The following is a 72,089-nucleotide window of genomic DNA, read 5'->3' on the forward strand; positions in this document are numbered from 1 at the left end:
TTTTGCATCCATGTTCATCAGGGATATTGGTCTATAATCCTTCTTTTTGGTGAGGTCTTTGTCCAGTTTTGGAATTAAGGTGATGCTGGCCTCATAGAACGAATTTGGAAGTATTCCATCTCTTTCTATCTTGCCAAACAGCTTTAGTAGAATAGGTATGGTTTCTTCTTTAAATGTTTGATAGAATTCCCCTTGGAAACTCTCTGGCCCTGGAATTTTGTGTCTTGGGAGGTTTTTGATGACTGTTCCAATTTCCTCCCTGGTTATTGGCCTGTTCAGGTTTTCTATTTCTTCCTGTTCCCATTTTGGTAGTTTGTGGTTTTCCAGAAATGCGTCCATTTCTTCTAGATTGCCTAATTTATTGGCATATAGCTGCTCATAATATGTTTTTTAAATCGTTTGTATTTCCTTGGTGTTGGTGGTGATCTCTCTTTTCTCATTCATGATTTTATGAATTTGAGTCTTCTCTCTGTTCTTTTTAACAAGGCTGGCTAATGGTTTATCTATCTTATTAATTCTTTCAAAGAACCAACTCCTGGTTCTGTTGCTCTGTTCCACAGTTCTTCTGGTCTCTATTTCATTGAATTATGCTAGAATCTTTATTAACTCTCTTCTTCTGCTAGGTGTAGGATCTATTTGCTGTTTTTTCTCCAGCTCCTTTATGTGCAAGGTTAGCTTTTGTATTTGAGTTCTTTCCAGTTTGTGGATGGATGCTTGTATTGTGATGTATTTCCCTCTAAGAACTGCTTTTGCTGTATCCCAAAGATTTTGAATGGTTCTATCTTCCTTTTCATTAGTTTCCATGAATCTTTTTAATTCTACCTTAATTTCCTTGTTAACCCTTTCATCTTTTAGCAGGATGGTCCTTAACCTCCACCTGTTTGAAATCCCTCCAAACTTCTTCTTGTGATTTAGTTCTACTTTCAAAGCATTATGGTCTGAAAATATGCAAGGGACGAACCCCATCTTTTGGTATCAGTTAAGACCTGATTTGTGACCCAGTATGTGGTCTATTCTGGAGAAAGTTCCATGTGCACTTGAGAAGAATGTGTATTCAGTTGCATTTGGATGTAAAATTCTGTAGATATCTGTGAAATCCATCTGGTCCAGTGTATCATTTAAGCTCTTGTTTCTTTGGTGATGTTGTGCTTGGAAAGCCTGTCAATTGTAGAAAGCACTACATTGAAATCACCAAGTATAAGTGTATTAATATCTAAGTATGTCTTGTTTGTTTATTAACTGATTGATATACTTGGCAGCTCCCACACTCGGGGCACATATATTGATGATTGTTAGGCCCTCTTGTTGGATAGATCTTTTAAGTATGATATAGTGTCCCTCTTCATCTCTCACTACAGTCTTTGGAATAAACTTTAGTTTATCTGATATAAGGATGGCTACCCCTGCTTTCTTTTGAGGACCATTTGAATGGTAAATGGTTCTCCAACCTTTTATTTTCAGGCTGTAGGTGTCCTTATGTCTAAAATGAGTCTCTTGTAGACAGCAAATATATGGGTTTTGCTTTTTTATCTAGTCTGACACCCTGCGCCTTTTGATGGGGTCATTAAGCCCATTCACATTCAGAGTTACTATTGAAAGATAGGAGTTTAGTTTAGTGTCATCATGATACCTATTCAGTCCCTGTTTTTGTGGATTGTTCCGTTTAACTTCTATTACAGAATCCCCCTTAGTATTTTTTGCAGAGCTGGGGGTCACATATTCTTTCAGTTTCTGCCTATCTTGGAAGTCTTTATCTCTCCTTCTATTCTGAATGAGAGCCTTGCTGGATAAAGTATTCTTGGCTGCATGTTCTTCTAATTTAGGACCCTGAATATATCCTGCCAGCCCTTTATGGCCTGCGAGGTCTCTGTGGAGAGGTCTGCTGTTAATCTAATATTTCTCTCCGAAGATACTTGCAAGTGACATATCAGATAAAGGGCTAGTTTCCAAGATCTATAAAGAACTTATTAAACTCAACACCAAAGAAACAAGGAATCCAATCATGAAATGGGCAAAAGACATGAACAGAAATCTCACAGAGGAAGACATAGACATGGCCAACATGCACATGAGAAAATTCTCTGCATTACTTGCCATCAGGGAAATACAAATCAAAACCACAATGAGATACCACCTCACACCAGTGAGTATGGGGAAAATTAACAAGGCAGGAAACCACAAATGTTGGAGAGGATGCGGAGAAAAGGGAACCCTCTTACACTGTTGGTGAGAATGTGAACTGGTGCAGCCACTCTGGAAAACTGTGTGGAGTTTCCTCAAAGAGTTAAAAATAGGCCTGCCCTATGGCCCAGCAATTGCACTGCTGGGGTTTACCCCAAAGATGCAGATGCAATGAAACGCCGGGACACCTGCAGCCCGATGTTTCTAGCAGCAATGTCCACAATAGCCAAACTGTGGAAGGACCCGGTGTCCATCAAAAGATGAATGGATAAAGAAGATGTGGTTTATGTATACAATGGAATATTACTCAGCCATTACAAAGGATGAATACCCACCATTTGCTTGATGTGGATGGAACTGGAGGGTATTATGCTGAGTGAAGTAAGTCAATCAGAGAAGGACAAACATTATATGGTCTCATTCATTTGGGGAATATAAATAATAGGGAAAGGGAATAGAAGGGAAGGGAGAAGAAATGGGTAGTAAATATCAGAAAGGGAGACAGAACATGAAGACTCCTAACTCTGGGAAATGAACTAGGGGTGGTGGAAGGGGAGGAGTGCAGGGGATGGTGGTGAATGGGTGAGGGGCACTGAGGGGGGCACTTGATGGGATGAGCACTGGGTGTTATTCTGTATGTTGGCAAATTGAACACCAATAAAAAATAAATTTATTATTAAGAAATAATATTTCTCCCCATAAAAGTTAGAGATTTCTTGTCTCTTGCTGCTTTAAGGATCTTCTCTTTATCTTTGGAATTTGTAAGTTTCCATATTAAATGTCGAGGTTGAGCGGTTTTTATTGATTTTAGGGGGGATCTCTATATTTCCTGCATCTGAATGCCTGCTTCCCTCCCCAAATTAGGGAAGTTCTCAGCTATGATTTGTTCAAATACATATTCTGGACCTCTGTCCCTTTCAGTGCCCTTGGAACCCCAGTAGATTTTTCCTTCTGAGGCTGTCATTTATTTCCCTTAACCTATCCTCATGATCTTTTAATTGTTTGTCTCTTTTTTCCTCAGTTTCCCTCTTTGCTATCAACTTGTCTTCTATGTCACTCACTCGTTCTTCTACCTCATTAACCCTCGTCATTAGGACCTCTAGTTTGGATTGCATCTCATTTAGATTTTTAATTTCTGCCTGATTAGATCTAAATTATGCAGTCATGAAGTATCTTGAAGCCTTTATGTTTTAATCTAGAGCCACCAGTAGCTTTATAATAGTGCTTCTGAACTGGCTTTCTGACATTGAATTGTAATCCAAATTTGTAACTGTGGGAGAGAGAACTGTTTCTGATTCTTTCTTTTGAGGTGAGTTTTTCCTTCTAGTCATTTTCCTCAGTGCAGACTGGCATAAAACAAGTGTACTGGGAAAAGGAGAAAAAGAGAGAAGAGAAAAAAGAAAAGAAAAAAAAGAAGAAGAAGGAAAAAAGAGAAAAGCAAAAGAAAAAAATGGGGGGGAGGGAAGCAAACAGAAAACAAAAAACAAGGGGGAGTATCCTCTGATTCTATATACTGTAAATCCCTCAACTTCCCCTGGAACTTTCCAGTGCTGCTTGGTCAATAACTTGCTTTTCCCCTGTCCATCTAGCTCGTCTTCTGGGGGAGGGGCCTGCTGTGCTGATTCTCAGGTGTGAGCACCTGGGGGAGCTGCTCAGTCCCCAGCCTGGTGCGTGGCTCAGTGGGCATTGTTTATCCTGTTTATTCTGTGAGGCTAATGTGAGTCTCAGCGGGGGTTGTTTATCCTGTGAGGCCCCAGGAGGAACAACAACAGTGGCAGCGGCCAGCTCCCCAGCCCTGGAGTCAACTCCCGCAGTAACTACCGCAGGTCCCAGTCCGCAGAGGCCTGGATGCTCCGGGGGCGGGGGGCACTGATCTGCACAGCTCGGAGCCGCCCAGTGGCAGGAGCGTCCTCACTGCCCTGTGTCCTCCTGGTGTCCGCCTGTCCCTTGGGGGAGCGCAGGATCCTGGGCTGTGTCCCCTGGCGCCCTGGGCTCCGGGGCCTGTGCTGGTGGAATCGTGCTCCCGGCCACACAGCCACTCTGGGCGGAGCCACCTCTGAGCTGCTCCCGGGCTCAGCCAGGCGCACTCCAGCCCTTTAAGGAGCTCGGTGGCGCTCTCTCCCGGGGCGCAGGTGCTCTGTTAGTGTCCCTGGGAGCCTGAGGGCATCCCCGCCCCTCCTGGGATCCTGTTCCTCACTCCCGGGCGTAAAGATTGGTGCAGCTCCTGCTTTTCCAGGATGGGGCTTTCCTGTCCTGGGGGCTCTCTCCACATGGCCTTAGGCCGGCTCCTCGTGGGGCCCATCCCTCTTGGATGCTTTTTAGTTGTGTTTTTTTTTTTTTCCCCTGTCTTCCTACCTTGATAGAAGCACGAACTCTTCTCACTGTAGCATTCTAGCTGTTCTCTCTTTAAATCTCAGGTGAATTCGTAGGTTTTCAGGATGATTTGAAAGTTATCTAGGTAAGTTGGTGGGGGCGGGTGACTTGGGGACCCTACTCTTCCGCCATCTTGCCTCCTCATCTGCTTGTTAAAAGAAACTAGATCCTGAAATAGAAAAGGAAGAAGAAAGAAAGAAAGAAAGAAAGAAAGAAAGAAAGAAAGAAAGAAAGAAAAAAGAAAGAAAATATAGACACACACAAATATAAAGTAAAATAAAGCACAATGAGCAGAAACCGAAAATGAATATATATACATAACATATATAAAAATTAAAATAAAAAAGAATTGAAAAAGTAAGAAAATAGCTGAAAAAATAAAACTATAAGATTAAAGGATTTAAAAAAAAATGCTATACTGTTTCCCCAAGGGCTGAGGTTCTACAGTTCTCTATGATCTGTAAACTTGATGCTAGCCATTTGTTCTTGCTGCTCTTCTGGGGGGAGGGTCCTGTTGTGCTGATTATCAGGTGCCTTTGCACTTAGAGAAATGCACCTCCCTTGCGAGGGAGCCAGGCTCAGTGTAAGCAGCTCCAGATTGCACTATGTGGTGCTGTTTTACTCCTGGAGGGTTTTCGGCGCCAAATGTGGGGGTTTGGGGGAAGGATGAATATGGCGGTGCTCTGCTCTCTAGCAATGTAGCTAAAAGTTTGCACCCCTCAGTCTTCAGTGAGCCCTCACAGAACAGCAGTCACTTTTGTCCCTCTGGGGTCCCTCCAAACTCTGCGTTCACCCAGCCTGTGACCAAGCGTTTTTATCTCAGGCACATGACTGAGTTTCAAGTCTCCAAATTTTAGGAACTCCTGTGCTGTAGACCTTTGCTGTTCCTCCCAAGAGTTAGGAGGATGGTCTCACCAGCCTTCTGCCTTTTTCTGGCCCTCTGCCAGAGAGCAGTTGCATGACCTTGCAGCAGCTTGCAGTTTATGGCAACACCGATCATAAACTCCCGGCTCTGATGCGGGGAACTCTGCTGCACTCAGGCACCCCATTCTTCTTGTGAACCCGCATATCCCGAGGCCATGCTGTCCCACCTGGGATTCTGTCCTGCTTCACCCCCTGAGCACTTTTAAGCCAGGGACATCTGCCACTGCAGCCAACTTCTAAAAGTTCTGATTCTGCATTCTGCTGCTTATAAAACTTTGTGGTAGCCTCCTCTTTTTTTTTTTTTTAAGATTTTATTTTTATATTCATGAGAGACACAGGCAGAGGGAGAAACAGGCTCCATGCAGGGAGCCCAATGTGAGACTCGATCCAAACTCCAGGATCGGGGGACTCCAGGATCACACCCTGAGCCACTGAGCTACCCAGGAATCCCTGTGGTACGCTCTTTAAGCCAGCTCCCTGTTCTCTCTGTATCCTCCCATATATCACAGCTCCTCCTACTTTCCAAAAAGTAGTCGCTTTTCTATTTGTATAATCATGATTCTACAATTATTTTCTCAGATCTCCAATTGATTCTGTAGTTGTTCAGAATGATTCGATAACTTTCTAGCTGAAATCTAAGGACTAGATCAATTTAGGTTTCCCTATTCCTACACCATCTTAACTCAGGAAATCTACTTATTTCTGTGACACACAACACTTCAATAATCAGAATATCAAGTGATGACCTTATACTAGAATATAACATACCAAATAAACAAGCCTAATTAGCAAAAAACAAACAAACAACAGAAACCCTTCATTTGCAATTCAAATCTTGGGGAAGTTTGTTAAAAATCTTAGAAAATTTTGAAGCTCATGCCTAAATAAGATTATTTGCATTTCACCAAGATGGTTAAAAGGGATTCTACAGAAAGCTATATCATTGTTAGCAAAACTTCGCTCCTTTAACATTGAGTAGTTTTAACTTTCTGAAGTAATCAAAGATCCAATAAAGACAAAACAGAAGTTTTGGTTTTCTGGGAAGATAAAGAAAAGAATAAAACTTTTGTTTATATTTTCTTACCAAGAGCAGACCAACAATCCAAGAAAACTTTGTCATTTCAATCTTAGTCTGTCCTGAGCAAACATAAATCTCTTTCCTAAAGCTTTCCCTTCATCAACCTGCAACTTTCGTTTGCATTCAAATTTTGTCCCAAGCTTTTTCTCTCCAAAAACCTACTCTCTATGACATTTAATTGTCAATTTTAAGACAAAATTACATTCTTTTTCCTTCAACAAAAATGTATTCTCATTCCTTATATCTTTCTTACACATCTACTTTCCTACATACAGATTTGCTTTCCTTATCATTTCCATCAGTCTTAATTACATTTAGCAGAATTTTAGTTCTCAGAAACTTTAGTCTCCAGTGAAAACTAAGTAGTAACCAATTGGAAACTATTACTCCAGGCAAGTTTATGAATACATTTCATAATTTTTTAGGAACATGCATTTTTCATAGTATAGTTCTTTTAATAATGCACAAAGAATGTTTTCCAACAAACTCAAGTATCTTTAGTTTCTCTGCAATAAGAAATCAAAAGCAGATAAGCCTTAAGTTTCATAATTAATGTTTTAGTACTTTATCTTATTTGGAAAAGACTGAAATATCCAATGAATTCAACTGAATTTGTCACTTAACTTAGCAAAACTTAAAAGTTTCAAGTTACCAAAGGTTTTGAAGTCTATCTTCAGGGTCAAATAGACCATGAAACTGAGCAAGATACATTCTACAGTTTTTGCAGAGGTCAGAATTTTTGGGACAATGTCATGAAGTCTTGCACATGTGGGATCTACAACCAGCAAAAGAGATCAATCTGGAAAATAGTATTATAAGAAAAAGTTCCATGGAGGGGCTATCCCCTACGATCTGGGAGTTTTTACTGAGACCAGGAAACATTATGGAAAACTCTTCCTCGGGTCTGTAGGTGGGGGCAAATTTCTTCCAGTTTTTAAGGATATGGCCCAAGGGTGAGTCCAAGGGAATAGAGGGGGTTTGTTCCATAGTGGGAAAGACCAGTTGCTGATTCTGAAAGGAGCATTCCACTGAGGGGAATGGAGCTCCAACTAGTGGCCATGATTTTAGTCAGGGCATCCCACTGACTTGAAAAAGACTGGACCTAGAGTCAGTAAAGCAACTGACTATAGTATGGTGTCCTACCAAGGAGAGGGTCATGGCAAATGACAGTTGCAATCCCTGCTGTGGCATCTTTTGCAACAGGGAAAGCCAGACATGGGGTGACCAGCCCAGGTCAGAAAAGGGAGGAGGTACTCAGTGTTTTGCCTATAAATCAAGATGGCAGCTGGATTTGCAGGAACACAAGAGTAAGGAGAAGAGGCAAAAGAAGCAAGGTGGCTGAGAGTTGACTGGCATCAGGAAAAGGTTCCAAATGAATCTCTAACATGTCAGATTCACCATGAATGAACTGCAGATAGAGTGGGAGAGGAAAAGAAATGGGTCTTTTGCCCTCACAGGCATGAGTAGTTTGTCCTCAAACCTTTAGTTCACACTAGGGAGCTACCCTGGCCAAAGATCTTCAGTTGTCTGAAGAGTACTAGGGTTAGACCATGGAACAGCTGAAAAGGGAAAGAGAAGGATCCCTCTGAAGGGCAATAGGGGAAATCTCTCACCCTTTTGGGCAAAGTTGATCTGAGGGTCCCCCCTGGGTTTCAGATCCTCACCAAGGAATAACCTCAGCTGGAGGTCATCAGTTCCTGAAGGAGTGCTAAAGTCTGTCCACTGAAGGAAAGTTCCAAGAAATTCCTGGAGAATCTGAGGAAAGCCCTGGACCAGCAGAAGGTCTCCATAGGGCCACGAAATGTGGGGCAACCCAACTGGGTGGAGGCTGGCTGCAGAGGCAGTGAAAGAATTCACACAAAACAAAAGAGATAAAAGTTTATTGAATACCCTGCCAGTGAGCAGCAGACAGGACAGCAAAGGAGACTATCTGCCACTGATGAACCTTTTAGATGCAAATAGTGCATTAGTTTTCTATTGCTACATAATATACTACCACAAACTTTGTGCCTTAGAACATTCATTTATTATCTCTCAGTTCTATAGATTAGAAGTTTAAGCATGGTGTTACTTGGGTTTTCTACTCAAAATCTCACAGATCTGAAATTAGCTAGCTCATGGTCCTATTCAAGCTCATAGGTCTCTGCTTTCTTGATGGTTGTTGTCTGGGGATGATTAGTGGCTTTTGTCATTTGCCCAGGTGGCCCCATCTATAACATAGTGTTTTACTTCTTTATGGCCATCAGGAGGGAGAATATCTCTCTCACTTTGAATCTCTTCCCTTAGGACAGTCCCATTCCCTTTTAAGTAATCCCCTGATGAAGTCAGGCCCAACAAAGATAATCTCCTTTCTGATTAATTCAAAGTCAACTGATTTGGGGACCTTAACATTAATATGCAAAATCATTTGCCTTTGTCAAATAACATAATTTAATCATAGGAGTGAACTATATCTTATGCATAGTCACTGTTGGGGCCAGGCGGGAAGGGAAACTCCTCAAGATGGCGGATATGCCAAAATGGCTGAAGTTCCTGTCACCACCTCCACTTGGGATGACAGCTTGAGCAGACCCTTACACCTCTCCTTTGGACTTCCTCAACCGAACCCAATGCCCTTCAAACCCCAGAGGAGGAAGTCACCTTTGACTGGTCGAATTGCAATCCTTCCTATGCATAGTGAGGGTCACTCTGACTGGTCGAATTGCAATCCTTCCTATGCATAGTGAGGGTCACTCTGACTGGTTGGATTGCAATCCTTCCTTTGCATATGAGCCAACCAATAGGAAACCGTTCTGCCTTACAACGTTATGTAAACCCCCTACCACCTTGTCTTGGGGCGACTTCCTCGACTCACTCTCTTTCCCCCGTGAGTCGTGGAACCTCGCCCGAGGGTGCCTGCAATAAAATCTGTTCCTGGACCCTCGCTTGCCTTGGCGGTCTCATTTCCGTCTAGTTACTAAAAAAAACTTAACATTTGGTGCCGAAACCCGGGAGGAGATCGAGTCCCTGCAACAGCACAGAGGCTCTCTCCTCTTCCGTCGGACTGGAACTCCGCTCTCTTTCTCTGCTGGGGTCACCGGACTCCTCGCGGTGAGTGTTCCCTGGTTCCCGACCCTCTCCCGGGGCGCCCTGTCCTAATCGCGGCCGCGTCAGGGCAAACCCTCCTCCGCCACCTGGTGGCTCCGCGGTTCCGGGGAGTAAAGGAGACGTCCTTATTCCACGGTGACCACTTATGTAAGCAGCAGCTCAATTCACAGTCGAGGGGACGCCCTCCTCCAAGTCTTGAGCTGATACGGGAAGGAGCCATGGGAACCTCCCAGTCCAAATTCGATTCCAAAACGCCTTTAGGATGCCTACTGGCTAATCTCCGAACTCTGGAGTTAGACCAGGACTTACGAAAGGCGACGCCTTATCCATTACTGTACCGTCGCTTGGCCTCAATATCGGCTGAATAACCAAGCGCAATGGCCACCTGAAGGCACTTTTGATTATCAGATACTTACGGACCTTGATAATCTCTGTAGACGCCAAGGCAAATGGTCTGAGGTGCCCTATGTCCAGGCTTTCTGGACCCTGCGCTCCAGACCAGAACTCTGCTCTAGCTGCTCAACCTTTCAGGTACTCCTAGCCCGCTCTCCCCCGCCGACTCTTCCCCACTCCACCTCTAGAGACTCCAACTTGGCCCCTCCATCCCCCCTCGTGGAGCCTCCTGAAGATCTCTCCAGGCCCCCTGTAAGGGCCCCACACCTGTCTCCTCCTCCCTACCAACCCGCTCCCCAACAACCTGTGTCCCCGACTCCTTCCTCAATCTCCGAAACTCCAGGCCCAGGCCCAGCCTCGAGCATACCCTCTCCAACCGTTCCTCTCCTCCCAGCCCCAGAACCTCAACCACCTTCCAGCCCCCTCCCTTCTCCTCCTATCTCTGCCCGTACCAGATCCAAAAACTCTTCCCCGGACCTGGTCTGCCCCTTGAGGGAGGTTGCAGGGGCTGAAGGGGTTGTCCGAGTCCATGCGCCCTTTTCTCTACAAGACCTATCCCAAATAGAAAAACGCTTAGGTTCCTTTTCGGCCAATCCCGACAACTACATCAAGGAATTCCAATACTTGGCGCAGGCCTATGACCTAACCTGGCATGACTTACATGTCATCCAGACCACCACCCTCACCACTGAGGAGAGGGAACGTATCCAGGCTGCTGCCCGGGGACACGCTGATCAGGTCCACCTGACCGACGCCACAATGGCGGTCGGTGCTCAGGCGGTCCCCGCCGTAGAGCCAGGCTGGGATTACCAAGACGGCCAAGATGGCCGCCGGCGCCGCGACCACATGGTCCGGTGTCTCATCGCCGGCATGCGGGCGGCCTCTAATAAGGCCGTAAATTATGACAAGATCAGAGAAATCATACAGGCCCCTGACGAAAACCCGGCTATATTCCTTAACCGGCTGACCGAGGCATTAATTCAGTACACTCGCTTGGACCCGGCCTGTCCCGCGGGGGCCACGGTTCTAGCCACACATTTTATCTCTCAGTCAGCCCCAGATATCCGCAAAAAATTAAAGAAAGTCGAGGAAGGCCCTCAGACCCCCATCTCTGACCTAGTGAGAATGGCGTTTAAGGTCTTTAACTCCCGTGAGGAAGCCGCAGAGCTGAAGCGACAGGCCAGACTCCAGCAGAAGGTTCAGCTACAAACCCAGGCCTTGGCAGCAGCCCTGCGGCCACGGCTCCAGGAGCCAGCAGAGAGGGGGACCCACCCGCACCCCTCGGGGGCCTGCTTCAAATGCGGGACTGAAGGCCATTGGGCCCGTCAGTGCCCCAACCCGAGGGCACCAACTCGACCATGCCCTCTCTGCCATTTGATGGGCCACTGGAAATCCGACTGCCCTAGTCTCAGGGAATCCTCGGCGCCTCAACGCGGGGGAAGACCCGAGACGGTGAGTCCAGCCTTCCAACTGCTCGGGTTGGAGGACGACTGACGGAGCCCAGCCTCGGCCGCCCCTCTCACCCAGGCCGAGCCCAGGGCCATGCTCCAGGTAGCGGGTAAGTCCATCTCCTTTCTGCTGGATACGGGGCTACCTATTCTGTTCTGCCTTCCTACGCGGGACCTACTCAACCCTCACCAGTCGCTGTTATGGGGATCGACGGGAACTCCTCCACTCCTAGGGCCACACCTCCCCTTACTTGTAGCCTGGATGGGTTCCCCTTCTCTCACTCATTCCTGGTGATTCCCTCATGCCCAGTGCCCCTGCTGGGTAGGGATATCCTCCAAAAGCTAGGGGCAACTATTCATTTGTCCCCCTCTCCTCCCTCCTCACCCTCAGCTCGTCTCATCCTATATCTCTCCACTCCATCTACTCCTACTCCGGATCAATTACCCTTCGTGAACCCCCAAGTATGGGATACCTCGGAACCTGTAGTGGCCTCCCACCACCCTCCCGTCAAAATAAAACTCAAGGACGGTTCCAAGTTCCCCTCTAGACCCCAGTTCCCTATCTCCCTCCTCCATCGCCTCGGCCTCAAACCGATCATAGAACGACTAAAGCGTCAGGGACTTCTGATTCCCATAAGCTCTCCCTGTAACTCCCCCATCCTGCCGGTCCGTAAACCCTCCGGAGCTTATCGATTGGTTCAGGACCTCCGACTCATTAATGAGGCAATAGTCCCTCTCCATCCAGTGGTTCCTAACCCTTATACCCTGCTATCCCATATCCCTCCAAGCACCACTCACTTTACGGTGTTGGACCTGAAGGATGCCTTTTTTACTATTCCCCTACACCCCGATTCCTACTTTCTTTTCGCCTTCACCTGGGAAGACCCAGACACACATACCTCTGGACAATTAACCTGGACTGTCCTACCCCAGGGGTTCCGGGACAGCCCCCATATTTTTGGTCAGGCCTTGGCTGCGGATTTACAACAATGCCTCCTTAAGGCTAGTACCTTACTACAATATGTAGACGACCTCCTCCTCTGCAGCCCTGCCCTCACCATCTCCCAGGATGACACCACCTCCCTACTTAACTTCCTAGGGAGCAAAGGGTATCGGGTCACACCCTCTAAGGCACAACTCTGCACCCCTTCGGTCACTTATCTGGGAATCCACCTGACCCCCACCTCTAAATCTCTTACCGGAGACCGTATCCGCCTCCTACGAGAGCTCCAACCCCCTCAGATGGCAGATGAAATACTTTCCTTCCTCGGGTTGGCTGGCTTCTTTAGACACTGGATTCCAAACTTTTCTATTTTGGCCCGCCCCTTATACCAAGCGGCAAAGGACACTCCCCAGGGTCCTCTCACTGATCCCTCTTCGGTCCGCCGCCTGTTTTCCAAGTTAAGAGACTGTCTCACCGCTGGGCCAATACTAACTTTGCCTGACCCTTCAAAACCATTCCACCTTTACACTGAGGAGCGGTCGGGTTCAGCTACTGGCCTTTTGGCCCAACCGGTTGGACCTACTTACCGGATTATAGCCTATCTATCTAAGCAGCTAGACAGCACCGCCCGCGGATGGCAGCCCTGCCTTAGGGCGCTCGCAGCTGCTGCCTCCTTAACTAAGGAGGCTCTCAAATTGACTTTGGGACAACCCCTCGTGGTTTACTCCCCCCATCGACTTGGGGATCTTCTTAGCCACCGATCCCTGGCCCACCTAACCCCCTCTCGTCTCCAACTCTTCCATCTGCTATTCATCGAAAACCCTCAAATCTCCCTCTCTACCTCTCCCCGCTTAAATCCTGCAACTCTGTTGCCTACACCTTCGCCTACCTCTGAACCCACTCACTCCTGCCCGCAGCTCATAGAGGATCTCACCCCTCCCCACCCTGGACTCTCTGATCAGCCATTATCCAACCCTGACCGTATACTCTTTGTAGATGGCAGCTCCTTCCTGGCTGCGGATGGTCGGAGACACGCCGCCTATGCTGTAGTCACCCCAGAGACGGTAGTGGAGACAGTCCCCCTCCCAATTGGGACTACTTCCCAAAGGGCTGAACTTATAGCTCTCACCAGGGCTCTACATCTATCTAAGGGACAACGAGTCACCATCTACACCGACTCAAAATATGCCTATCTCATCGTTCATACTCATTCCGTCCTCTGGCAGGAGCGGGGATTTTTAACCACCAAGGGGACGCCTATAGTAAATGGACCTCTCATTGCCAAATTGCTTGAGGCCCTTAGTCTGCCCACTGAGGTTGCAATCGTTCACTGTAGGGGCCATCAGACTTCTAAAGACATGGTCTCCATAGGAAATAATAAGGCCGACTCAGTGGCCAGGGAAACGGCCTTAAGTAACCCAATATCTCCCATCCTCTTCCTTAATACCCCTCATCGACCTTTCTACTCTATAAAGGAAACTCAAGCCCTCCAGGCCCTGGGAGGAAAGGCAGAAAGTAAAGGATGGATTTACATCCGAGGGAAGATTGCCCTCCCAGAAAACCTGGCCCATACCCTAATTACTGATATCCACCAATCTCTCCATATTGGCCCAAGGGCACTGAACCAGTTTCTCCAGCCCCTGTTTTACTATCCATCCCTACCTAAGGTGATTGAGGCTGTCCATAGGGCTTGTAAAACCTGCTCGGCCGTAAATGCACAGGGAGGAATCCGCAGGCCGGGGCCTAACCATCAGCTCCGAGGCCATCAGCCCGGTGAAGACTGGCAGCTGGACTTCACTCACATGCCCCGCCATAAAGCCTTTCGTTATCTACTGACTTTGGTTGATACTTTTACAGGATGGATTGAGGCATACCCCACAGCCAGAGAGACTGCAGATGTGGTGGCCACAATCCTCATTGAGCACATCATCCCGAGGTTTGGGTTACCCCGGACCCTACAGTCAGACAACGGGCCGGCATTTATCTCCAGTGTGACCCAACAGGTGGCCGAGAGCCTCAACATTACCTGGAAGCTGCACATCCCCTACCACCCTCAGTCTTCGGGTAAGGTGGAAAGGGCCAACGGGCTACTTAAGGCTCAACTCACTAAACTTACCCTGGAGACTCGCCTGTCGTGGCCCACACTGTTACCTATAGCTCTCACCAGACTCCGGGCGTCCCCCCGAGGACCATCAGGTTTGAGTCCCTTTGAGTTACTGTATGGTCGGCCCTTCCTTATCAACCACAACCTCCCGGCCATTCCTCCACCTCTTTTATCCTATCTGCCTTACCTTACCCTCCTCCGGGCCCTCTTGAGAGCCCATGCTGATGCTGTCATTCCGGCCCCGACCGACAATGCCTCCGAGGAAGCCTCTCCACGAGACTTATCCCCAGGGGACCAGGTCCTTCTCAGAAATCTGCAGCCAGGCTCCCTGCAGACCCGATGGACCGGACCTCACACGGTCATCCTCACCACCCCAACCGCGGCAAAATTGCTGGGACATACGGCATGGGTGCACATCAACAACCTTAAACGGGCACCCACAGGTATCGAATGGACCTCCCAGATGGTGGGACCCACCAAACTCCGCCTGGCTAGGGCTCCTTCTCATACTTCTCCTGAGCCCCCCGATCCAAGCGGTAGAATGTGATTGCATGAAAGGCAGCGGTACCTCGCGCTACTTTTCATCTTATACCCACATGCCCAGAACTTGTTACTCAGGGAAGACACCCATCACCTGTACTTCAAGACATGCCGAAGGAACCTTTTGGATGTCTGAACTTTCTCAAACCAGCCGATCCCCTTGCAGCCGGTACCCCAAGACTGGAACGCCTGCAAGAACTCACCCGGGTATCTGTCAACCAACTTTTACTTCACCCATACTCTCGCCTGCCCACGTCCGACTACCCCTACAACGACGCCCCACCGTCAGCAGGAAGTAGCCAGAGCAGAGTCGACGCCCCCGACACCATTATATAAAACAAAAGGTCGGAATGTTGGGGCCAGGCGGGAAGGGAAACTCCTCAAGATGGCGGATATGCCAAAATGGCTGAAGTTCCTGTCACCACCTCCACTTGGGATGACAGCTTGAGCAGACCCTTACACCTCTCCTTTGGACTTCCTCAACCGAACCCAATGCCCTTCAAACCCCAGAGGAGGAAGTCACCTTTGACTGGTCGAATTGCAATCCTTCCTATGCATAGTGAGGGTCACTCTGACTGGTCGAATTGCAATCCTTCCTATGCATAGTGAGGGTCACTCTGACTGGTTGGATTGCAATCCTTCCTTTGCATATGAGCCAACCAATAGGAAACCGTTCTGCCTTACAACGTTATGTAAACCCCCTACCACCTTGTCTTGGGGCGACTTCCTCGACTCACTCTCTTTCCCCCGTGAGTCGTGGAACCTCGCCCGAGGGTGCCTGCAATAAAATCTGTTCCTGGACCCTCGCTTGCCTTGGCGGTCTCATTTCCGTCTAGTTACTAAAAAAAACTTAACAGTCACACTCACACTCAACATGAGGGGACTGATTATACGTGGCCTGTATACCAGGTGACAGAAATCATGAGAATCACAAGTAGACTATATGATGGATTTATAGGTGCAAAGGGCCTGATTAATAGTTGGTCTACCAAAACAAAATTAAAAATACAAAGTGGATGTACATTTTTGGAGAGCTGAAATCTAATTCCTAAAAATCTAAAAACTTTCTCTTACTAGTAAAGAAAATTCTAAGTATTTCATCCAGCAAGTATTCTTGTTGAGAGGATATTTAGATTGATGTCATCACATTGAACTAATACAATGAATCAATGTAATGTGGGCTTTATTAAGAGCACAATTTCAAGTCAAAGTACATTTCACATTGTATTCTGTTTTACCACTGCAGAAAAATAGACTGTCCAAAAGACTGAAGGCAGTTTAAAGACATATTATTAGAAGAAAAAGTAGAAGAGTTAATAGTATGTAAACTATGATATTAAAAAATAAAGCAATCCTTAACTCCAGGGAAAATGAAAAGTAGTACAAAAAAGGAAATATAATGGTTGTCCTCTTTTTATCTTACATGTGAATAATATTTCAACATCTATAATAATGAACAGTGAGATATATTGAGAATTAGGAAGGAAAAATGTATGTATGTCATGGAAGAAGAGGTTAATCTTCCCTTCCTACTAATTAAAATGGAAAATTCAATAAATTCCAGTATAAAGATGGTAATTAGAAATTTGGAGGCAGAGGATCTCTGGGTGGCTCAGCGGTTTCGCACCTGCCTTTGGCCCAGGGAGCGATCCTGGGGTCCCGGGATCGAGTCCCGCGTCGGGCTCCCGGCATGGAGCTTGCTTCTCCCTCTGCCTGTGTCTCTGTCTCTCTCTCTCTGTCTCTCTCTCTCTATGTCTATCATAAATAAATAAATCTTTTTTAAAAAAAGAAATCTGGAGGCAAATAAAAGTAACAACTGAAAGAGTTGGAAGTGGTTGCTACTGGAAATAAAATATGGTAGTTAGGGATAAAGAAACCTCTTTTTTTCTGATAAATCATGTGGCAATGTTTGATTTTGGAAAGAATACATATTGATAAAAAATAAAAATGAAAGAAGGAAGCTAAATCGTTTATTTAGAGGCACTGAGGGCAAAATAAAGCTTTTTGGAAAGGAAAGTTTCTACTAGAAGGATGTGTATTATCTCACTTAATTGTCAGTTCATTCTATGATACATGATACTTTCTACTGAAGAAATAAAAATCTCAAGAGAATAGTTGCAATGGCCAATGTCAAGCAATTATTAAGAGGAAGTGTGAATTTTCAAATCCAGGTCATTAAAATCATGACTGTCAAGGAGAAAGCTAAATACAATATTCACAGGGAAAGCTGACATCTTAGATGGAAGATGAAACATTCATAGGATTCAAAATGTGGTAACATGAAGGAAAAATATTCCAAGTATAGATAAAAGTTTCAGAAAAACCAGAGTTAGAAAAATGAAGTAGGCTTAGAGGCAAAGTACTTATTAATTAAAAGAGTAGGAAGATGAAATTCAAGGCCATATTATTTTTTCTGATTTATTTATTTATTTATTTATTTATTTATTTATTTATTTATTTATTAAAGCTTTTATTTATTTATTCACGAGATACACAGAGAGAGAGAGGCAGAGACATAGGCAGAGGGAGAAGCAAGCTCCGTGCAGGGAGCCCAACATGGAACTTGATCCCAGGATTTCAGGATCACACCCTGAGCCAAAGGCAGATGCTCAACTGCTGAGCCACCCAGGTGTCCCTTTTTTTCTGTTTTAAATTGTAATGTTTCCCAGCCACCTTTTAAAATTCTTCATATTAACACAAAGTTGGTCATAGACAGTACTAATTGTATTTATCTGGAAGGAAATAGTAATGAGGGTATTTACAACTTACATAAGCATAAACATGTACATAAATATCTACATGTTTATAGATATAATGTATCATTTAACTAATTCCTATTTCTTATCGTGCTTGATTATTGCACCAAACCCCACAGCTGGAGACCAGTTATCATTGTTATGAAACTTATTTAATAGAAGAGAAACTGCTCCTAAAAGGCCATTATAGCTTCCCAAGTTTAGACAGTGGGTAAAAGGTACAGTCAGAATTTTAACTCAGGGCTTCTGATGCCCAATCACAATGTTCTATTACCACATACTGTCTTCTCTAAAGCTGAATAAAGGCTTTTCTATACTTACTCAACACCACCAAGTAAACTAAAAAAAGACAATACCTTACTATTGGGCAAGGTGAGATTGTTCAGACACTGACTTAGGAGTTTTATTCCTAAGTCTGTTCTCGTTGATTAGTCTGAAGTCAGGCCAATGGCACAGATAGAACACAGCGTTTTGACACAATGTTTTAAAAATTCAGCAAAATTCAAACCAAGCAACTGGAAAATTATATTTTGCAGTTGTCAAACATCTATTTAAGACTGAACATCTGAATAAACATTCAGCTATCCAGATGTTTTCGAATGGCTCAACATTTTGTGAAAAGACTACCAAATATATAATCAATTGAATGCTTTGCAAATACCCAGATGTTTTAAATTTCAAACGTAGTCTAACTGTGAATGAGTTTTTTTCCTTCTTTTGTCCCATTTGTAATAGTTAACCTCTCTCATAAGATGCTTGCTTATACATGGTATATATGGTAAGGTACATGGAGAATCTTCACAGTCTCAGGTATGAAAAGTATTAATTTTCTGGCTGGATATTTATATGGCCCAAACTATGTATTACTCATGGGATGGTTATGAAAAATCCTAACATTTCATTTGTTATTAATTAACACTGGCCCACCCACCGGAATATGGAAGCTGATTTTGTTTTCCAAATTTCTCCTGTTTCAAGTAGTGTCTATCCTTTGCATTGCAAACAATTATTATTTTCTAGAAGTCAGATCCTGTCTTCTACCTGTTAGCAACATAAGAGCACACAGAAAAGAGGAGGAAAAACAAACACATCAAGCCATATCCTTCATTGGCCTCTGCCTAATTCTTGCCTTTTTCTTTTCTTTTTTTAAAGATTTTTTTAAATTTTTTTTACTCATGAGAGACACAGAGAGAAAGAGAGAGAGAGGCAGAGACACAGGCAGAGGGAGAAGCAGGCTCCATGCAGGGAGTCTGATGTGGGATTCGATCGCAGGTCTCCAGGATCATGCCCTGGGCCGAAGGCGGTGCTAAACTGCTGAGCCACCCGGGCTGCCCTAATTCTTGCCTTTTTCAAGAGAAAATCAACTGCCAGCTCTCTTATTAAGTTCCTTTGGGAGTTTCTTGGCCTCTGAAATCTATTATCTATCTATCTATCTATCTATCTATCTATCTATCTATCTATCTATTCTTTCATTGAGGAATGAACCCAATGAATGAAACATTGTATAAAGTAATGTAATAAGTAGTCAGAAAGAGGCATAATATTGTAATGCTTTGGAGTTTAAACTCTTCTACTCTTCTTAATTCAATATTCATAGTAGCTTTGAGATATTGGTAATGTGATGCTCATTTTTGTCATAAAGCCACTATAGTTCAGAGACGTTAAGTAGCTTGTGAAGGAGATGGATCTTCAACCCATACCTGACTCCGAATCCAGTGTTTTTTTGTTTTTTGTTTTGTTTTGTTTTGTTTTTCTGTCAATCAAGGTTTCTAATATTGTGCTCATTGAAAATCCTGGGACTTGAGATGTTAATTAGGTGTCCTATGAAAAGGATTACTGTGATTGAATGTTTGTGTCCTTCCAAAATTCCAGTGTTAGAACCTCATTCCCAATGTGATGGTGTTTGGGGGTGGGGTATTTGGAAATTGGTTAGATTATGAGGGTGGAGGTCTCATAAATGGGATTAGTGTCCTTATAAAAGAGTCCCCTGAGAGCTTCCTTTCTCCTTTCACCATGTAAAGACACAATGAGAAAATGGCCAAAGATGGCTATCTGTGTAATATGAACCTGCTCACGCTTTATTTATGCTTCCTCCTTTATTTTATGCTCCATCCCCATTTTTGGTTTCCATTAACATTTTATTGTTTTCTGAGGTATTGTCTTGCTCCTTTTCTGTTACTTTGTTTCTTAATAGTGTAGTCTGAGAATCAGTAGACATCAAGTCTATGGGCGCCTTGATGTTGGACTCCTCAGCATCTAGAACTGCGAGAAATAAATGTCTATTATTTATAAGCTACTCAGTCTGCGGTATATTTGTTGCAGCAACTTGAATAGACTAAGGCAAAGATGTTCTTTGGAAAACTGCTTCTTATAAATTAGTTAACTGCATTTCCCATGCTTATTTGGCTATAAAAGCTTTAGCCAAAAACACATGTAAATTCCTATAGTTCTAAGATTATGTAGAACAAATTGGGAAATGGTGCACTAGCTATCACAGACTCACTCTGAATTATAGCTTATGGTCATTGGTGTCAGTAAATCCTCTTTCATTTCCTTTTAGAAATGTTTTTTTCATCTCCTTGCCATCAGTCAAGATTGAGTGCTCTCATATATTTACTTGATGTGCCTCTTTTGGTTATTTTCTTATTCTTTCTTACCTGCCTAGATTTTATTTCACGAAGGCTGCCTCTTTTATTCTATGCCCCTCCTTTATTCTATGCCCCACCCCCATGTTCAGTTTTCATGAACATACTTTATTTTTTCTGAGACAATGTCTTGCTCCTTTTCTACTACCTTGCTACTTAAAAGTGTAGTTACCAGCAGTATCAACATTGCTTGTAAGCAATGCAGAATGTAAGGCCCCAGAGCATACCTAATGAATCAGAATATACTTTTAGTCAGAGATCCCAGGTAATCCCATGAACATCAAAGATCGAGAAATCCTGCTCTATCATAGCATTTAAGCCCTCCCTTGATTTGTCAACATTTATGTCCTCAAAGTTGTAAAAAGATTGGTTGTGAAGAGTAGGTCTCATGCTGAAGAGTGAATTATATATCGATTATTAAACATTCGTGTTTACACATACATTTATAAAACCACAATTATGTAATTTTGCTGCTACATATCTTTCAAAAGTTCTCCATAAAAGACATGATAAAGTCGAAGTTCCACAGCATGAATGACCTTCATGTTCTGGTTCTGCTTAGCCTGTCAGCCTCATTTTCACCATCTTTCCCCCAAATCCCACTCTTGTTTATGTTCCACCTATACTGACTGACTGGAAATTGTTAGTGTGATTTTTCTCTCGTCTCAGGTACCATGTCCATTCAGCCCTTTCTGCCTGGTATGGCTTTCCTATACCTCTTCACTTGGCCTATGCCTACTTGTCTTTCAGGTCACGTCATAGGTGACAATGCTTCTGGGAATGATTTACTAGTCTTCTAAACACCCTACGGATTCATTTATTTCCTCAATAAATATATGTAATCAGGTACCAGCTATCTTTTTAATAGTATTTAACATAATATATTATAATTGATATACTTACTAGGTCAGAAATTCTTTAAAGATAAGAATATATTCATTCATTTAATAAATATTTATTAAGTACACTCAAATATACATTTTATAAATCGTTCCACACACTGAGGATGAAAATCCTTTATTAAGGGATAAGGGAAAGGATCCATTTGTTACCCTTGGTGTGGTCTCTATGGGATGTTAAAGACTTCATCTTAGTCTTTTTAGGGACAGCTTCAAATCAAAAGTTTCATTCCTATATCCTCCAAGTGTCTTAAAATTTTTTTTAAAGATTTTATTTATTTATTCTTGAGAGAGAGAAGGAGAGACAGAGCCAGAGACACAGGCAGAGGGAGAAGCAGGCTCCATGCACTGGGAGCCAGACATGGGATTCGATCCCGGGTCTCCAGGATCGCGCCCTGGGCCAAAGGCAGGGGCCAAACCGCTGCGCCACCCAGGGATCCCTTAAATTTTTAATTAAAAAGTATAGCTACCATAATAATCAAATTACATATTCTTATTATCTTAAGCAAAGCTTAAAATATGGGTATGTTGTGTTATAGGAGAGATTATATATCCAGGGAGGGACATAGGCTGTAGCAAAAAGGAATATGGCTGTGGGGCTAGATTTTTTGGTACAAATCACCATTCCAATGCTTATCTATTTGACCTTAGAAAACTTATTTCAACCTTCTCAGACTCCATTTGCTCATTTCTAAAGTAAGAATAATAATAATACTTCTAAGTTACAGAGCTACTATGGGATTGAATGAAAAAAGTGCATAGAACACTTAGCACAGGAACTGAAATGAAATAAATGCTCCATAAATGTTTACTATCTCTACTACTGCTACTACTGCTATTACTACTACTACTACTACCACTACTGCTATTACTACTACTACCACTGCTGCTGCTATTACTATTACTACTACTACCACTACTACTTGTGAATTGGATTTACATTTGAAGAAAGTTTTCTAAGTGATATACCATGACAAGAAGGTATTGCTGCTGGTAGAAAAATTGGGGTTCCTTGCCATAATATTGGAGATAATGATTTACCCTCTTTTCTTTTCTAAGAAATCAAAAGGAAACAATAGTCTTTCCTAATTGGAGCCTGCTCAGTTTACCCAAAGTCTCCCAAACCAACTCTAACAAATTGAGGACAGGCAACTACAAGGTTATAAGCAAATTGTCATTACTTCGCAGACCATAGGAAATTCCAAAAATTGTGAAAAAATACAGACATAAAAGAATCTCATTCGACACTCAAGTCCTTGGCTTGGGACAATAACAAGAATGTTCCCAAGGACAGCAGAGACCTTTTCTATTGTTTGACTCAGCATTCCACTCAGGACTTAATGACAGAAGGCATTGCAGTTGTAATTATTCTCTTCTGGGTCCCACCCAGGCTGTCTTCCAACAGCTTCTCTGCAGCCCTGCCCAAGTTACAAGAAGAGAAAAGGCACAAAGGGGGATATTTGTGGCCAGACTGTCTCCAATTAGTCAGAATGAGAACAATGATTAGCCTTTCTTCTGGGCCAGGCTGGAAAAAAATATCCTGCATTTTTGGGTGGGATGGGGAAGGAATTTTTGGCCAATGAGTCAAATTTCAACCAGGAATCTTCAGGGATCTATATTGACTGTGACTTATTTCTCCCAAAGCGGTCAGAGCCCCAGAAACTCATAATAGGTATATGGCCAAGGAGAGGACCATGTGGCTGCTACAACATTGCTTCTCAAAGCCTAGGGCATGTAAAATTTACCTTGATGCTTGTTTTAAAAAAGGAAGATTTCCATCCCCGGGAACAGTCAGTAGGCCTGGAATAGAGCTCAAGAACCTGAAGTTTTAACAATGACCCCTCTCCCTCAGAATAATTATATTTCAGATGATCTACCTGGATGATGGCTGGGGACTGGCTGAGATAAAGCTAACTCTCCAGCTCATACATCGTAAAATTATGCTAAAACATTAATAATTAATAGTTAACATCAGGACTAAGGAATAATGCCCAGAATAAAAGTCAAATACCAGATTCAGTTCTAACTCCTATACCTAAGAACTGAAGATACATAATTTTCTAAGTCCTGTTCTTAAGATGGTGAGAGAAAAACGAAGTTGTTGTTTTAAGTAAATGAGGCACTATGTGTAAATGTGCTTATAAATTGTAAAATGCTCAACGAATATTTTTGCTGTGGTTAATATGACTCTCAGAACCAAATGCATTTTACAGTGGAATCCTGAACACTCTAAAAATTAAGCCATAGAAAGAACTTTTGAATAGAAATTTAAATAGAAAGGCACCTGGGTGGCTCAGTGGTTGAGTATCTGCCTTTGGCTCAGGTCATGATCCTGGGATCATAGAATCAAGTTCCACAGAGAGTCTCTGCCTCTCCCTGTATGTCTCTCATGAATAAATAAATAAAATATTTTTTTAAAAAAGAAATGTTTTTTAAAAAGAAATTTAAATAGAGATTTTAGAACCACTGATAAATAGATTTTCGAACTCACTTGTGAAGGGCTCTCTAGGGTCTCCAAATCTCACTGTGTATAATAGGAATATACATTACAAATATACGCATATATATGCATCCATGTATACAGCCATACATATGTAATGTGTATTACTAATTCCCCATCTGTGGAACCAATAGTTCAAGGCCCCAACATCTTCTATGACCTGAACTCACTCATTACTTTCTCTTGAAGTCCTCAAGTTTCAGTGGAAATTCATGAAAAAATCCTGTAACAACTTTTCCACTTTGTTTTGTGCTTATTAGTCAACTGCTTCTTGAATTATTTTAAGTTGTAAAGAATTTTCTAAGCCAACTCTAAGTTTTTCTAAGTCTAGGGTTACTGGACTGCTGAATTGTTGGGGAAAAAAACAACCCTGTGATTGTGGCTCACCCCAGAATTCTGTACCTCCTGGGAAAATACCTCAGGGCCCAGCACTAGTATTGGGAATTCTCAGTAGGTACTTCTCTGTACCTATGTACTTGAGCAAATATAGGAACCATTTGGCTATAGTGTATGTGAGAGCAGAAAATAAAAATGGGGATAAAAACTGGGGACAGAGAGGGAAACAACGTGAAGAAAAAAAACTGAGAAAGAAGAGTCCCCAAGAAACTCTAGCCAAATACGCTTAATAATTTTTACATCTGGTGGGGAAATAGCCAGGAAAGAACCCCTATGTAGGTGGTGGGACCTAAGGGAATGTCAAGTTGATGAAGCTATCATTCACATGCTCCAGCTTTGGCCCCCCTCACCCGTCCCACTCACATGCTGTTCCTTAGGTCAGCAAAGGATCTCCTCTCTGCAAATGTACCTTTAAATATCAAGGTCCTCTGTAGCCCCAGTGCCTCAGTCTTCAGGAGAGCAGAGGGCTTAAGTCAAAAGGCTGCTCAGGGACAGCCACTACTAATAAGCAGAAAAGTCAAAGGAAATGGATACTTAACCTCCACCATAGCCAGTATATCACACCTCCCTCACAACCGGAGGAAGCCCCAAAGAGACTGAGGCTGGCTGAGTGCTTCCAAGCATGAGTGCTGGCGGTGCTAGATGTTGCTGACAGTTCTATGCATAGACAACTGAGGAAAGCTGGTGGGTGCAAAAGCAAGTCCAGAGTGTTTTTCACCTTTATTAATTGTGCTCTGAAGCAATTTGCTCTAAGCTCTCTCAACCCAGTTTCTTAATCTATCAAATAAAACAGATAGTTTCTGTCCCAATTCCAACAGCATCAGATTGCTAAGAGAATCGGAGTCAATATGAAATGGCATCTGGCCATCAACTCGTGATGTGTTCTTTTCCTCATTTCTATAGAGAACCTAAGAGGACATTCAGCAAAATAAAATTTTAATGACAACATTGAGAACTGGACTTATTAACTATCTCTACTCTTCTCTGTCAATACTCTAGTTCAATATCAGCTACTACTGAACACTTGGAACTTGCTGATTTCCTGTTATTGGTCTCTAATAATGCGTTTTCTATAGAGGAAACATAGGAATTATGAACATCTTATTATGAAATACATTATGCATACAAAAGAGCATATATAATATAGTGGTAGAGTTTAACAATAAACAAACATCCTACTTAATACATAGATTACCATCAATACCTACAACTTCCTATGTGTCCCTTTCTGACTATATTCTCCTCCCTTTTCCTAAAAGCTAACCACAATGCTACATTTTATGATTTGTTTACTTTTCTTTATATCATTACTATAAAAGTATGTGTCCTTAAATAATAAATTGATTGGTTTTGTCTCTTTATTCAACTTCATTTAATGGAATCATACTAAGTATTCTTATCTGCTTTCTCTTGTTCAGTGTAGGGTTCCTGAAATTCATCCATATTGATACATACAGTCTTTTAAATTTTATAGTTGTGTAATATTCCACTGTATACCTAACCATAGATTATTATGCCTTCTTCTACTGATGGATATAAGGGTTATTCCGGTGTTTCATTTGTGTATCTTCTCTGGTACACATTTCAGAGTTTTTCAAGGAATATTTCTAGGAGTGGAATTGCTGGTCTTGAGGTCCACATACATCTTCAGCTTTAACACATAATACAGAAGTGTCTACCAATGGAGTGATTATACCAATTTATGATTTCACCAACAGTATATGAGTTCCTTATGTTCCATAACCATACAAGCATTTGGATTTATCAGATTGTATAGTTTTGGCCAATTTGTTAGTTTTAATTTGCATTTCCTGATTATTAATGAGGGTGAGTATATTCAGATAAGATTATTGGTACTTTATGGTCTTCCTTTATGAGTTACTTGCTAATATGCTCTATTTTTATATTAGGTTGTTTATTTTCTTGTTTATATATTCTGAATGCTAATTCTTTTTCAGTTATGTGTTGCAAGTATCTTTGTTAGGTGTGTATCTTTTCATTTTATTTATGATACCTTTTGATATAAAATAAATAATTAATTTTAATATAAAATTTATCAGATATTTTCCTTTATAGTTTACATATTATGAGTCTTGTATAATAAATCTTTTCCTACCCTAAGGTTATGGAGAATTCTACTGTATTGATTCTAAAAACTTTAAGCTTTGCATCCCAAACTTATTCTATCTGAATATTTTAAAAACATTTTTTGTCACAAAGTGCATTCATATATAGAAAAGTGCATAAAATGTAAATAAATAAATAATCACAAAATGGTCACCTGTGTAGCCACCTCCCAGGCCAAGAAATAGAAGATATGTCTAGTCCTTCAGAGTTGTCCCCATTTTACCTCCCTGTTACTATTCCCTGCCTACCTCACCAAGTATAACTACTGTTGTGACTTGTAACCTAATAGTTTGGTTTTGCCTATTTCCAAAGTTCATGCAAATGGAATAAAAAGGTATGTAATGTTTTGTAGTCAGTTTCTTTCATTCAACAATATATTTTTGATGTTCATCTATGTTGTTGCATTTAACAGTAGCTTGTTCATGTGTCTGTTGGCCATTTGTATGTTTCTTTAAGAGATGTCTGTTCATGCTTTCTGCCCATTTCTTGACTGTATTATTTGTTTTAGGGGGTCTTTTGTCTGAATGGTAAGACATCAGAAAGGGAGAAAAACCATGAGAGACTCTTTACTTTGGGAAACAGAGTTGCTAGAGGGGAGGTGAGAAGGAGGAATGGGGTAATTGGATGATGGGCATTAAGGAAGGCACTTGATATAATGAGCACTCAGTGTTATACACAATTGATAAAATATTGAACATTGCATCTGAAACTAATGATGTACTATCTGTTAGCTAATTGAATTTAAATTCAAAAAATAGGGCAGCCCAGGTGGCTTAGTGGTTTAGTGCTGCCTTCGGCTCAGGGCATGATCCTGGATACCCTGGATGGAATCCCATGTCAGGCTCCCTGAATGGAGCCTGCTTCTCCCTCTGCCTGTGTCTCTGCCTCTCTCCCTCTCTCTGTGTGTCTCTCATGAATAAATAAATAAAATCTTTAAAAAAATAACTAATTTGTTGATTTTCATTGGGATATGAATACATACATACATATGGATACATTATTGAATGAATTATAGTACAATTTGTCCACTTTACTGTTGATGACACTGTTATTGTTTCCAGTTTCAGTTATTACCAATATTTATCAATATCTTGTAAATGTCTGTTGGAAAATATGCATTATTCCTGTTTGGTATATACCTAGGAGTAGAATTTCTGGATAATAAAGGACAGGTATGCATAGCTTTAGTAGATACTTTGAGATTTCTGAAATAGTCATACCCATTTACAATTCTAACTGCAGTGTGTGAGGGTTGTGGTTGTGTCAGACTATACCAATAAATGACATTGTTAGTCTTTAATTTGAGTCATCTCATGGATATGTAGTGGTACCTTGTTTGGTTTTAATCTGCAACTTCCTAATTAATAGTAAATATGAGCACCTCTTCATATGTGTATTGATCTACTGGATATCTTCTTTACAATTTCAAGTCTTCCCCTCCATGAATTTAGTATATCTCTCTCTTCATTTAAACCTTCTTTAATAACTTTCAATATAATTTTTTCAATATGGGACTTGCATATTTAGCAAAAGAACTTATATTTGCTGTTGTTGTTTTAAAGAGTATACTATACAGAAATGCAAATGGCTTTTTATGTTGATCTTATATCAGATAAGCACTGTTTTCTCCTAATACATCTAGATTATATTTTCTTTTCTACATGTTATATTAACTACTACTACTGATACTTTTGTCTTTTTTCCCAACATCTTATGCCTTATTTTCTTTTTCTTATATTTTTCTGTTGATAAGGATTTCCAGTATGATACTGAATACAACTGATGATGTCAAACATAGTTTAGGGGAATATTTTTAACATTTTACAATAAAATATGATATTTATTTTAAGTTTTACAAATATCATTTAATGTTAAAATGTTCTCTTTAAGTGCTGGTTTGACAGAAGTTCTAATCATAAGTGAATACTGGGCTTTGTGTGTATGTGTGTGTGCTTTGTTTGTGTCTGTTGAAAAGAATCATATAATTTTTCTTGCCTATTTTGAGATGGATTACATCAATATATTGTTTTCTCATTGCTGAACTAAACTGAATTCTGAAATATTCACTACCTGGTCATAGTGTGGTATTTTTTCCCTCATGTATGGCTAAATTCAGTTGCTAATATTTAAGATTTTGGCATACATGTTTATAAATGAATTTGACGTGTAATATTTCTTTCTCATTTTTTAAACTGTTTTTGTCTGGTTTTGATATCAGGAGTATACTAGACCATGATTGTTTCTTCCTTGTCCTCAGCCCCACATGATCTGGAAGAAGTTTTGTGTTATTTGTATTTTTTAATACATAGATGTTTTGTAAAAGTTCCCTACAAAAATTTGTGCCTATTATTTTCATTGTACGATGTTTTTAAAACTACTATTTAATTTCCTCAGTGGTTATAGAATTATTCAGGTTTTCTATTTCTTGTTGAATACAGTTAGTAATTTATATTTCTTCTAGGAATTAAATATTTCATAAGTTTTCAAATGTGTTGCAACAAGTTATTCATAATTTCATTTTATTATCTTTTCATCACTGCTGCAATTATAGTTATGTTATACTCTTTTAAAATCTAAAATATGTACTTTCTGTCTCTCTTTTTTTCTTAGCAACATCATTTCTTTTCTTCTACTTTACAAGTGCATTCTGTTGTTCTTTCTTCTTACTAAGTTGTATGCATAGTACATCAATTTTCAAACTTTCTTCTCTTCCAGTATAAGTAGGCAAATCTATACATTGTTAAACTACCATATTAGCTTATCCCAAAAATTTTTACATATGCTGTTTTTCTTCATGCATAGTTCTAATAACTTCCATTGCAATTTTTTTGTTAATCTAGGTTGCATAGAAGTGTGTTTTAAAAATTCTAATCTAGGGGTGCCTGGGTGGCTTAGTTAAGCATCCAACTCAATTTTGGCTCAGGTCATGATCTCAGGGTCCTGGTGAGAAGGGACAAATAGGAATAGGTAGGGAGAAATAGGTAGTGGGCTACCTGACGAGGCTCACAGAAATCCCAGATGTGGAGAAACATTATAGACGAGATATTTTCATGATAGTTACAAACAAAACTAGAAATAAGGGAACATAAGGAGACCGACCTTGTTGATCTTAAATGCTATAGATAAGGTGTTTTCATGAAAGTTACAAATTGACCACTGAAAGTTACCAAACTCCAAAGGAGAAGTAAATACGGTGCTACTAGTGGTGACTTTAAGATTTAAGTTCCCTGGTCAGTTTTTTATAAAAGCCCTAGTAGCAGCCCACTTGGGACTCCTCTCACTCAAGAGAGTTTTTTTCCTTTCCTTTCTGTTCTCACCTTCACTTGATAAACTTTCATTTCATTTCATCTTTTTGTGTCTGCAAGATTCATTCTTTTACTCCATCAGACAAGAACCCTACAACACTGCAATACTGGGGTGAGCCCCAGGTCAAGGTCTGCACCCAACCAGGTCTGTTTGAGGATTCTCTCTCTGCCCCTTACCCTGCATGGATGTACTTTCTTTCTCTTTCTCTTTCTCACTCTCAAATAAATCTTTTTTAAAAAGTGAGTGGGGAAAATCAGAGAGGGTGACAAAACATGAGAGACTCCTAACTCTGGGAAACAAACAAAGGGTAGCGGAAAGGGAGGTGGGTGGGGATGGGGTGACTGGATGATGGGCACTGAGTGGGGCACCTTACAGGATGAGCACTGGGTGTTATATATTGGCAAATCAAACTTCAATATATATATATTTTTAAATAAAAAAATAAAATCTAATCTGAAAATAAAAAGTCCTACTACAGGAAAATTTTAAAATAAATGAGAAATTAAACTTTAAAATTACATTTTGAAACTATTTTCAAATAAATAACATAACCACTTATATACATACAACATCAGTTGTGTCTTTTTTTATACATGAACAATGAACAATCTTTAAAGGAAATAAAGAAAACAATTTTATTTACAATAGCATAAAAATATAAAATACTTTAGAATAAATTTAACCCATGAGATGAAAGACTTGTACACTGAAAACTATCAAACATTGCTGAAGGAAATTAGAGAAGATGCAAATAAATGATGAAACATCCATGTTCATGGATCAGAAGATTTAATATTATTAAAATATCAATACTATCCAAAGAAATCTACAGATTTAATGCAATCTTTATCAAAATCCCAGTTGCATTTTTGGCAGAAATAGAAAAATCATCCTAAAATTCACTTGGAATTTCAAGAAACCTATAATAGTCAAAGGAATCTTGACAAAGAAGTTAAAAGTCTCAAACTTTCTGAATTTAAAACTCATCACAAAGCTACAGTAATCAAAACAGTGTGGTAAGGCATGCAGACAAAATCATAGACTAATGAAATAGGTTAGAGAGCACCAAAATAAATCCTTGTATAGATGGATATATATTCTAATTAAAATGGCCAAAGGTCCTAAATAGACATTTCTCTAAAGGAGATATACAAATGGCATGGCCAACAAGCATATGAAAAGGTGCTTAACATCACTAATCATTAGAAAAATGTAAATCAAAACTACAATGTGATTTTGCCTTACATCCATTAGCATAGTTACTATTAAAAAAAAATAACAAGTGTTGGTGAGGATGTGGAGAAATTGGAACTGTTGTGCATCACTGGTAAGAATGTAAGATGGAGCAACCGCTGTGGAAAACAGTAAGGCACTTCCTTAAAAAATTAAAAATAGAATTACCATGTAATCCAGAAATTTCACTTCTTCCGTATATATCTAAAAGAATTTAAAGCAGTGTCTTAACAACATATCTGAGCATGTATGTTTATATAGCAGTATTATTCACAATAGCCAAGTATCCATGGACAGATGAATGGATAAATAAGATGTGGCACATACATACAATGGAATATTAAAAAGGAAGGAGATTCTGACACATGATACAACATGGATAACCTTAAAGGTCATTATACTAAGTGAAATAAGCTAATCACAAAAATAATACTGTATGATTCCATATAATTGAAGTATCTTAAAGTAATCATAGAATCAAAGTGTAGAATGATGGGTTATCTGGAACTCCTGGAAGAGAGAAATGAATAGTTATTGTTAATTAGTATAGAGTTTCAGTTTTGCATGATGAAAAGTTCTGGAAATTGGTTGCACAATAGTGTGAACGTACTTAACACTACTGAACTTTACATTTACAAATAGTTAAGACTGTATATTTTATGTGTTTTACCACAATTTTAAAACTTTTTATGAATGGTTAAGCCAATAAAATTTGTGGTGGTCCAAATGTAAAATAAAACCAAAACCAAAACAAAACTATAACCTAAGGTATCATTTCTCACCCATAGTATTGTCAAAACTGAAAAAAAAAGCATAACATATTCTGTTCTCAAGGCTTTGGGGAAACAAGAACAGTTACATAGTGTAAATGGGAATGCAAATTGGTATTTACCTTCTTGGCAGGAAGTTTAGAAATATCTAACACAACTAAGACAGGTGTTTACCTTTTGACTCAGTAATTTCATGTCTAGAAATTTACCTTAAAGCTTCCCTCCAACAATATGAAAATAAATGTGCATGAGCACCTGAGTGGCTTAGTCAGTTAGGCATCTGCCTTTGGTTCAGGACATGATCCCATGGTCCTGAGATTGAGCCCTGCATTGGGCTTCTTGCTCAGCCAGGAGCCTGCTTCTCCTTCTCCCTTTGCCCTGCCACTCCCCCTGCTTATGCTCTCTCTCTGTCAAATAAATAAATAAATAAATAAATAAATAAATAAATAAATAAATAAAATCTTTAAATAAATACATGAATAAAGTGCACATTACAGCTTTGTTTGTAATTGCAAAATGTTGGAAATACTCTAAATTCTTAAATACAGGAGAGTAGTAGAATAAACTATGTTATATCTGCACATTATACTTATAACTTATACATGCAGTATTTCATAGAATAATAGAAAGAATAGAATAGAATAGAATAGAATAGAATAGAATAGAATAGAATAGTAGAAGTATTCTCCCACATGTAAAACTTAAAGATTCTGGGCCTAGTGTAGGAACATTTCACTAGCTTTTCTGTTTGTTTCCATGTCATTGTCCAGATTTTTACTGCTATCAGTGCTATATAGATATGCTAGTCTTACCATTGAGTGTTATAATGATAATTTGAAGAATCTAGCTTCATATATGTAAAATGACACCATCAGTTTGCTTCGATTTACACTACTCTAGTCAATATAAAGAATATAAAGGATAAGCAATGCTTATATTTGTTTTCTATTTGTGCTCATCTTTGGATTTTTGGATTTGGGGAAGTCTAAGAAAAAAGAGTCATCAAAAGATAATATGGCTTCAACAAGTAATTCATATATCTATCATCAAAATGAGCACTTTTGAAGAATTACTGAGTATATTATTATTAATGAATAATGGCATGCCCAGCATGTTTGACACTCCATCCTCTATGACAAAATTATTTTCAGTGATAGTCATTAAGTAAAATGAATAATAATGGTAAAAAAATCAGGAAAGATATTTTTTCAGATATCTCACAGACATTAGGATTTAATTTCTACCCAGTTTAAAGCAGTTATAAGGTTGGATTTTCATTTTTTTTGTTCCAGTATCCACAGTCTACAACCAAAACAAAACAATTATTTCAGTCTTGAAAAAACTGGCCTCTTTTTTTCAGTGTTTGATAAAGATTTATAAAGTCATGAAGTTGTCATGTGTTGACTGCTTCCTTTTCTTGTCTTTGAACTGCAAAGAAAGGTCCATATTTATTCTGAAAAGGTTCACTTCTTTTCTTAACCAGATTAACATTTTTCATCTGGAAATGGTATTGCCCAAGCAGGAATATCAAAATAGATTAAAATATCATTCACTGTCTTCTCTTCATCAAAGTCTTGGCTTTACTCATGCTCTTTTCTTCTCCTTTATTTTTTCCTTCAATTCTGTCAGTGTGGATGCTAACATTTCCTTTCTCTTCCTTGGTGTCAATGGTTATAGAAAATGATTCATTGTTGTCTTTCATCCCTGTGTCATCTGAATCTTGTGTTGTTTCTAGCATCCATGCTTTGGATTTGCCAACTTGCACTCCACAATTTTCATAAACTTTATGCAATGTTGCAGGCATTACATATTTCAAAATAGATCCAGACATTGTTGCAATTGCTTTTTTAAAAATTTTCTTTGTTGGGCTCTACTGGGTTGTTGCCCTTTCATGTTGGTATGGGTTTCTCACTTAACATTTCTTCACCAAGTTCAGAAAAAATTTTAAATACTTGCTGGCTTCAGAATAATATTCCAAATGGTCCATTAGGTTTCTGTAGGACAAAAGTGCATAATTTGATAGTTTTTTAAATCAATCTGGCAATTTTAACCTAGGTGTTTTTAGCAATATCTTATGTAAAATAATTTATGGAAATAATTGACTAATACAACCAGAATATCTCTGAAAGGGTCAATTTATATAATGACTAAATTGTAACCACTAGAGTAATGTTCTATTTTCTAGATTTGTTCTTTGGCTTAAAAACAAATAGTGAACAATTTAAAAGGGAATACTTTTAAAGTTTTTTAGCTATTTTCCAAGATCACTTAAAATTTTTATACATGAACTAAATTTTGCACTTTCCAAAGAAAAATATTACACCTCACAGTTTTCACTTTGTGTTAAATTTAAATTTTAAACACAAATAATAATTCCATGTGGTCATATAAAATGACACAATGGAAAGTAATTGAAGTTCTGTCTGCTGTTTATTGCAATCACAATGCTATCACTGCTTATTTCAAATCTACAGTTAAAATGCAGGTATATATAGCCTTAAAAGAATTACTGATGAAGTTCTACTAAAAGTGCACTCAAATTATTCTGAATTTTATTTTATTCCAGCACATAATGATTATATAAAAACAAATGAACTTTAACTCAATTTTATTTTGTTTATAATTATTCTCAAAAAAGAATCCCCCCTCCCCCTTGGTTGCCTAGCAAGGATTGATTTCGATGCCTCATCCTAGATAGGCCACTATTAAAGAGTAATACTTGAATCATTTACTAAATTCATATCTCTATTTCTTCACATATTATTTTCTACTGTTCCTCTCTCTCTTACCCATGGAGGACTCCAGGTAATGTATGTTAGACTTTTTGATATAATTCCACAGGTCTCCAAGAATCTATTCATTTATCCGAAAATTTTTTATCTTTGCTGTCCAGCTTGAATACTTGATCTTCAATTTCACTAACTCTTTCATCAGCTCCATTTTGTAATTAAGCCCATCTAGTAAATCTTCTACATTTCAAATACTGTATCTTTTAGTACTACTCCCTTCCTTTTTTATTTCTCTGCTAAGAATTTTGTAATTTTATCCATTATCAGAATATTTTCATTTACTTTGTTAAGAATAATTATAATACTTACTTTAAAATTTGGGGGGGGGGGTGTGGCTCAGCAGTTTGGCGCCTGTCTTCGGCCCAGGACATGATCCTTTAGTCCTGGGATCGAGTCCCACGTCGGGCTCCCTGCATGGAGCCTGCTTCTCCCTCTGCCTGTGTCTCTGCCTCTCTCTCTGTGTCTCTCATGAATAAATAAAATCTTTTTAAAAAGTTTTATTTTATTTAAAAAATATCTATTCTGACATCTGAGTCATATCAGGATTGATCTCCACTGACTGTCTTTTTGAGAGGTGGTCAGGTTTTCTTATTTCCTTCCATGTAACAAATTTAATTTTTTTCCATGTTAACAAATTTATTATCTCATGGACATTGTGAATAATATGCTATAGAAACTAGATTGTTTTACATTACTCTGAAGACTGCTGATTTGGTGTGGTTTGTGTGTATGTGTGTGTGTTTTAGCAGGTACTTGACTTTACTGGACTTATACAGGAAATTGTCTCCCTGTGATGAGTGACAACTTAAATAATCACAGTTCGATTCTTTCTGCTTTAACCGGGCTGCTTAGAATCTAGTTTTGAATGCATAGTCCAGGAAGAGTAAGCCAGAGATTAAGCTAGAAGCTATCCAGAAGCTTTAGGGATACTCTCTCTTTGGATTTCTCCTTTCCAAAGAAATCATCCTTACTTTCCAATAATTGATTGCTCCCAATTCTGTCCTCTGGTTATTTAAGCCGATTAATCTCAGATACTCCATCACAGATCTGGCTTTCCTACACAATGTGGCTTGGGGCCTATCATTGTAAAAGTTATAAAAATAGAAAACTCACCCTGTGACATCTCTTTCCAAGCATCATCCTCTCCACTGTGTCCCTGTTTTGGGTCCATCATCAGTTCTTTCAGAAAGGTTTTTGTTTGTTTGTTTGTTTGGTTTTTTTTGTTTGTTTGTTTGTTTGTTTTTTTTTCCTGGAGTTCATACTGGCTGTCTCTGGGAGAGTTTTCCAATAGGAGCTACTTGGCCATAATAACTCATATCTCTCTTTGAGGATCTCTGTTTTCTTCTTCCTTTACTCTCCCCATTCCAACATTATTTTCCTTCTTTCTTACATTGTTTCAGTAAATGTTTTCTTCTAGGTTGCATATTTGAATGAGAGCTAGCTTCATCATAAGTGCTAGGGTCTCAAGGCCTATGTATATGTTTGCTGGGTTGTTATAACAAAATACTAGGTGGCTTAAACAACAAAGATTTATTTCTTCACAATTCTGGTAGCTTTAAGTCAAGATAAAGGTATTAGCAGGTTTGGTTTCTTCTGAGGGCTTTCTCCTTGGCTTGCAGATGGCTGTCTCTTCATTGTGCTCTCACATGACCTTTTCTCTGTGTATGTACTTCCTGCATATGTCTCTGTGCATCTTAATCCTACCTTTCTATAAGAACACAGATTGCATTAGAGCCCACCCAAAAGGCCTCATTTTAACTTAAGTATGTCTTCAAAGACTTTATCTCCAAATATGGTTCTGAGGTACTGGAGATAAAAGCTTCAACGTACAAATTTGGGTTGGGGAAAGGGGGACATGTGAATTCAACTCATAACAGCTTGGCATCCATGAATTTTTTCAAGCACTATTTTTACACAATATTTTTTACTGCATAGTGGTCATTTTACCTAGAAAAACCCCATAGCCATTGGGTTTTCTTATTGGTTCTTGGGATGTCTCCATCTCATCTTTGTCTATCTTTTCCTTTCTCATCTTCCTTCCAAACCTCAATATTACAAAACCATTAATTTTGTAGGCTTTACTAAAGGCAAAGCCCCAAAGCAAGTATCCTCAATCTGAGGGGCCTGGCTTAAAGCCTCATTAGTTCTGTGATGTTAGTTTGAACAGCTTTCCCAAAACATGAGCAAGATGCCATGAGGCATGAAGTGCTGATAGTGCCAAATTTGACCAAGAGTTCAGAAGCCCTGCTCTGGCGGATAAAGCTGGAAGTTAAGAGCTCTTTCTCTATTGAATGACTCTGATGATGGTAATGAAGAGGAGGAAAAATAAGTAGATAACATTTAGGGTAATTCCGATTTTAAGTTATTGAGATTCAAGGTTTTTTGCTTTCTATGGGACTAATTTTAAACTCCGTCAGCTTGATACTTAAGTTCTTCTACAAATTAGATTCCATTTACTTTTCTTATCTTTACTACAATTACTCATACCCCACAGAAAAACTCAAACTAATCTAGATTATTCATCCCTCAGGTTTACTCTTGCCTTTATCCTGTTGCTTATTACTGTGTCTTTACTCTCTAATATTCTTATTTTATTTTCTTCATCTTCTGGAAATCCTACTTCATCCTTCATAGTTCAGATAAAATCCTATATCTGCCATTGTGTTTCTCGGATTACTTTAGTCCACAGTGAAATATACTTCAGTGCTGTCACTTATTACCTCTATGAACCTCAAGTCTTCATTTATAAAAAAAGGTCTTGTTATCCCTAGTTTATAGGATTGCTTTGAAGATTACAGACAATATATGTTTCAAAGTTTTATTTATTTATTTGAGAGAGAGCAAGAGCCCACGCTCATGTTGGGGGAGGAGCAGAGGGAGAGAATCCCAAACAGACTCCCCACAGAGTGCGGAGTGGAGGTGGGGTTCAATCTCAAGACCCATGAGGTCAGGAGTTGGATGCCTAATCAATGGAGCCTTCCAGGCACCCCAGATTACAGATAATACATTTAAAACAAAACATAATATCAATTAAACAGAATTTATTTTGTGCCATACATTTTTCTACAGTCAATAGGAGATCCAAAATTTAAACCCAATAGGCTCCATAGCCTATACATTCTCGTAACAAATATACTATGTTACTGAGCTAAAGATGGCATTCAATTCAATAGCTGCTATTATTATTTTTACCATGTATATCTACTGAATTTCTCATGAATCCATTTCTTATTTTACTGAAAAGATTTTTAGCCCTTTGAGAACAAGGACATTGATATATATATATATATATATATATATATATATATATATATTTCCTTTTACAGCATTGTGTTTGCATAGGATATACCTAACAATATTGGTTAAATAAGTGAGTAAATGATGAACCATTTACAGAGAGATTATTTACCTGACTTTAAAATCATTAAAGTGATTTTACCTCTAACCACATCCTTCTTGGACAAAAATCAGAATATTCATACAGTGCCTGCTTCTAGATCAAATACAAATTCCCCCAAGAGTTTGAACTTCAGTATTATTATTGATTGTTTCTGTGAACTCCTGGAGATATCATTCTTAAGCACTATACCAGGTTTTGCATTCCTTAGAGCCTTTCCCATCAGGATCTATATTTAGTAGCTTCCTGTGGCTGCTGAGGAGAAGTTGAAACCCCAGTCCTGATCAGAGTGAGCAAAGATTCTAAAGGAAAATAAGACTCGGATGACCCACAACAAATTCAATACTCTGGATTTGAGTAAAGTATAAACTACTGAGGTAACAAGTAAGATATGTGTAACAAAAACTTGCTGCAAACTGACTTTTTTTTCCCCTCACATTTTGGAATATATAGGGCTGGCTGACTCTGGCCTAATTTGACTAGCAGTGTGAAGGAACTTCTGTGTAATATTTAACATTTCCAGTGACTTTGGCATTAAGCCTGGACATTTTGTTTCTTAAGAAACAGTTTTCTTTATACATCTGTCCCAATGACTCTGTCATCCTTGCTTCTAATCAGAAAATGTCTCAGTTCTGAACATCATCAGGCTGAGTCTTTCATTTCCTAATGACATATCTGGGGACTTCCCTCTGTTACCTACTGGGGCCAAACTGTGAATTCAGGGTCATAGGCCCAGTTCTTTAAGTGGGAAGTTAGAGTAATGTCTCCAAGGATCCTGTTTCTTCTCTCAGTCTGGGAATGGAATCAAGCCCGACAATTACCTTGTCAACCTTTTCTCCAAGAGCCAAACCAGTTTTCCACACTGTGCATGGTATAAAAATATCAAACTTATGCTTCTAAAATTATTGTGTTATTGTGTAATTTTGTATTTTCACAATATTTACAAACATAATTATATAATTATAATATAATAATTATAACCATATTGTTGCCTTTTAATATTTTAATTTAAATATAATTTTTTGTATATTTTTTATTGGAGTTCGATTTGCCAACATATAGCATAACACCCAGTGCTCATGCCTTTTATAGAAATTAGTATAAATGTAATTATATAGCATTTAGTGTTTTGTATCTGACTTATTTAACAGAGCATAATGATTTTAATATCCATCCTCATTATTTTTTGTGTCAATAGATCACTCCTTGGTAGTCCATAGTACATATATACTACCTTTTGTTTATATATTAAGTATGTAATAGACATTTGAGTTGTTTCAAAGTTTTCAGTGTTATAAATAAAGCTGCAATTACTATATAAATATAAGTCTTTGTGTGAACATATATTTTTGTTTTCTCCTGGGTAAATTCTTCAGAGTGAGAAGGGTAGATTGCTTGGTAGGTAAATGTTGAATTTTTTGAGAAACCATCAAATTGTTTTCCAAATTGACCATACCACTCTGTAATCCCTCCAGAAACATATGAAGGTTTCAAGCTGTTCCAGTACATCCTTAACTAACCTTTAATATAGCTTGTCTTGGTAACTTTAGCCATTATAGTAGGTACACAGTATTGACATACTGGCATTGCGATTTTAACTTGTACCTTTTTGATAATTAATGATAATTAACATCTTTACATGTGCTTATATATCATTATTGTATCTTCTTTGGTAAATGTCTATTCAAATTTCTTGTCCATTTCTTCAGTTGATTTGTCTTAATAGTTAGCTGTAAGAATTCTTTATATATTCTGGATACAAGAAAATTACCAGGTTTTTGTCTTGTTTTGTTTTACAAATATTTTCTCCTTCTGTGGCTTACTTTTGCATTGTATTCATAGTTTGAATTTTGAGGAAATCCAATTAATCAACTTTTTTTCTTTTATAGCTGGTATCCTAAATAAAGATTTTCTTTTATGTTCTCTTCTAGCAATGTTATAGTTTTAGCTGTTACATTTTGGTCATTGATCCATTTTGAGCTAGTTTTTAAAAATATATGGCACAAAATAATGGTCTATGTTCCTGTTTTTACATATGGCTATACAATTGCTCCAAAAATGGTCTGGTCAGTACAGGAAACCTCCTTGCCATTCATTGACCTGCAACTGTACTTTCTCCAAGGAGATCTGAACTCTGGCTTTGGGCAGTAATTTGCCCCTCAAAGTGTGTTCTTACTTAGGAAGTTTCCCTGTCTGGCATAATCTGTACATCTTATTCTATACATCTTATAATTATACTTTTCTCATGGCATTCTAGTTGTTTATACTAAACTAAACAATAGACTAATATCAACTAGGAATTATACCTAATTTTTTGTACTTGTTTTCTTTCTCCTGATGAATTCACCTTTTTGCCATTATGAGATTTCTCTTTATTTCTAGTAATACTGCTTGTTTTTAAGTCTATCTTGTATGATATTAACACATCTAGGCCATATTTCTTTTATGTATTGATTAGATGATACATATTCTTCCATTGTATTACTTTCAAACTATCTCTGTCATGCGTAAAGTGTCTTACACTTCTAAAGATATGTTCTGTCTTACTTTCTAATGCAATTATCAGTATGGTTGGTTTGTGTCTGCCATACTGCCTTTTTTTAATGGCATATGTTAGTTGCTACTGATATTCCTTTTTCTCTCCTTTTCAATCTTGTGTGGATTGAGAATTTTTAAAAAATGTTTAGTATGTCCTCTTCTGGCTTATTAATTCTAACTTTCTGTTTTATTTTTTAAAGTGATTTCTGTAGAGTTTTGAAGCAATCATAATCAACTCTAAATTACAATTATATCACTTCATGTATAAGGTAAGACCCTTATAACAGTATGCTATAATTATCCTCCTCTCATTACTTGTGCTATTCTTATTATACATTTTATGTCTAAATATACTAAATCTCACAATACATTGTTTTTGTTTGTTTGTTTGTTTTTGCTTTAACCAGACAATACTCTTCTAACAAATTAGGAAATGAAAAATATACCTCTTATAGTTGCCAACATATTTGCCATTCTCAGTATTCTGCAGATCTGAGTTTCCATTTAGTTTCATTTTTCTTCACTCTGAGGAACTTCTATTAATAACTCTAATAGTGCAAGTCTCCTGGAAAAACTCCCTTAACTCCGTTTAATCAAAAATGTCTTTACTTTGCCTTCATTTGGTGGAATATTTTCACTGGAATTGAAATTCTAGGTTGATTCCTTTTTCCAGTAATTTAAAAATTTCATTACACTATCTCTGGCTTTCACCATTTTTTTTTTTTTTTTTACCAAATTCTTGATGTAGATAGTGCTCCTATCTCCTGTTTTCGGGGAGGAGGGAGAAGGAGAGGGGGAGAGAAAGTCTAGATTACTACCCAGGCCCTAATGCTTTTGCCAAAAGCTTCTTAAACCTAAACTTTTCTCCATAATAATGAGCTATAGAAGCAATCATTAGTATTATTATTTATCATTACACTTGAAAAGAACATGCCTACTCTTGTAAGCACTTTAAAATTAGATCTGAAATCATCCCAATGGCTTTGCAAGATGGGTATCATTACACTTCATAGAAAATGATCTGAGGCTCAGAGAAGTTCCATACTGGATCTGCCTGTCTGTCTACAAATCTCATGCATTTGGCATTATCCACACTGCTTTTTGTCTCTGGATGGCTTATCTATGAATGTACACTAAAGACCCAATAGGCAGTCCTGATATAATGCATGATCAGTGCCTCTCATAAGCATGGTACCTTAATAAAAATGACCCAAGATGCATTGGTATCTGGTGTCAACAGCTCTTTCCACACATTTCTACATAGCCAAGTAACCACTTTAATCTAGGTTAATTATCATATAAGCTTTAGTTATAGAAAAAAAAGTGGGGTTATCTACCCATTATACATATTTCTCTGTAAATATTTCTGAAAAAGATAGTATTTCTCACACAGCACTCCCATAAGATTAGAGTTTTACTTTGTTTTGTACTATACATATATATACCTGATCCTGTCTGATCAGATAAAGCTCAAGTGTCCATGACCCAGAGCTTCAACTCCCCTGGAAGGGCTGCAGAAAGTGTACACTTCAAATCATGCTCTTCTTGGCTGTGAAATCTTTCCCCCATGGTTGAGAGATTTTTAAAAAATTCTGACACACATGAATCAGTTGCTGCCTCAACCTTGACAAGACCTAGAAGATTTTAGGCTAGAGTCCATTCTGTTAGGTTAGCTCTTGCTTTGCAATGAGGTTAGGCCATTAGATATTATAATGAGGGCCCAACTTGTACATTCTCACTAAAGATTAATTTGGCTTCCTTGCAACATCTGTGTTCTGCTGACTCCTATCTGTTCCCCCAGGCTGTAGGGCCAAACACATCCATCATCACAGACAGGCCCTTGGAAGCCACCCCTTGCTGTTGCTTCTACATATCAAAGAATGAGTCAACTCAGGCAGGGAGACTCCTGGAATAGCCTGTCCCAGGGGCTCCCTCTCCTCAGAAACCCTTCCCAGGTCTCCCCACTCACCTTTTGGGACTGAATCTTGTGAAGGCAACAATACAGCTGAGTCCTTGAAAGCACGGCAAATGGAGCATGTTGAAAGGTGGCTTTACAGAGGCATTACAGCCACCCGGAATCTGGCATTTCTGCCATAGCTCCCTACCCAAAATAGCAACTGGTGAAATTTAACCTGAACACTGTTGTCAAAAACAAGTGTGAGTATTTTAGTTAATGTTTGGAAGCCATCCCATCTGTGAATGTGGGTTCACCCTGAGGCCCAGTGAGGGATTTCAAGAGCCTAGCTGTGTCCTGGGCTTTTGCCCTAAAGCTTTCCTTGCTTGTTGACAGAGTGCTGCAGGTGATTAGGGAACTATTCCAAGTGTGCAGTTAAGAGAGGAGCTGAGAGAAATCCATAGGCACTGGCAGTCTTCAGAGCCACAGCTCCACACACTGGGCCCACACCTTTCAAATAGGTTTTCTGCATGAATATGGATGACTGCCCTGTGTTCAGTGTGCTTGCAAGGCCCAGACTTCCAGAGGCAGAACTCTGACCTGACATCAACTCTGCATGTTATAGACAGGTGCCCTGCCACAGGTACAGGGAGCTGTGTAACACATAGTCCAAGTGGAGAAATGCAACCAAAGATAACCCAGTTTGGAGAGGTAGGGAGTTCCCTGGTAATTAAAGCATTCAAGCTTCGGCTGATAGACTATAAGATGAGAAAGCCATACAGAGGGTTCCAGCATCAGCTGAGTCATCTCAAGACTGTCTTTGAGTACTCTTCCACTCTGAAATTACAGTCTATGAATTCTTCCACCAGCAGCACATACTAAGTTAATAGCACGTACATATACTACCTGGAAATGTATACATTAAGCCATTCACAAGTGTATATACCACATATGTGCTTAGTCTTAGTGCCTCAGTTAAACAGAAGAAACAAGCACAGAAGCCATTTATGAACATTTGCGTGGATGGATTTGTTTGTATACAAAGGTGCTCATACAGACCAGCCAGGATGACTAAAAAGCCTGGAAAGCCTTCATGCTATAGTTTAAGAGATTTGTTAATTCCTAAAACTAAAAGCAAATGGTCATTTTTACAACCCTTTTCTTTCTTTAAATTTGTTGAATGCACAGTACTTGTGAAAACACAGGAGGAAGAAGAGGCCGGGAGCTGGAAAACCTTTCCCTGAGTACTACTGTCATTCACACAGGGTAGAGGGTGTTGAGTTGCCTCCTGGACACAAACACAGAGGCTCTGAGGCATTTCAGTCCTTCAGTTCATCTCCTTTTGCTTTGCATCGGCTGGCTCAATGCACAGCCCACCCACCTTATTTACTGCCTCTTACTCTCTTTAAAGTGAATCTAGGGGCCTTTGTATCAACTTGGATCAATGAGGGAGCATGCACTCCTTTCCAGCATCAGATGGGGAAGAAAAGAGAGGAAAGTTATAGAGGGAGTAAGAAGGGAAACAAATGATAGTATGGTGAACACAGTTGAAATGTTTCTAGTGTAACCACATTGGGAGAGCTAAGGAAGGCACCAGGACATTTAGGGAAACTGAGTAAAGGAGAGTTAATGGGGCAGACACTTTGCAGACTATACTCCAAACCTTGTTAGGAAGCATTATGTTAATTGCCTTAGCTTTCTGCTGACTTTCTACTTTAAGGTGTGCGTTGGGAAGGAGCTGAAGTGCAAATCACATAGCCCTTACACACTGTTACTTGGTCAGCTTGTTAGAAGCACATTCACTAATTATAAAACTCACAATTATATGAGCTATTTTTAATATTTATGGTTTAATTTTAAGGTGGCTTTTTTCAAAACCTGGTTTTCAAACCCTGGTTAGCATATTATATTGGATGAGTACAATGAGAATGAGAACACTGACACAATGAAGTATTTATAAGTCTTAATGCCAGAATTTACTAATTATCTTTATTCTGACCAAATCTATACAGTGCATTTGTCTGAATAACAAGACGTCTTCATCCATTGTCCTCAGTTGCCTTAAACAACTAGAGTGCATTTAGTGACAAATGTAATTATGCCAATAGTGTTATCTACCATTTATTTGGGCAGGCACTTAAAAATTATCTCTGCTCACAACAATGCTGCTGGTTGGTATTAACCAATTTGCAGAGAAGGGAACTGAAACAGAGATGTAAAATGCCTTGACCAAAGTCACATAGCCAGTACACTGGGGAACCGTATCTCCTTTTATATCACTCCTCCCCCATCTACTAAAATTTTCTGAATAAAAATATAGGATTATATTTAATAGGATTTGTATACAAAGATTAGGTAGAGATGACAAGCTAACATATAGTATAGGCTCTCACCTTATCACTCTCAGACAAGCTGAGGAACCCTCAGCCACGCCACCTTGGCTCAGCAGAAGTGCTATAGAGAAGGAGGTGGGAACACTTTGGCAGCTGTGCAACCTTTTCCTAAGCCCCAAGTATACAGAAATATTATATCTTCTCTCTCTCTAACTCACATGAGCAAAGGCCAGGGAGAAACTAAAGTTCAAAGGGAAGGGTTCCATGGGCTGCTGTTGATCCTATAGATTATCAACAAATCCTGAAACAAGACAGACCATAGGTCATCACCTCTCCAATCTATAGAGGGAAATACCAAGGTCAATGTTGTTGTGAAAGCTCAAGTTCACACTTGTCATGCAGAATGTGATTTGGGATTCAAGCCGATCCAAATGCTTAGTTTCTGAAAAACTTATTACTTATAGTATCATCTGTGGACCAGCAGCCTCAGCCTTGCCTGGGAACTTAGTAGAAATGCAGAAAAATCTCAGGCTCTACTCCAAACCCACTGAATCTGAATCTATGTTTTCACAAGAACCCCAGTTTATTTATATGTAGATTAAAGTTTGGGAGAAATTACCTTAAGGGACATGAAGAGTCAAAAATGCTGAATCCTTACGGAGACATGTTTGTTGGCAAAAAAGTGCAACTGAAATGGGTTTTGATAAAAGGGAGTTTTTAGCAAATATAGCTCCTGAAAAATGTCCTGATTCACATGTTGAAAGGATCAACACATCTTTAATTGGTTCAGGCATCAGAAGGTCTAAATTTTACACCCTAGATATAGTCTCAACATGATTTGTAGAGTATTCATGGAAGGGCAGTAAGTCTTGCTTCATTGGTCTCTTGTCTGACTCTGAATTTCCTTTCTCTAGGATTTAAATTTCATTAGCAGTGTTATAGCTTGAAATGGATAAGGACTTTTACATGACTTTTTCTCAAGGAATATAAAATTGTCCTAAGAAGAATAAGTATAGAAATTAACCAGCACCAAAAATCCATGTTTTATATTTCAGATGATGTGATAACTTTAAAGCTACAAGGTGAACTTGAAGGGAGTAAAAAGGCCCTTGTATAGACTCTCTCTGTAAACATATAGAGTTATCATAAACATTGAGGCCAGTCCAGCCATAGCATTAACCTAGGAATGTGCATTCAGGAAAGCCTTGGTGAGGCAACGAGCATCACTGGTTAAGTTTCAAACAGAAGAAATTGTTCAGTTCTTTTTTTTTATAAATGTATTTTTTATTGGTGTTCAATTTGCCAACATATAGAATAACACCCAGTGATCATCCCATCAAGTGCCCCCCTAAGTGCCCGTCACCCAGTAACCCCCACCCCCGCCCACCTCCCCTTCCACCATCCCGAGTTCGTTTCCCAGAGTTAGGAGTCTCTCATGTTCTGTCTCCCTTTCTGATATTTCCCACTCATTTTTCTCTTTTCCCCTTTATTCCCGTTCACTATTTTTTATATTCCCCAAATTAATAAGACCATATAAAGTTTGTCATTCTCCAATTGACTCATTTCACTCAGCATAATACCCTCCAGTTCCATCCACGTCGAAACAAATGGTGGGTATTTGTCGTTTCTAATGGCTGAGTAATATTCCATTGTATACATAAACCACATCATTATCTATTCATCTTTTGATGGACACCGAGGCTCCTTCCACAGTGTGGCTATTGTGGACATTGCTGCTATAAACATCCGGGGTGCAGGTGTCCCGGCGTTTCACTGCATCTGTATTTTTGGGGTAAATCACCAGCAGTGCAATTCCTGGGTCGTAGGGCAGATCTATTTTTAACTCTTTGAGGAACCTGCACACAGTTTTCCAGAGTGGCTGCACCAGTTCACATTCCCACCAACAGTGCAAGAGGGTTCCCCTTTCTCCGCATCCTCTCCAACATTTGTGGTTTCCTGCCTTGTTAATTTTCCCCATTCTCACTGGTGTGAGGTGGTATCTCATTGTGGTTTTGATTATTTCTCTTGCCTTCATGGATGTATCTTGCAAGAAGTTGCTGTGGCCAAGTTCAAAAAGGGTGTTGCCTGTGTTCTCCTCTAGGATTTTGATGGAATCTTGTCTCACATTTAGATCTTTCATCCATTTTGAGTTTATATTTGTGTATGGTGTAAGAGAGTGGTCTAGTTTCAATCTTCTGCATGTGGATGTCCAATTTTCCCAGCACCATTTATTGAAGACACTATTTTCCAGTGGATAGTCTTTCCTCCTTTGTCGAATATAAAGCTGAGGGTCCATTTCTGGATTCTCTATTCTGTTCCATTGATCTATGTGTCTGTTTTTGTGCCAGTCCCACACTGTCTTGATGACCACAGCTTTGTAGTACAACCTGAAATCTGGCATTGTGATGCCCCCAGATATGGTTTTCCTTTTTAAAATTGCCCTGGCTATTTGGGGTCTTTTCTGATTCCACACAAATCTTAAAATAATTTGTTCCAACTCTCTGAAGAAAGTCCATGGTATTTTGATAGGGATTGCACTAAACGTGTAAATTGCCCTGGGTAGCATTGACATTTTCACAATATTAATTCTTCCAATCCATGAGCATGGAGTATTTTTCCATCTCTTTGTGTCTTCCTCCATTTCTTTCAGAAGTGTTTTGTGGTTTTTAGGGTATAGATCCTTTACCTCTTTGGTTAGGTTTATTCCTAGGTATCTTATGCTTTTAGGTGCAATTGTGAATGGGATTGACTCCTTAATTTCTCTTTCTTCAGTCTCATTGTTAGTGTATAGAAATGCCACTGACTTCTGGGCATTGATTTTGTATCCTGTCACACTGCCAAATTGCTGTATGAGTTCTAGCAATCTTGGGGTAGAGGCTTTGGGGTTTTCTATATAGAGTATCATGTCATCTATGAAGAGGGAGAGTTTGACTTCTTTTTTGCCAATTTGAACATCTTTTATTTCTTTTTGTTGTCTGATTGCTGAGGCTAGGACTACTAGTACTATGTTGAATAGCAGTGGTGAGAGTGGACATCCCTGCCTTGTTCCTGATCAGAGAGGAAAGGCTCCCGGGGCTTCCCCATTGAGAATGATATTTGCTGTGGGCTTTTTGTAGATGGCTTTTAAGATGTTGAGGAATGTCCCCTCTCCCTACACTCTGAAGAGTTTTGACCAGGAATGGATGCTGTATTTTGTCAAATGCTTTCTCTGCATCTATTGAGAGGATCATATGGTTCTTGTTTTCTCTCTTGATGATATGATCAATCACATTGATTGCTTTACGTGTTTTGAGCCAGCCTTGCATCCCGGGGATAAATCCTACTTGGTCATGGTGAATAATCTTAATGTATTGTTGGATCCTATTGGCTAGTATCTTGTTGAGAATTTTTGCATCCATGTTCATCAGGGATATTGGTCTGTAATTCTCCTTTTTGGTGGGGTCTTTGTCTGGTTTTGGAATTAAGGTGATACTGGCCTCATAGAACGAGTTTGGAAGTACTCCATCTCTTTCTATCTTGCCGAGCAGCGTTAGTAGAATAGGAATGGTTTCTTCTTTAAACGTTTGATAGAATTCCCCAGGGAAGCCATCTGGCCCTGAACTTTTGTGTCTTGGGAGGTTTTTGATGACTGCTTCAATTTCTTCCCTGGTTACTGGCCTGTTCAGGTTTTCTATTTCTTCCTGTTCCAGTTTTGGTAGTTTGTGGTTTTCCAGAAATGCGTCCATTTCTTCCAGATTGCCTAATTTATTGGCATGTAGCTGCTCATAATATATTTTTAAAATCGTTTGTATTTCCTTGGTGTTGGTAGTGATCTCTCCTTTATCATTCATGATTTTATGAATTTGCATCTTCTCTCTCTTCTTTTTAATAAGGCTGGCTAATGGTTTATCTATCTTATTAATTCTTTCAAAGAACCAACTCCTGGTTTTGTTGATCTGTTCCACAGTTCTTCTGGTCTCTATTTCATTGAGTTATGCTAGAATCTTTATTAACTCTCTTCTTTGGCTGGGTATAGGATCTATTTGCTGTTTTTCTCCAGCTCCTTTAAGTGTAAGTTTAGCTTTTGTATTTGAGTTCTTTCCAGTTTTAGGAGGGATGCTTATATTTCGATGTATTTCCCCCTCAGGACTGCTTTTGCTGTATCCCAAAGATTTTGAATGGTTGTATCTCATTAGTTTCCATGAATCTTTTTAATTCTTCCTTAATTTCCTGGTTGACCCTTCATCTTTTAGCAGGATGGTCTTTAACCTCCACCTGTTTGAAATCCTTCCAAACTTCTTGTGATTTAGCTCTAATTTTAAGGCATTATGGTCTGAGAGTATGCCGGGGACGATCCCAATCTTTTGGTATCAGTTAAGACCTGATTTGTCACCCAGTATGTGGTCTATTCTGGAGAAAGTTCCATGTGCACTTGAGAAGAATGTGTATTCAGTTGCGTTTGGATGTAAAGTTCTGTAGGTATCTGTGAAATCCATATGGTCCAGTGTATCATTTAAAGCTCTTGTTTCTTTGGAGATGTTGTGCTTAGAAGACCTATCGAGTGTAGAAAGCACTACATTGAAATCACTAAGTATAAGTGTATTATTATCTATGTCTTAACTCTGGTTATTAATTGATTGATATATTTGGCAGTTCCCACATTCAGGGCACATATATTGATGATTGTTAAGTCCTCTTCTTGGATAAATCTTTTAAGTATTATATAGTGTCCCTCTTCATCTCTCACTACAGTATTTGGGATAAACTTTAGTTTATCTGACATAAGGATGGCTACCCCTGCTTTTTTTTTTTTTTTTTTTTTTTGAGGACCATTTGAATGGTAAATGGTTCTCCAACCTTTTATTTTCAGGCTGTAGGTGTCCTTATGTCTAAAATGCGTCTCTTGTAGAAGAAAATAGATAGGTACTGCTTTTTTATCCAGTCTGAAACCCTGTGCCTTTTGATGGTGTCATTAAGCCCATTCACATTCAGAGTTACTATTGAAAGATAGGATTTTATTGTCATCATACCTATTCAGTCCCTGTTTTTGTGTATTGTTCCATTAGACTTCCTCTTAAAGAGGAATTTTAAGAGTCCCCCTTAAAATTTCTTGCAGAGCTGGTTTGGTGGTCACATATTCTTTCAGTTCCTGTCTATCTTGGAAGCTCTTTATCTCTCCTTCTATTCTGAATGAGAGCCTTGCTGGATAAAGTATTCTTGGCTGCATGTTCTTTTCATTTAGGACCCTGAATATATCCTGCCAGCCCTTTCTGGCCTGCCAAGTCTCTGTGGAGAGGTCTGCTGTTAATCTGATATTTCTCCCCATATAAGTTAGGGATCTCTTGTCTCTTGCTGCTTTAAGGATCTTCTCTTTATCTTTGGAATTTGCAAGCTTCACTATTAAATGTCAAGGTGTTGAACGGTTTTTATTGATTTTAGGGGGGATCTCTATCTCCTGGATCTTAATGCCTGTTTCCATTCCCAGATTAGGAAAGTTTTCAGCTATGATTTGTTCAAATACATATTCTGGACCTCTGTCCCTTTTGGCTCCCTTGGGAACCCCAATTAAACATAGATTTTTCTTCTTCAGGCTGTCACTTATTTCCCTTAATCTAGCCTCATGATCTTTTAATTGTTTGTCTCTTTTTTCCTCAGTTTCCCTCTTTGCCATCAACTTGTCTTCTATGTCACTCACTCGTTCTTCTACCTCGTTAACTCTCGTCGTTAGGACCTCTAGTTTCGATTGCATCTCATTTAATTTTTAATTTCTGCCTGATTAGATCTAAATTCTGCAGTCATGAAGTCTCTTGAGTCCTTTATGCTTTTTTCTAGAGCTACCAGTAGCTTTATAATTGTGCTTCTTTATTGGCTTTCTGACATTTAATTGTAATCCAGATTTTGTAACTCTGTGGGGGAGAGGACCGTTTCTGATTCTTTCTTTTGAGGTGAGTTTTTCCTTCTAGTCATTTTGCTCAGTGCAGAGTGGCCAAAAACAAGTTGTATTGGGAAAAGGAGAAAAAGAGAGAAAAGAAAGAAGAAAAGAAAAAGAAAAAAAGGAAAAAAAAGAAAGAAGAAAAGAAAAAAGGGGGGGGAGCAAACAGAAATCAAAATCAAAAAAAACAAGGGGGAGTATCCTCTGATGCTGTATACTGTGAAGCCCTCAACTTTCCCTGTAACTTTCCAGTGCTGCTTGGTCAATAATTTGTTCTTTCCTTGTCCATCTAGCTGATCTTCTGGGGGAGGGGCCTGCTGTGCTGATTCTCAGGTGTTAGCACTTGGGGGAGCTGCTCAGCCCCCAGCCTGGTGCAGGGCTCGGTGTTTAACCTGTTTATCCTATGAGGCCACTGTGAAGGTCAGTGGGGTTTGTTTACCGTGTGAGGCCCCAGGAGGAACAACAACAGTGCTGTGGCCAGCTCTCCAGCCCTGGAGTCAACTCCTGCAGTAACTACGGAGCTCTCAGTCCACGGGGGCCTGGGTGCTCCAGGGGAAGGGCCACTGATCTGCTCAGCTCGGGGCTGCCGGAAGGCTGCAGTGTCCTTGCTCTCCTGGGCCCTCCCAGCCTCTGCCTGTTCCTGGGGGAGCGCTGGATCTTTGAACTTTGAAAATCTGAGCCTACTAGAATTGAAATGACTGTTGCATTCTAAAGATTTTTTAAAATTTATAAAAGACACAGAGAAAAAGGCAGAGACATAGGCAGAGGGATAAACTGGCTCCCTGCGGGGAACCCGATGCGGACCCTGGGATCACGACCTGAGCCAAAGGCAGACAGATACTCAACCACTGAGCTACCCAGATGTCCTAACTAGTGGATTCTAAATGACCTACTGGAAGGCATTTATTTGCCTGAGACCACACAGTAGGTAGGCAAGAAAGCCTACAGAAAAGAGAGCTCTTTTTTAACATACACCATATGCAGCAGGAGAGTATTTTGCAGAGCATAATTATTGACCAATATGGTCACCACTTACCCGGTCTGAGATAGTTTGCTTAGAAGTGCAAAAAATTGGTTTCCACATGATTGAAACAAACTTAGGATTTGCAGGTGTCCAAAACTTAGCCACTCCTAAAACTTGTCCAGAGGGAATTGGCTTACCCCAAATCAAGTATGACTTCCTGTTTTTTAAGAAATAAGGCTTAAACTGCTTGTTAAAAACACTCATTGAATTTCTTGGCCAAGATATAGCTTAAAAAAAAAAAGACAGTCTATTTTGATGATATAAGTGTAATTGAATCAGAACCATATGGATTGCATTCCCTTTTTTAAACTGCACATGAATTAGAAATTAAGTGTTCATTCTCCTCAAAGTAATTAATGACTCAATTGATTAAATATGATACTGGCCTTAATCACCATGCTGAGCTCACACTGGCTCCATTTTGCAGGAATCAAGATACTTGCTAAATCCCAGACTCAGACAGCCCACATACATTCCTGCTTATGTCCTAGGCCAGTTTTGTTTTGTTCCCCACAAATAAGATATAATCTCTGATAAGAACATGGGCAGCCTGATCATAATGCAATGTCTTTGTTCAGACCTCTTTTCCTTTAGGTGGGCCCTAAAGGGAGGGGAGGAGGCACAGACTCTTTCTGTTCTGGCTCCTGATTGGGTTGAGTTTTGGGGAGAGAGGCAGAAGTCTGGTCTCTGGGAAGCTTCAGGGAGGTGGACCCTGTCTGACTAAAGTGCCCCTCCACTCTTCATCATTCACAGAGCTATAGCCTCCTGAAAATATTCTTCTCAGCCAACCTGGCTTAGTGTATTTCTGTCACCTCTCAGCCAGTCTAGCTCACAATCTTCACACTTGTATTCTTACCTAGCAGATCTTAAAGAGATGACAAATAGGTGTTTCTCTTTCACCACTATATTATTTTATATTTTGATTACTCCTTCTGTCAAAGGCATTCATATTTGCTGAGCTTCTACCTCTTTGCCAGACTCCATACAAGGCAGTTTTCTTACAACTGCCCTTAAAGGTAAGGCAAGTATTATCAACTTTGTTGAATAGAAAAGGAAACTAAGACATGAAAAGGTAGAGCAACATGCTTAAAGCTACACAGGTGGAAAGTGGCAGATTCAGATGACTCAGTCAGTTCCAGATAACTCCAAAGCTTCCTGCCTTTGCACCATACCATCATCCTCTTAGACACCGATACAGTCACATTAGCCTTCTGTCCTAAATTAGCCTTCTGTCCACACTAGCCCCCATTGCTTCTTTTCTGTCACTGGTCTATTAGAAGTACAAGGGTGAGCAAAGATATGGGCTTGGGTCACTGATGCACATATAAGACAAGACAATAATTCTTACAGTCTACTCTACCCAAATCCTACCCAAAGAATCAAGAAGCTATGGAAAACCATCCTTTTGCCACCTTTTCCAGCTTCTACAATTTCTGTGCTTTTCTGCAAAATTTATAATTTAGAAGAGAAAACTAAAGATATATGCATGCATTATTGAATGGGCTTAATGTCTATTACTTCAAAGAGTTATTCATTTGTAAATCCTTACCGAGAGAGTTACTGCACATTGAAATTTAATATAACGGTAGAATCCTGTATATGTTTATAAGCATGCTGTCAAAATTCACAATATCCCACTGATAGACCTAGTATACCAGATTGCTACCTATATGCACATATACACATTACTCTGTTGGAACTACTCGCCCACAGGAAAACCACACATTTTTATATAGTTCACTCCCTCATAAACAAACACACCCACACAAACACATGGAAACAATATGCAAACACAAGGAGATTTGCAAATGTACTCACAAATAAATTGGTAAAAAATGGGGAAAGTCACAGCTCATTCACACTTCTTTCTCATCCCTCTCTTTTTTCTCTCTTTCTCTTTCTGATACACACAGACACACATATCAAAGCCTCTAAACAACTTTTCAAACTGAAATACTCAGCAGCAGAAATCTTTTTGATTCAAAACATGTTCTCTCATAGACCTGAGGAGTAAGTGTCTTTACATGTCCAAATATGCTACAGGGTCCCCATATTATTGCTTTCATAAGGACACTATTCATTCTAGACTTTAAAAAATCCTTCCCAAACTCTCAAATTTGCTGTTTTCCAACATGAGGTTTATCCAAAGTAAAGTCTTGCTTTTTTTCTTCTTCTGCTGCTGCTTGTCTTCTCAGTCCTCCCCCTGTTTTTTACTGGTGATAGTGGGCAATCACAAAAAGGAAAATTCTGTTCACTAAGAGAAACTTTATGGGTTACCATTGATAAGACATCGATGAGGATATGGTATGTAACTCTGAATAATAGTTTCAAACTTCAGAGAATTGTACCAGACACAGATCAAGATACAATAATTCAGTATCACACGAAGTTCATTTTCAGAATTGCAGCAAGAAAAAAGAGAGCAAAGAAGAAGATGTGAAGTACTATGGGGAAGAAGGAAGTTCTTTACAAGCTAGGTGGCATTACTGAGAGAGGAATTGGATAAGCTTTGTAAACAGAGTAAACAAGTATAGGACAGAAGAGGGGGGTGCAGACAATGGCTGGGATGCAGCGAACAGCTCAGTGGGGCAGGGGTAATGAGGCGGGGGTTTCAGAAGGTGTGGCAAGGACATGAGACTGGAATGGTAGGTAGAAGACAATAGCTAAGTTTAGACTTTTTAGTACTGCATGCAATGAGATCAATAAAAGACCTTACGAAGGATGGTCATCTGGCCAGATTTTAGTTTAGGAAAAACTTCTTTCTTCAGTAAGGAAGTTGGAGAAACTGAAGGTAAGACCAGTTAGAGGAGTATTGTGATGACACCAGAGAGAGAGGAAGGCATGTACTTAAGCAGTGACCCACTTATATGACCAAGCCAGAAACTCCAGAATCTCCTCCAGACTCTTCCATTCTTCCTCCTTCCACTATCCTCATTCTCTTTAATACCAGTGTCTTAATGAGTCTACCTCATAAATTCTCCTGAAATTCACTGTCTCTTTGACATCCTAGACTATTTCAATCATCCCCCCAACCCCACTACATACCATTTGGTCAATTCTGTTCCATGCCTAAAATTATTATATAGTATCCCTTTGCTTTAAAGTCTAAGCCCATTAACAAGAAACAGAAGACCTTCCCTACATCTCCAGACCCATTCCTAACTACTTCCCTTCCAGTTTTATCAATCATCTTGCTCTTTCTCACTAATGCACACTGTCTCCTGCTTATGTTACACATACTGTTTCTTTGGCCTAGAATAACATCCCATCAGTTGTCTGACAAATTTATTTTTCAGGAATGAGAACGCGGACCACCACTTGAGTTTAGTTTGATTCAACAGGTTTATTGGACATACACAATAATCTGGGACTGCTACCAGATTCTATCCTCCCAGAGCACCTTGTGCATAGCTCTATTGAACCATCCCTCACACTGGACTACAACTGTTACTTTTTTTTTATCCCATATCCTTATACTCACATCATTAGTAAAGAAGCCTGGGACTTATCTAAGCCCTTTGGTGCTCAATACAAATTTAAATAAAATATAAATTAAAAGTGGAATATTTCAGAGATATTGCTGAGGTTGACTTCATAACTCTTAGTGCCTAAATAGGTGGGCTGGTTTGGGAGGAAGAAAGAAAATATTTCTACCTCTAAAGACTAATGTTTGGTCTCTAAATGACAGTGGGAAGTAGTTTGCATTGCAAAAGAGAAGATATTAAATTTGTTTTGCACATTTGAATTTGCATACTTGTAGGGCATCCAGATGAACATTTCTATTGGTTGTCACAGATTCAGGATGAAGCTGAAGCCAGAAAGTATACATGTCCCCCCAGAAAAAGCATGTAGAACAATAAGAAAATGAAGCTAAACAGACCCTAGGAAACTTGGAGCCAGAGAATAACTGTTTCCCTTGAATAAAGGAATAAGCATCTTTGGGAATCCTCCTTCCTTGGCCCAGAATACTTGTAGAAGAAACAGGAAGTTGTGCTTGCAATCTATACAGGATCTGTATTTGTTTTTAGTGGCATAAGCATCTAGGTACTGGCTAGAAGGGTCAGGCCTGCACTTCCCAGATAATATGATACTCAGCACACAGCCTGCAGCCACTGAGCTTGGGAGGCTACTGCTCAGTGGGTGAGGGTCATGCTCATAAATTAGAAAAGACCCTGACACTCCTCTGAAAGAATTATTCATACACTGTAGGTCGCTGAGAAAGCTCCCCATTTGTATCTCTCAATATCTCTTAAAAGGTGGGAGCTGCATACATGTGGACATCCTAGGCATGGCACCTTGCTTAGAGCACTATTGGGGCCCTCCCCAGTAAAGGCAACTGTCTTCAGGCTGCCATCTTGGGAATAAGCCCACCTTCCCATGAGTGTTAGGTTAAGTTACTGGGTTCCCAGATATAGAAATTGGACCATTCTAAAAACAATAGGAGCAGGGGTTTGTGTTTTCCTAAATGTCTCAAAGCATTAACCAGAAGAGATGACTTAAGGAACTTTGAAAATTAAGAAGCATCAAAGCTCTATTCTGAGCTAAAATAAGGCATATTTTACTGTATTTTGATACCATTAAAACCTAGTTTATAAAATTGGAGCAAGGATTAAATAAATGTGGACATCAAGGCTGGTTGTTGGGGAAGAACATTTGAAGCTGTCAGCAGCCACCTCCCCCTTACCATATCCATTCTAGCATATCTAGAATTTTATTACAGAATTATTGTTTATGTAATTTTTTTTTCTTACTAAAATGCAAATAGTCCAAGATGATCTAACACAGTGACAGTAATAGAATCATGGGATGTTAGAGACTGGCTAACCCATTGTTTTTTTGTGTTTTGTTTTTAAATTTATTTTCTTTCTTTCCTTTGTAACCTTAGAACACTTTGTTCAAATCAAAGTTTACTGCTAAGATTCAATGTGAATAAAGAAAAAAAAGCAAAGTTGCACTAGTGTCTATCAGCAGGAAAGCAAAATACCCGGAGTCCAGTTTTTAAAACCACTATTATACTCGAACACTTCCACATTTAAAGAAGCTCTTTTGCATAACTCCTTTTCCACTAGACTTGGATGGGATTAATGCTGTGATTACTAATCCGAATCGAAAAGAACACCTGCTCCTCCCCCACATCCAGCACTTCAACATTAGTCTTTGTTCCACTTTGAAACCTAGGAACTATGATTCCTTATTTAGTCCAATTTCCTCTCCATATTCCACTTCATTTCCTTGCTTTGCCTGTATACACATCTATTTCCCTCATTAGATCATATCTTTGCTATCTTTATCCCAACTTACTGATTTTGGTATTTCCCACACATACTGCTCATAGTATGAAATGAAACTGCTCACCATATGAAATGCTTTCACAACCTAAGACATTTCAAAAATGTTAAATAAATAGATTTTATAGAATTAATCACAGGTCCACAGAATTTAAGCAGTAGTCCCTATTTGAAAATAAAGACAAGGCTCTGTTCCCGGTAAACATTGAATGTCTAAAAAATATATGAATGCATGATTGGATGAATGAATAAATGAACCAGGTGATAATGTATGTGAATGTACCTTGTAAACCATAAACTACTTCACAAATACAAATTCTTATACAGGTTATGTGGTTATTTTCTAGCTCTCCCATCTGTTGCACACTTACTGAATTTTGGCAAGTTCAAGTAAAGCCCAGGAGGAAATCTGTGGCATGCCTCAGGGGAAGCTGTTAAGGCAGGCATAGAGAGATAAATCTAAGGGGGTGTCCAGAAGCCCAAGGACCTGGAACAGAGGGAGCCCTGACTGCTAACAATCCAGTTCTCACCCTTGAATTTCCAATGATCAGCAGTAGGCAAACATGAATGTTTTAAGCAGCTCATAAATCTTCCTGGAGCCTGGGTGCTGAATAAGTCCTAGGAAAGTGGTAATGGTGGAAACAGGATCTCCTCTCTGGAAGTAGTCCCTTTCAATGCCAGCTTTTGCCCCTGCTAGCTGCTAACACACATACCCCAGCTGCCTCAGTGAGGCTCATATTCCAATAAAACAGGGCAAATGGAGGATTAGAGACCAGAAAAAGCTTCCTGTCATCCCTGAGTTTCCCAATTGGAGACCCTTTGGTGGGTGATGCCACCCCCCTCAAGAGTTTACATGTTGGAGATCTGTCCCTGAGGTCTGGCAACCTACAAGGACATGGTTTCCAGACTAAAAGAACAGACCAGAGTTACTCAGCTTCTGTTCAGTAACCCAAAATGAAGAAGAGAAAAAACAAACCCACAAAGAAAGATTACAAAAACCTGACTATGGAATCTAACCTGAATTCACATTAAGTAGATTTCTTACTACATTTTGATGAGGCGGGAAAAGACCAAAATCTTGTTTAAAACATTTTCCTGGTTTGTGACTGTGTCCAGAGGAGATCAACAATTCTCAGAGCAGCATAAAGCCAGAGGATCACATTCTAAGAAGAGGTAGGCCTTTCCTCTGCTCCTGTTGTTGGCTTCATGCATTTATTTCAGTAGCTATCCATGTATTGTAATTATTTCTTTACATATATTCCAGATGGAAGGGACTATGTCTTGTTTATGCTTTAGTGGCTGATTGACAGCTACTAATACACAGCAAGCATTCATTCAATAAGGACCTTTCCTTAAAATTTTTTTATATTAACAACACTGACTTATTTAACAAAGTTTATTGCCAGGATGTGATTTTTACTCAGGGCAGGTTTAAAAACCTAGAATAGCATAAAATGAGAAGTGTTGGTAGGTATGATGGATCTGATGCACCACAACATTCAGCACTCGACATTGGACTGGCTTACTTTGAGGGAAATCTTTCCCCTAGGCCAACTACCTATGGCTAGGGGATGGGATCAGAGAGTATACCAGGGCATGGGATTTAGATTTAAGAGTACTTTTCAGAGAATGATGGGTGAGGGCTCTGCCAAAACAGACTCCCAAGGAGATAGATAGATAGATAGATAGATAGATAGATAGATAGATAGATGTAGTTTCCTGAGACCCCAAAACCTTGAGACCCATATATAATATATAGACCCATTTATAATATATATATTATAAATGGGTCTTAAGTCAGGAAGTTCATGCAATTTGCTAAATTGAGGGGGTGTGCATCTGTGTGATACTATTTTTTGAATACTTTACTAAATCTCCAAATAAGATCAGCTTCTTTCTTCTTTTTGTTTCTATATTGCCTTGGATCCACTTTTAATATGACCATTAGAAAATTGCATTGCAAACATTTATTTATATTTATTAGTCTCCTCCATTAGACTGCGATCTCAGTAATTAATGCATCTTTGTCTTATCCTGTCTGGCTGGCACATTGTTCCTAGCACAGTGCCTTGGAGATAAAATAACAAGTAAGACTAGATCCTTTCCTCAAATTGTTTATAACCTAGTCAAGAAGTAGAAAGAAAGAAAGAAAGAAAGAAAGAAAGAAAGAAAGAAAGAAAAGAAAAGAAAAGAAAAGATGAAGTATAACCTAGGTGGATTAAAATAAATAGAAGCAAATACAATGGAATTTCAGAAAGGAAAGTCAATTTAGGGTTGTTCAATCAAAGAAGGTACCTTTAATCTAGGTTTGTAGGGAAGGGTAGGATTTCAATAGACTTGGAGCCATTTAAATCTATACCAAGATCCATTTATTTTTGCTAAGGAAACATGCTCTCCTGAGGAGTGTCCTGGCCTGCTCTGACGGCTACTGTATTGAGGCAATGTTGCCAGTAGGAGAAACTGCCTGTTCATTAAAGGTGAATTAAATCCAGTCACCTTTCCCTAAGCCCCCTGTTGGGAATCACCTTTATTTGCTGTTGCCTTTAAAGCGATCTTGTCAGGTTGTTTAGACCTTAAACGTGACTGATCTTTACAGTTGTGTTTTTGAGCAGGAAATGGCCAGACCCCACCGTGAGTGCTCTGTCTTTTTTAACAAAAAGCAAAATCCATCATTCCAACAATGAATCTCTTTTCTCAGTTTAAAGGAACTTTTAAAAACAGAAAATCCTTATAAGAAGCTTAAACAAAAACAGTTACTTGCAAAAATCTATCCTTGCTGAAAATTAGTCATAAGGAAAATAGCCAAATTTAACCCTCAGTTCTATAAATTAATGGAAAGCTTTATATTTATAGATAAGCAAAATTGGGACTATAATCTAGTCTATGAAACTGAATATAATACCAGAAGCTAAAAGGACTTTCTTGCTTTAAGTTGTGGACCTCCTTGATGAGAAGGGAAGAATTTGGATAAGGCAAGGATTGCTGCAATTTTTTTGAAGAAAACTGAAAAGAAACATTTTTCCATTAATATAGTTATGTCTCTTTTCTAGCATTCTGGCTGGATACACGCTGAAAAGGAATACTACATATTCATAAAAATAGATTTGTTGCAGAAATTAAGAACATAATAATGAGAATTTAACCCTAGTATAACCTGCCACTTCCTAGGAGTTTTCTTAGGCTCTTAAATAAAGTAACAATCTCCTCTTCTCCCATATAGAAAAAAAGAAATAATCAAGCTGTAAGTGAAACATAAAACACTTATACGGAGGCACCACAATTTCAGAAAAATCACAAATCTCACATTTTAAGAAACTACATAATGGCATCAATATACATATCCCAATGCAAATTTTGGGTGAAATTGGCCTTCAGAAATTATTCAATCTGGTTTCCAGCCTCCCAGTAGGATAGCTTCTGTTAATCTTAAAAATAGACATTGTCCATTACTATACCAGCAGAAGACTGGGTTTATTTGAGAATAAAAGAGAATTATGATCCTGGACAAAGAAGCTATAGCAAAACCATAGGTAAGTCTGGGGAACAAAAGAGAGACATGCTTTTTTAAGGAGAAAAAGGGTAAGTTGAGAAAGTTATGATGAACTAAAAGTCTACTGGAATAACCTGGGAGTGTGAAATGTGGTGGCTCTTAATCAGTTGAGCTGTTGCAGGGTAAGGGTGATGAGGAAAGCCTTTCTCACTTCTGCTGAAGTAGTAGAGTAGTGTCCATGGGCAAGATCATGTCTATGTAAGGTCTGTCTCATCCTGAATGGGTCTGCAATTGACTACAAGTGGTAGTGCACAGAGAGCTCTCCCCGCCAAAACCTCCTGACTCCATTTTAGTGAGATTTCCCATTACTAATTTTCACACCTCTGAAAAGACTTTATTGCCTAAGTACTTTATTTTATTTCCACTGCTTTTGGGAAGCAGAATATGAATTTCACTTTAATTTTTAAAAATAATTCCTGTGCTACTATAAAAGTTGGCCCAGTGTGTCCCAGTCTTATTGGTTATATAATTATATAATGTGATGAAAGACTATTAAAATCAGTGGAAAAAAATTTGTGTTTTTTTTCCACAAGAAATTACATTGCTTTGGAAAGATTCAGTAAAGTCATAAAAATCTTACTATAGGCAAGACAATGTAGAAGATGGAGGAAATTTTTGTAAAAGCACAGAAGACTTCTGCACTCAGATTGCTTTAATAGTGTCCTTAAATTCTCACTACATTTTTGAGAAACTCTAAATCAAAATGAGAGATGCTGCTTTTTGGTGACACTGAACTCATACTCAGGGATTAATAGTTAAAGAAAAAGCTTTGGCTTTGCATCAAAAGATTGATTTATAAATAGTCATTCACATGTTTAAAATTCATAAGGTGATAAATATGTATCATTTTTCATGATTTATCACTTTAACTGGCTTTTCTGATCAACAGATTAACTAGAAGTCCTAACTGCATTAGATGAAGATGATTTTTAATGAACTACTTGATGTAATAGTTAATAATGTTAGGGAGTGCTTCTCTTTTCTTCAAGTGGCACAGACAAGATTCTGAAAGTATTTGAAAAAAATTAGATGATGAAACATTGCTTCACTCAGAAGCAATAAGGAAGTTCAGTATGATGTTCAGTACGATAATATAATTTCTTAATACTTTTCCTGGCAAAAAGAATACTGAATTAGATGGATATGTAATCATAGCAACTTTTACCAATATCTCAGCTGTCCTCTACTGGAGACAAAAACATCAATGCCTTTACCATCCTTCTACCTTTCATCACTTCTCTCAGTCTTCCGTCTTGTCTTCTGTCATCTATGCCTTTTCTTTCTTTGTTTAAATTTTATTTGAGTGTAGTTGACCCACATGTTACATTAGTTTCAGGTGTACAACATAGTGACGTGACAAGTCTATACATTATGCTTTGCTCACCACAAGTGGAGCTCCCATCTGTCACCATACAACACTATTACAATATCATTGACTATATTCCCTATGCTGTGCTTTTTATTCTTATAACTTATTCATTCCATGACTAGGGGTCTGTAGCTCCCATATATGTGCTACCTATAAGAGACTCACCTCAGGCTAAAGACACATCCAGATTGAAAGTGAAGAGATGGAAAAATATTTACCATGCAAATAGAAGAAAACAAAAGCTGGAGTAGCAATACTTATATCTTTATTTCTTTTTAATTTATAATTCCTTTACCCATTTTGCCCACCCCAACCCTGTATGCTTTTTCTTTACCTTGAAAAGTTATTAAAATTTACATTCTGATCTATAAACATTAAGTATTTGTTGTTTCACCTATAAAGCAATTCTAAAAGTTAAAAACAAACAAATAATATTATTATGAGTATGTGACTAATGCTTCCTATAAATTGTAGGGTTGCCAGATTTAACAAATAAAATTACAGGATACCCAGATAAATTCTAATTTCAAATAAACAACAAACACTTTTCTAGTTATAGTATGCTTCAAGCAATATTTACTTACACTAAAAGATTGTTGTTTATCTGAAATTCAAATTTAGTTGTGTATCTTGTGTTTTATTTAGTAAGTGGCCTACAAGGAATATATTTTTATAGGGATTATATTTTCTTCATGGATCTAATGCCACAATGCTGAACTATTCAAAGAAGAATATTCCTGGATTCAAAGTCTAAGAGGTACACCATCAATTATTTAAATCACAGATTTCTTAATTTAAAATCAGTCCAAGTAAACAAATAATTTTGTTCTGGACTCAGCATTATCATATTCCTATTCTCTTTGGTCATTGTGAAATCATATGATGGATTTTATGACTCCTCATCTTAAAAATAAGAAATTAGACTACTTATGTGTTTTTTCACAAATACAACTTTTCTATGTATTTTTTCACAAAAAGTGTTAATAAATGCCTGTTAAAGTGATGTTTTACACACATTTTAAAAAAAATTCTTCATGAAAAAAAAATTTCTTCATGAGAGACACAGAGGAAGAGAGAGGCAGAGACACAGGCAGAGGGAGAAGCAGGCTCTCTACAGGGAGTCTGATGTGGGACTCAATCCCGGAACTCCAGAATCACGCCCTGAGCCAAAGGCAGATGCTCAACCACTGAGCCACCCAGGCACCCCTACACACATTTTTTAATAGTCACTCCTCTTCTTGAAACCCTTCTCCAACTTCTGAATTCACTTTATGTAAGGTACAAAATCCATTAAGTGGTGCTCAGCTATGTATGATCAAACCCCTTTCTTCTTTTTAGTCCTGCTTGGTGACACTATTTTCATTTGATTCATGTTCTTCATATTTTTTGTTGTTTTTATTGTTCCTAGAAACTCAATCATTCCTCAGCATCATCAGATTGTTCCCTCTGCCCTAAATATCACCCTTCCCCATTGCCACTGCCCTTTTCTTCATTCCATTAGTTCCAATTCATCCTTCATATGGCTGCCTAAATGCTATTACCACAGAAATTCTTTTTTACTTCATGTCATATATATTTTACTTATTCATGTGATCATTGATGCCTGTCCTCCCCTGTGGAGAGACTGTAAGCTCTTCTGAGAACCACATCTCCTTGGTTTTCTATCATATGCTTACTTCTTAGCATGATATTTGATATGTAGTAAACATTATATAAATATTTGTTAAATGAATAGATAGATGGATAAGTGAATAAGGAATGGTTGCAAGAGGAGAGTGATATGGTTTTCATTACCATTTTGCAAATTAGGAAAACTGAGTTTTGGAGAAATTGAGTAACTTGTTTACTTAACTAATGATGGGAATCAGAATTGAAATTCACATCTGCCCAATTATCTTTTTTCTGTTACTGCCACTCTCTAAAGTTCCTTCATGTATGAACCCATGATTATGTGATCTACAATCTTCTTCTGAAGACTATTGGTGGGAAGCATATTAGTTGGCTTTCATAGAAGTGTTTTCTCAGACATTAAGCTATGTGTCTTGGAGAAGTTGTGGAGGAGTAGAATTGGCTTGTGGTTTGGTGAATGGGAGGGGCAGATTGAGGCACACAGCCACCAGAGACAGCACCTGGAACAGAAGAGAGCTTTTTGCCCACACACTGAGTATCTGGCTTCCAGATGGATCTTGGGCACACATTTGTTTTTGTAATTCTCCCCCTCCTCCTCATCTCTTCATTGGCCACCCTCCTTTCAGAGGAATTTAAGGATGGGCTTTGTGCTGCATTGCCTCCTTTTTCCTTCTTCAACCCCACCCTCTCTTTCTTTTCCACAAACAGTGACCAGCAATGACAGACCTTTCCTGTGCTTCGATTCAAAGGGGAAACGAAATCTAACTGATTCACTCAGCACCTTCAGCCTAGACACCTGGCTGTTTCTGCAGCTTTAGGGTAGAGCCTGATCTATTTAATTAGGACAATAGTAGCTCACTTCATCTACATGGACTAACTAGAAGTTCTGTGTTTTGAACTATGTTGATCTACATTCTAAAGTCACTCCACCATTATGGTACCATATGGAGTAGTTTCACTGGTAAAAATCCTCCGTATTTTACCTTTCCATTCCTCCCTCTCCAGTATCTTTTTCCAAAGAAAACTTTTAGGCATTTTCAGAAAGTAGTCATTGTCTCATTCCATTCACTAAACTGAAGGTGGAGTCTAGGATGGATGGTCCTGGCAGGGGTCTGTCTTCTATTATTCTTATTCTTCAGACCTCATACCTGTACTAGATGAAGATAGTTCTATAAATGGATCCAGGTATATCAGTGAACACATTCCAGGCTCCAGTCTCCATTCCCTTCAATCAGATTCTTTGAAGAAGACACCTGCTTTCATCTTTCCACATTATATGGGGGTGTGGGAAGAATGACCCTGAAAAGGTCAAAGGAAGGTTACAGCAAAGATGGTTTTTGTTGAACTAATGTCTGGTCTTTATCTTCACCTTGATTCCTCAGGCTAAAAATATCAGAGCTTAAATTTTGAGTAGAAGAATATGGAATGTGAATTATTATCCCTGCTTGTTTAAAAGTTAATGGAGGGAGGGATGACATACCTGTCTGTCTTCCTTTCAGTTTCCCTGTTATGATAAATTGTTATTGTTATAAATACTCAGTGTTTCTCCATGCTATAGGATGACATATTTTTGCCCTGTTGATGTTAGACTTGGTTAGGTTGCTTGCTTTGGCCTGTTAAATATGAGCAGAAGTGATGTGTGCTACTTCTAAGGAAACATTTTAAGAGCCATAACACAATTTTCTCTTTTCTCTCTACTTCAAGACTATGAATGGAGTGACTGGTGGTTCAGTCTGTTAAGCATCCAATTCTTGGTTTTGGCTCACTTCATAATCTCAGGGTCATGAGATCAGGCCCTGTGTAAGGCTCTGCACTCAGTGTGGAGTCTGCTTGAGATTCTCTCTCTCTAACTCCCTCCCCCTTTACCCCTCCCCCCATGCTCTCTTCCTCTCTGTAAAATAAATAAATAAAATATTTAAGAAAAATGGCTATGAATATCCCTGAAAAGTATCATTCATTCAGCCTGGGTTGTGGAAAAACGATAAGGTGAAGCAGAACCATGGATAATCTACAGTGGATAGAGTTTTAGCAAGAAATAAATGTTTTATAAGTTAGTGAGATTTGAGTGTTATTTATATCACAACATAATTCAGTCTATATTCCCTGATCCAACCTACCTGTATGTGGTTGAAAGTTAGATATAGTTCTATTAACCTCCAAAGGAACACACAGCCCTCATAGATATTGAATCCCCACTTCAAAAAAATACTGAGAATAGTCCTTCTATTTGTATTAATGGAAATATCTGTGGCATTTGGGAGTCCTTAAATTTTTTCTTGTTTTAGAGCTATAAACATCATGTAATTGGTATGGTTTCTAGATACACTATTAGCTCCTATGCCAATAAATTTTCTTCTTTCATCTATTCCAAGTCATTAGTCCATCTAGCTGACCAAGGGAGTAGTCCTAACCTTACATTTTATTAAGACCTGTCAGCAAAGGAAGGGAGTCAAGGTATCAAAAACAGGAACCAAAATGTGAGTAGGGACAATATGGAATCATCTTGGGTTGAAATAAGTTACAAAGTTTTTTAAGGATGTCCTATGAATAGTGAGAAATTACAGAATCAGGTATAGCCAGACTCTAGGAAGTGGGATTTCAGTAGAGACTGGAACATTGAAATGTGGACAGGAATAGCAAATAAACAAAACAAACACGTTTCTGTTATGTTTCTATCACCAGCCTAAAACAAAAGGAGATTCAATGAAATAAAAATATAGTCCCCCAAATTGGAGTTCACAATCTACTTAGGGAGATAAGTAACCCAAACTGTTAAAAGTATATTATTGAAATATAATACATATCCAGAGAACAAGGTTACCAGGTGAGGGTTTTTCACAAACAGTAGAGTATCATGTCAAGAAACGGAATATTATCTATCCCCCAAAAACTACCCTCAGGATTCATTCCAACTTCCTCCCAAGGTTAACCATTATTCTGACTTCTGGAAGCATAGATTAGTTCTGCATGGGTTTAACCTATATATAATTAGATATAATTACGTATATATATTTAATTACATATAATTAACTGTATATATTCTATCATGTTTGGTTTATTTGATTTAGTGTTATGTTAGTATACAGCATTTGTATTGCCCCATGTAGTGGTACAGTGTTTATTCTCATTTCATTTTGTAAAGATACCATACTTATGTATCCAGTCTACCAGTCTACTGTTGATGAGTACTTAGTAGTTTTCTGTTTTGGGGTATTATAAATAGCATGGGTCTGGAAATTCTAGTACATGTTTTTGGTTAACATATATGTATTTATGTTGTATGTTGTTAGGATTGCAATTGCTGGATCATAGGTGTTGGTAGTGGTTATGTGGAGTCCTCCTGTATTGAGAACTGTAAGACCACATCTGAGCTTAGAAAAAAACTAGTAAGATTATTAATTTCTCCCATAGGCAAAGGATAGGGATGGCATGCATGCCAAGTATTTGGCATCCCCAGTAATGGACAACAGTTGAACAGTTCACCAAATAAGAGGTTCCAAGTATAAAGAAGCAAGACAGAGGAAGCAATACTGGAAGTCATAGAGCAAAAGCTGTACACAAAAAAAGAGCAAAAATAGAAACAAAAAAAATTGATAAATTAGCACAAATAATCCTTTCAAATGCAAATTCAGTCTTTCCCCATTGTCCACCAATTCATTCTTTTCTATCAGTTAGTACAGACAAGTTGTATGGTTGTTTTGAGAGATTAATAGTAATGGGGCATGACTGTAGTGTAACCTACATTTTTCCAAGTGACATAAGCCTGGGGGACTTGGAGTACAGGATATCAAGGAAGAGACAGAGTAAAGAGGACACCTAGGATGAGGACAACCTCTTGGTCTCCTGAGAGTGGGCAGTGAGCTAGGTATGAATCTGTGTCATTTTGTTTTGTTTAATTCTTAAAGATTTTATTTAGTTATTCATGAGAGTCCCACAGAGAGAGGCAGAGACATAGGCAGAGGGAGAAGCAGGCTCCCTGATGCAGAACTCAATCCCAGGACATCAGGATCACACCCTGAGCCAAAGGCAAACAGTTAACCACTGAGCTACACAGGCACCCCGGTGTGATTTTTTTTCTTAAGATTTTATTTTTTTTATTTTAGAGAGAGAGTGTGTGTGAGCTGGGGGAGAAATAAGGGAGGGAGAAAAAGGGGCAGGCTCAAGCAGATTCCACACTGAGTGCAGAGCCTGATGTGAGGCTTGATTTCACAATCCCAAGATCATGACCTAAGCTGAAACCAAGAGTCTGACACTTAACCATTTGAGCCACCCAGGTGCCCCATGAGTATATGTCTTAAACTAAAGAATACTAATATTAAAACCAAATATTAATACATAATATAAAAACAGTAAGAAAAATCAACAAAATTGACAAATCCTTAGCTAAACTGACCAAGAAAAAAAAAGAAGCAAATTACTAAAATCAGGAGTGAAAAAAAGGTACATCACTACCAATCTTAAAGAAATGAAAAGGATCATAAGGGTATACATAAATAAATGTTTACCAACAAACTAGAAAACTTAAATGAAATGGATAATTCTTAAAAGAACATAAATTACCAAAACTAACTCAAGAAGAAATAGAAAATATAAACAGACCTATAAATATTGAAGATACTTAATTAGTAATTTTAAAATTTACCACAAAGAAAATCCCAGGCCCATATTCATTTTATTGATAAATTCCCTCAAACATTTAAAGAATGCAAGTGTTCATAACTCTTTGAAAAAAAGAAGAGCAAGGAACACTTCCTAACTCATTTTATGAAGTCAGTAATACACTGATAATAAAAGTACACAAAAAATCACAAGAAAATAAAACTATAGACAAATATCCCTTATAAATATAGATTCAAATGTCTCCAATAAAATACTAGCAAACCAAATCCAGCATCTTTCAAAACAGACTATGCACCATGATTTATTCCAGGAATACAAAAAAAAAAAAAAGATTATATCATATTAATGGAAAAAAGATGAAAACCACAAATCAACTCAGTAGATACAGAAAAAAAAATTGATAAAATCCAACACTTGCATTATAAAATCACTTGCTGGGGAGCCTGGGTGGTACAGTTGGTTAACTATCTGACTGTTGGTTTTGGTGCAGGTCATGCTGTCTGGGTGGTGATCTCTGGGTCATGAGATTGAACCCCACTTCAGGCTCTGTGCTCAGGGCCTGCTTGGAATTTCTCTCTCCCTCTCCCTGTGCCTGTTCCCCTCTCTAAAATAAATAAATAAATCTTCAGGTGTTTTTTTTTTTTTTTTTTTTTTTTTTGTCACTTGCCAAACTAGGGATAGAAGGTAAATCACTCACCATGATAAAGCACATCAGTGAAAGACACACAACTAATATCAAGAACAAGACAATAAGTCTATTTTCACCACTTCTATTCAACATTGTGCTGAAAGTTCTAGTCAGGGCAATCAGGTAAGAAAAAGAAACAAAAGGAATCCAGATTGGAAGGGAAAAAGTAAGACCATCTCTGCAGATGATATAATTTCATATGGAAAAAATCTTAAGGAATTCATTTGAAAAAAAAAACTATTAGAACTAAGAAACCTGTTTAGCAAGATTGCAAGCCACTAGATCATTATACAGAAATCTATTGTATTTCCATCCAAAGGAATGACTAAATAATCCAAAGATGAAATTAAGAAAACAATTCCATTTACAATAGTATCAAAGAAAATAAAATACTTAGGAATAAATTTAAGGAAGTAACTTATACACTCATACTCTGAAAACTACAAAACATGATTGAAGAAAGTTTGTAAGATCTAAATAAATTGAAAGATATCCTATGTTCATGGATTGGGAGCCCTAATATGGTTAAAATGGCAAATACACCTTAAATCTACAGATTTCAGTGTGATGTCTGTTAAAATCTCAGCTTCCATATTTTCAGAAATTGGCAAACTGATCACAAAATTTATAAGGAAATTCAAGAAATCCAGAAGAGCCAAAATAGAAAAAAGAAAAGAAAGTTGGAGGATTCACATTTTCTGAATACAAACCTTTATATAGCTGCAGGACCCAGAACAGTATGGTACTGGCATAAGGATAGATATATAGAACAATGGAATAGAATTGAGTGTGCTTCAGAAATAAGCCCATATGTTTATAATCAATTGATTTTCAACAAGTGTACCAAAACAATACATTGAGGGAAAGAATAGTCTTTGCAACAAATGATGCTGGGGTAATTAGATTTCCACATGTGAAAGAATAGATTGTTCTTTCTAACATACAGAAAAATTAATTCAAAATGGATCATAGACAAATTTGAGAGTTAAAACTGTGAAACTCTTGGGGGGGGGAATAAAAATAAACTCTATGACCTTGAATTAGGTCTTAAATATACCAAAAGCATAAATGACAAAAGAAAAATTAGGTAGACTGAACTTCATCAAAATTAAATACTTTTGCACTGAAAATGATACTGTTAAGAACGTGAAAAGATGGGATACCTGAGTAACTCAGTCCTTTAAGTGTCTGCCTTTAGCTCAGGTCACGATCCCAGGGTCCTGGAATTGAGCCTGGCATCAGGATTCCTGCTTAGTGGGAGCCTGCTTCTCCCTCTCCCTCTGCCCCTGTCCCTCTGTCCCTCTCCCCTTACTTGAGTTCTCATTCACTCTGCTCTCTCTCCCTCTCAAATAAATAAATAAATAAATAAATAAATAAATAAATAAATAGTCTTAAAAAAAAGAAAGTGAAAAGACAATTCAAAGAATGGGAGAAAATATTTGCAACTTACATATCTGATAATGGACTGATATCCAATTATGTAAAGAACTTTTACAATTCAATAATAAAGAGATAGGTAACCCCAATTAAAAAATGGGCAATGGATTTGAATAAGCATCTCTCTGAAGAAGACATACAGTAGCTAATGAGCACAAGAAAAACTGCTCATTAGCTATTAAGGAAAAGCAAATTAGACCACCTCACACTCATGAGGATAACTACGATCACAAAGACAGATAGTAATAAGTGTTGAGGTTTGGAGGACTTTGAACCCTCATACATTAATGGTGGGAATGTAAAGTGCGAGAAGCAATTCTTCCAATTTTGGTAAACAGAGTTACCAAAAAAAAAAAAAAATCCAGCTATTCAGCTCCATAAAGAATTGAAAACATATGTCCACACAAAAACTTGAATGTTCATTATCTGTAATAGCCAAAAAGCTGACAAAATCCTAATGTCCATCAACTAGTGAATAGATAAATAAAATGTGGTATATCCATACAATGGAATATTATTTTGGTCATAAAAAAGGAGTAAAATACTGATATATGCTACAACATGGGTGAACCTTGAAAACATTATGCAAGAAAAAAGCCTATGATAAAAGAACATCTATTATAGGACTCAATTTATATGAAATGTCCTGATGAAGCAAGTCTATTGAGACAGAAAATTAGTGGTTGCTTAAGACTGGGTGTATGGGAAGTAACTACTAATGGATCAAGGTTTCTTTCTGGGTGAAGACACTCTTCTGAACTTAGATCATGGTGATGTTTGTACAACTTTCTAAATGTTCTAAGACCATTGAATTGTACACTTTACATGGATGAAATTTATAGTATAATTTGGTTTTTCAAGAGCAAAGCAGCAGGAGAAGAAAAAAATCCAATCACAGGTAAAAGTGGAAGATATTTTGTGTTAGAAATTGTAAACTGGACTTAATAGGGTCATGTGGTTTCCAACTGCCAGCACAAAAGTGGGGTCTTTAGTAAAGAGGGGCAAAAAACATTAGAACAAGGTCCATAGCTTTTTGCTGAGTGTAAACCTAATCTTCATACTCAGCTCCAGGATTTCTGAAAGTTTTAAAGAACTATTAAATTAGAAAAAAAAAACTAGCTTTTCATAAATAAGCAGTTTGTTGCTCAAATGTGCCAAAACTGCTTCTCCAGATGGCAGCAACAGGCTGGGCTGGGCTGATTCTGCAGCCTTTAGTAAAGCCCCTCTCTGTTCTTCACCACCTACCACATCTTCCAGGAGCTGCCTGCTGCCCCTGGTCCCACATTGAGGTCTCTATGACAGCCAGGCCACAACCAGCTTCCCAGTCTCGACAGACTGGGTTACACTTGGACCTTAATTGAAGAGGAGGTGTGGGAAACCAGGAAAAAAAATCTTCATTGTGGGCCTTGGTTTCCAGAAAATGCCGAAGTTGAAGGCAGCAAGATGAAAATCTCAGTGCTTCCATGCTACTCTAAGTAGAATCCTTCTTTCTTCCCCCTGCCTCCTCTTTTAGTTTTCCCCCTTTTCTCTTACACATTTTGGCCTGAGATACCTTGTTAATTTTTAAAGATTAACAGGCCATTTAGCATGAAAAGTGTGTGGCACAGGTCACAGATGAATAAATTAATACCAAAACTTCACACTAGGATGAAAATCAAAGCTGTCTGTTTTATTGCTTTAAGTATCTGTGAGTGCTGGGCAGGAGGAAATTGGTATCTCATTAAAAGAAAATGAGAGAGTGAGGTAGAGAGGAAACTGAAAGCTTGTTAAAACTGGTGGAAAAGCCGTCTTAATTATGCTTTTCCATTTGCTAACAAGGGGACGTTTGTTATGAGTTCAGGACACTTTATCCCAAGCAAAACAAACAGAGTTAACGACATTATTTTTGTCTTTTTAGCCAGTGGTGACTTTGGAGTCCT

General features: G+C 38.7%; 1 protein-coding gene and 1 long non-coding RNA gene across 4 annotated transcripts; one reads left to right on the top strand and one right to left on the bottom strand.

Annotated features, from left to right (window-relative positions):
- The first annotated feature begins 10,058 nt into the window (after window positions 1-10,058).
- On the top strand, window positions 10,059-15,511 carry LOC144280527 (protein NYNRIN-like). 2 transcript variants are annotated; one of them, XR_013348926.1, is made up of 2 exons: window positions 10,059-10,174; window positions 13,424-13,546. XR_013348926.1 is itself a non-coding variant. In XM_077842668.1 (2 exons), the coding sequence occupies exons 1-2, from the start codon at window positions 11,579-11,581 to the stop codon at window positions 15,076-15,078; spliced, it is 1,671 nt and encodes a 556-aa protein (XP_077698794.1). In that variant the 5' UTR covers window positions 11,525-11,578; the 3' UTR covers window positions 15,079-15,511. The 2 variants fall into 2 exon arrangements, 1 of the variants encoding a protein (XP_077698794.1); XM_077842668.1 differs by lacking the exon at window positions 10,059-10,174 and adding an exon at window positions 11,525-11,594 and having other exon boundaries at window positions 13,424-15,511.
- Window positions 15,512-31,124: 15,613 nt separating this feature from the next.
- Window positions 31,125-42,605, bottom strand: LOC144324615 (uncharacterized). Of its 2 annotated transcripts, XR_013390048.1 has the most exons (4): window positions 42,397-42,605; window positions 34,802-34,955; window positions 32,929-33,697; window positions 31,125-31,443 (listed from the first exon to the last, which is right to left on the bottom strand). It is a non-coding gene; the product is annotated as an uncharacterized LOC144324615 (long non-coding RNA). The 2 variants fall into 2 exon arrangements; XR_013390047.1 differs by lacking the exon at window positions 31,125-31,443 and having other exon boundaries at window positions 31,467-33,697; window positions 42,397-42,600.
- Between the last annotated feature and the right edge of the window lie 29,484 nt (window positions 42,606-72,089).

This window comes from Canis aureus, chromosome 12, assembly GCF_053574225.1.
Source record: "Canis aureus isolate CA01 chromosome 12, VMU_Caureus_v.1.0, whole genome shotgun sequence".
NCBI classification, from domain to species: domain Eukaryota; kingdom Metazoa; phylum Chordata; class Mammalia; order Carnivora; family Canidae; genus Canis; species Canis aureus.